Here is a 72089-nt window from a genome sequence, read left to right as displayed (position 1 = left end):
CCCCCCCTCCCCCAGGCAACATCATTTTGTTCACGCCCCCCCCTGAATTTAATGTTTATTATTTTATGTTTTAAGTTTCAAGTTATTTACCAACGCTAAAGATGCTATTATGCTCTTACCTCTCATGCCCCCCTCCCCGGGATCAAATGTATTTTGTGTTCCCCCCCCAAAGTTAATGTCTTTTTTTGTATTTGCATGTGTATTACACTATTTCCTCTCACGCCCCCTGACAACAAAAAAATTGTTTACGCCCCTCCCCTCAGATTTTAATGTTCATTCATTATGTGTCAATATGGTTCTGTACTAAGTATAAACATGAGGTAACCCTATTTCCTGTCTTGTCCCAAGGGGACCTAAGTTTTATCAGTCAGCCTGTGGCATTGCTGAGGTGTTATGGATGCACAGGATGCTTCAAAAGCGGCTTTTAGCTCATTTGCATTATTGGGTCTGGTGTCTTTCAGCTTCTTCTTCACAATAACCCACAAATTCTCTACGGGGTTCAGGTCAGGGGAGTTGTCAGGCCAATGGAGGACAGTAATGCCATGGTCAGTACACATGGTCAGTACTGCTGGTTTTGGCACTGTGGGCAGGTGCCAGATCATGCTGGAAAATGAAATCATCATCTCCATCGAGCTTTACAACAGATACAGCTTCAGTAGCCGTATTCCTATGGTCAAGTCACGCCTGAACTCTAGACAACGGAAGTTCCCTCAGTCAGCAATGGTTTGGGGAGCCATGTCAGCTGCTGGTTTTGGTCCACTGTGTTTCATCAAGTCCAGAGTCAATGCAGCTGTGTACCAAGAGTTGTAAAGCTCGATGGAGATGATGATGTCATTACACTCTCACGTCTCACCCCCCCCCCCCCCCCCCAAGTGGATGTGTGTGCCCCTCCCCCCCGAGTAGATGTGTGTGTTCCCCCTCCCCCACCCCCCCAGTGGATGTGTGTCCCCCCCCCCCCCCCTTCAATCTAAAGTATTTTAGTTATCAGTTTGTGTCCAGATAGTTCTTCGCTAACACTAAAGATGCTATCAAGCTAATGCCCTTCACGCCCCCCCAACCCCAGGGGGGGGCCCCCACCCCACTGAGAACCCCCAGATAAGAAGGGAGTTAATTGAATCCTTTGTTTGTTTAGGTCAGGATTGTGGACTCCCTGATGTTGGTCTGAAGGCCAGAGGATCCAAAACCGCGGGCCAGTCCTCAGCTGTGGAATTATGGGTAACCACCTGGGCGAGGTGGCGCCCCCCAGCTGCTTCCTGCCCAGCTTCCAGTGCGTGCACGTGGTGGTGGTCGGCCTGGACTCGGCCGGCAAGACCTCCCTGCTCTACCGCCTCAAGCTGAAGGACTTTGTGGAGACCATCCCCACCAAGGGCTTCAACACGGAGAAGGTGAAGGTGGCGGTGGGCGGATCCCGGCCCGTCACCTTCCAGGTGTGGGACGTGGGCGGCCAGGAGAAGCTCCGCCCCCTCTGGAAGTCGTACACGCGGCGCACGGACGGCCTGGTGTTCGTGGTGGACGCCTCCGAGGCGGAGCGCATGGAGGAGGCTCGGGTGGAGCTCCACAAGATCAGCCGCAGCTCCGAGAACCAGGGCGTCCCCGTCCTGGTTCTGGCCAACAAGCAGGACCTGGACGCCGCCCTCCCCGCCGGCCAGGTGGAGAAGCTGCTGGCCCTGCACGAACTGAGCGCGTGCACGCCGCGCTACGTGCACGCCTGCAGCGCCGTGGACGGCCAGGGACTTCAGCAGGGCCTGGAGAAGCTCTACCACATGATCCTCAGGAGGAGGAAGCTGGTGAAACACACCCGGAGCAGGAGGAGGTGAAGACCGGCCCGGTCCAGGAGGTGAAGACCGGCCTGGTCCAGGAGGTGAAGACCGGCCTGGTCCAGGAGGTGAAGACCGGCCTGGTCCAGGAGATATAAACCGGCCTGGTCCAGGAGATGTACACCAGCCTGGTCCAGGATGTGAAGACCGGCCTGATCCAGGGGATGTACACCAGCCTAGTCCAGGAGATGAAGACCGGCTTGGTCCAGGGGATGAAGACCGGCTTGGTCCAGGGGATGAAGACCGGCCTGGTCCAGGAGATGTACACCAACCTGGTCCAGGAGATGTAGACCAGCCTAGTCCAGGAGATGTAGACCAACCTGGTCCAGGAGATGTACACCAGCCTGGTCCAGGAGATGTAGACCAACCTGGTCCAGGAGATGTAGACCAACCTGGTCCAGGAAATGTAGACCAGCCTAGTCCAGGAGATGTAGACCAACCTGGTCCACCATCTTGAGAGCACAAGTCCTCGTAGGAAAAGCCAACCAGTGTGGACTTTCACCCCCAAGCAGTCAAATGTCTAGCGGTCTTCCAGAAGTCCTTATTCCGCTTGAACGCACTCACCTGTCCTCTCAGGTACACCTGCACAGTCCAGGACCCACAACAGTTCTTACCACATTGGATCTCCCGTCATTGTGCTTGTAGTCGGCGACCTTTAGGTCAGAGCACACCTTTTTCTATGGAAGATGATATGTCGGGAACCTTTCCTGCTGGGCTGGCACGGACCAGACTAGTCCAGCATGACTTTGTAGGACCTCTTCTCATACTTCTTGACTTTGTAGGTCAAGGTTTTGTAGACCAAACTTCTCCATGACTGTCCAACAGTACCACCACCTCCAAATTTGAGTCCATGGTTCTTGCCTGAATAAGGGTGAAGGTCCAAGTCCGGGTTTGGGGACCAGATCTTGCCACAAGTGTTTGAGTACAAGTACCTGGGAGTCCTGTAGATCTAGGTTTTGTAGACCTAACTTCTCCATAACAGTACCACCACTTCCAATACAGAGTCCATGGTTCTCGTCCAGAAAAGGATGGAGTGTCAACTCTGGGTTGGGAGGGAGACCCTGACCCAAGTTGAGGACTTCAAGTACTTGGGATTCTTGTTCACCGGTGAGGGAAGACTGGATCGGTGCGGCGTCTGCAGTGATGTGGACACTGTATCGGTCCGTCTTGGTGAAGAAGGAGCTGAGCCGGAAGGCAAAGCTCTCAATTTACCGGTGGAGCTACCATCCCCACCTGTGGTCATGATCTTTGGGCTACGACCTAAAGGACAAGATCACGGGTACAAGATCTACGACCCTATACTCACCTATGGTCCTGATCTTTGGGCTATGACCTAAAGGACAAGATCACGGGTACAAGATCTACGACCCTGTAGTCACCTATGGTCATAATCTTTGAGCTATGACCTAAAGGACAAGATCACGGGTACAAGATCTACAACCCTATCCTCACCTATGGTCATAATCTTTGAGCTATGACCTAAAGGACAAGATCTCAGGTACAAGATCTACGACCCTATACTCACCTATGGTCCTGAACTTTGGGCTACGACCTAAAGGACAAGATCACAGGTACAAGATCTACAACCCTATACTCACCTATGGTCATGATCTTTGGGCTACGACCTAAAGGACAATATCTCAGGTACAAGATCTACAACCCTATACTCACCTATGGTCATGATCTTTGGGCTATGACCTAAAGGACAAGATCACAGGTACAAGATCTACGACCGTATACTCACCTATGGTCCTGATCTTTGGGCTACGGCCTAAAGGACAATATCTCAGGTACAAGATCTACAACCCTATACTCACCTATGGTCATGATCTTTGGGCTATGACCTAAAGGACAAGATCACAGGTACAAGATCTACAACCCTATCCTCACCTATGGTCATGATCTTTGGGCTATGACCTAAAGGACAAGATCTCAGGTACAAGATCTACAACCCTATTCTCACCTATGGTCCTGATCTTTGGGCTACGACCTAAAGGACAAGATCACAGGTACAAGTGTCTCTCCCTTCGAGATAGGGTGAGAAGTTCTATCACATGGAGAGGATCCAGATGAGGTGGTTCAAGCATCTGGTCAGAATGTCCCCTGAAAGTCTCCCCAGGGAGGTGTTTAGGACAAAGGAGACCACAGGGAAGTCCTCAGACAGGTTGGGGGGACTATGTCTCCTAGCTGGCCTGGGAACGCCTCGGGATCCCCCGGGAGGACATGGACCAAAGGGCTGGGGGGGACTTCTCTACTTAGGCTGCTGCCCCCGCGACCCCACCTGGGATTAGTGAAAGAAGATGGATGGAGAACAACTACTTCTTCCCGCTCTGTCTATGACACCTGCAACTATTCTTACTACTAATACTACTATTATCACTACTACTACTATTACTACTACTATTATTACTACTATTACTACTACTATTATTACTACTATTATTACTATTATTACTACTTGTATTACTAAGAAGACGATAGAAACAATGTTTTTGTAACTTGTTTGAAGGAATAAATCCCAGCAACTATAAAGTGGATGTTTTGTGTGCAGTGATGGATTCTAACATAGAAGGATCTACAAGCATGAGTTTGGAGGTCCATCAGAGCCATGTAAATACTACATTACCCACAATGCATAGGGCCCAGGAACAGGAAGTAGGTGTGGGTTCCAGTTGTGTGGTTTCATCCACAAATAGTTGACATAGTTCCTGTTGCAAGAAACACACAAAGGTGTTGTTTGGACCACAGTGCGGCCCGGGAGACATTTGTGGCCCTCAGGCCCCCTGGCACATTTTAAAAGTAATATTACCACACACAAAAAAAAAAGAGGTGAAATGTCAGGAAAACATGTTGAAATATTGACAGAAAACTCATTTTGAAAACTCGTAATTGACAAATAAATCAGAGTTGATTAGAGTTTGGAATATGATCTATTATTATATATGACTTAAATATGATCTATTGTTACATATGACTTAAATATGATCTATTGTTACATATGACTTAAATATGATCTATTATATGACTTAAATATGATCTATTATATGACTTAAATATGATCTATTGTTAAATATGACTTCAATATGATCTATTGTTACATATGACTTAAATATGATCTATTATGTGACTTAAATATGATCTATTGTTAAATATGACTTATCTTGAACACATGTATGAGTGGGGGCCATTAAGTGGGTCTTTTATTTTTACAACTGTCATTCTTCACCAAGTAATAATGAATTCAAATCAATGTTATGATTGGTTGATTAATCTATTTAGGACTTTAATCACTTTACATCAAATATTACACTTACAGCATCAATTTGAAAAAAAAAAGTGCAAAAAGCGCATGAAGACATAAAAGAAGTAAAAAGTAACAGAAATGGACCTGCAGTGAATATTTGAACATGTTTAACACTTGGATGACTGAGACCCTTGAGGCTCCAGGACCTCAAACACTCACTTTCCATCCATCCATCCATTTTCTACCGCTTATTCCCTTTATTCCTATAAATAAACATAAGTCAACTTTAATACTCCCCAACATTGAGGAGAGCATTGAAGTTTTTATTTTCCATGAGAAACTGAAGCTGATTGGACAAAATACACATCATCAGTTGGTGGATTGACATCATGGCCACGCCCTCAAAAAAGTAAACCTGCGCTTGCTTTTTAGAATCCTGTCATGTGACCACGTGACCACGTGACCATGTGACCATGTGACCACGTGACCACGTTTGCACTTAAAGCACTTTCTGATCCACAATCCTGCTCAAGTAGCCGCTGGGCCTCATTACGCAACATGCTCGCCCCCGCACTGCATGGTGAGATAGTAAGTTGCAAAAGTCCTTGCCCAAGAGCACAATGTCAGCTCCCTGTGATCTTTGTGCACCTGTGTGACCTTTGTGCACCTGTGTGACCTTTGTGCACCTGTCAGCTCCTTAGCTCATTAAAACTCGGGAAGAAAAAAATGTCCTGAAGGATGTGGACTGGTCTTGTGTGAAGCAGCCAGATGGTCTCTCCAGGCTTCATTTGCATTGTTGTGTTGTTATAAGAAGTCCAACAAAATCACACATCATAATACAATAATACACAATACAATAGTGATAAATAATAACACAATTATAATACATAATGTTACAAATATTGTTGATAATGACAATTATAATACAATAATAATAATACAATAATACAATAATGATACATAGTAATACAAGAATAATAGATAGATCATTATAATAGTTAATGGTGATGATATAAAATATAATGATAGTACATAATACAAAAATAATAGATAATACAATATAATAATAGATAATGACACAATAATACAATATAATAGATAACACAATAATGATACAAAAATACAAGAATAATACATAACACAATTATAATACATAATACGATAACACACAATATTACAATAACAATAGCTAACACAATTATAATACACAATAATACAAATATAATTGATAATGACAAGATAATCTTTTTTAACTTCCTTTTTATTGTCATTCAAATGTGAACTTTACAGCACAGATAAGAACAAAATTGTGTTGCATAAACTAACGGCAGTGCAGGATAAAAAAAGCAATAAGGTGCATATATAATTAAATATATATATATATATAAAATAAATAAATATATGTGCATATATATAAATAAATAATTAGATTACTGTACAGATAAATACATTGCACTTGTTCACATGCACCAACCTTTATGGATGTATGTTATATTGTCTTTTTTATTCCAGCGAGTTAATCCATTTCGGGAGAGTTGAGGAGATAATTTTAATTATGATGCCTTTAAGAGTCTTGCGGCCCGAGGGAAGAAGCTGTTACAGAACCTGGAGGTTCTGCTTCGGAGGCTGCGGAACCTCTTTCTAGAGTCCAGCAGTGAAAAGAGTCCTTGGTGGGGGTGGGAGGAGTCTTTGCAGATTTTCTGAGCCCTGGTCAGGCAGCGGCTTTTTGCCATCTCCTGGATAGGAGGAAGAGGAGTCCTGATGATCTTTTCTTCCGTCCTCAGCACTCTCTGGAGAGACTTCCAGTCTGAGGCATTGCAGGCAGAGATGTTGTAGGTCAGCAGGTGGTCTCTATAGTGCCTCTGGAGAATGTGCTGAGAATGGGGGGATCGACCTGTCCTCTTTTCAGCTGATGCAAAAAGTGCATGCGCTGCTGAGCTCTTTTTACAAGTTATTATAATTTATCATTATAATACATAATAATACATAATGAAATAATGATACATAAAAATACAATAATTATAAATAATAAATAACAATTATAATAAAATATAATACATAATACAAGAATAATGGATAATACAATATAATACAAATCGATAATAACACAATAGCAATACACAATAGTACATAATAATACAATATAATAGAAAACACAATTATGATACATAATGGTACAAAAATACAAGAATAATAACACAATTATGATACATAATAATACAAGAATAGATAACACAATTATAATACTACATTAATAATATAATACACAATAATACAATAATAATACATAACACAATTATATACATAATACAAATGATCCACTTTGTAGCTATATTTAGTGAGTAGGGTGGGGCTGTATATATATATATAAAATATAAAATGGTATGATATTTTTTATAATATCCACAAATGGTATGATATTGTGTTATGTAGGACCATGTCTTTTGGGTTCCATTGTCTTCATTTAAAATCTCTTGTTGCACACCCGTCTTAAAGACTTTCAATCAAGTAGTCAATTAGAAAGTATCAAAGTCTTCATTTGATCTTCTGGCGTGTGAAGCTGAGCAGCTCCGTGCTTTGCTCCCATCCGAGGCAATCATCATCATCATTTTCTTCTTCTTCTTCTTCTTCTTCTTCTTCTTCTTCTTCTTCTTCCCCCCCGTGGAGGACAGGCTGGATGCTGGTTGTCTCCTGGGCTTTTCTCCCCGCTGCTTCCTCCCGCTCTGGGCAGGCTGCAGGTGGCGTGGCTGCCAGACTTTGACCTAGAAAGTGTCAGAAAGTCAAAGAGCATGATGGGAACCACGGGTCATAAAGCAGGGACAGGCTCATTAACTTGGTCTGGTTCTCCACCACTGACCTTGATAGGGACTCTTCTAGTTCCCCCAACGTCTCTGGGAGTTCTCTACGTCTCCGACCTTTGAAGGTTCCTGTGTTTGACCTTTGTACTTGTAAGACTTTGGCCTGCTCACTGCTCCTTTGGAAGAATGCTGTCAAAGTCCCACAGCAGTTGAAGGATTCCTACCTGTGCAGATAAAAGGAGTCCTTTATTGAGCAGTAAAAATGCTTCCCGGAGTCCTCGTGATGAAAAAGCCACTGTTAAGGCCCTGAGACCTAATGTCCCGTCACTGTGGCAACCCGGGCTTTATCGGTCCCCGAAGGGTGATGAAGGGTCAGATTGCATGCTGGACGTGACGCGGGTCAGCCAGAGATTAGAGTCTGCGATCAATAGCGCAGTCAGGAGACTTTCTTCCCCTGCTGACCTTTGGTAGGTTCAGGTGTCACACGGCCCAACGCTCTTGGGGACGCTGAGGTGACGTCTGCAAGGAGGGGGGGAGCAGAAAGTCTTCTGGGGGTCCCTGACAGGTCATAAAGGAATTGACTGGATCACAAATGACTGATCTTCCTTGCTAGGCCGACTTCTCCTTGGCCCACGAGGACTTGGATCCTCTCCAGTCCCTCCCGAGAGAAACTTCATGGACGACATCCTGGAGATCACATTTCCTAACATCTGCTTGCGTATTTCCCGTGAAGCCAGCACATCGTCCCCCAGAGATCGCCTTCCTGGTCTTGTTGGGCAGACACAGCGACGTCTGCTGGCCTCAGATCTTGGCTGGATGCACCGGACTTTGACTTTTTAGGGACATCCAAGACGTGGGTAGAGGTCAGCTGGGAGGATACAGTCGTGAAAGATCTGTTCTTAGAAGCCCAATGAAACAATCCAGCAGGACTTGGGGATCATTGCTGGCTCATTCATGGCAGTCTTTCAGCAGAAGGTGTGGGACAAGACTGAGAGCCCAGGGTGAGGTTCTGGAGAGGAACCCATGCGCATCAGATCTGGTATTTGGGTCTTGATCAGCCAAATGAGGCGACCACACCGGACCTTTTTGTTCTCCGCAAGCCGAGCTGGACTCTTTTGTTCTGTCTCATTTCTGGCTTGGCCCATCAAAGATGGCTCTGTTTGAGGACTGACTGGACCCACCGGCACGGGGGACTCAAACAAGTCTTTCACAAGAGGGCATTGTGGGGAAATCCATTCAATGAAGTTCTCACCATGACCCGGTTTGTTCCTGCCGCCAACACGGAGCCTTTTAAGACCACCGAGTGGACCGGGTCAGGTCCAACGTGGTCTTCACAACAAGTCACAATCCCATGGACAACATGTGATTCTGGCTAGGACGCAATCATCGACCCAAGACTGGGTCAAATCCATTATCTTCTGTTCTGTGCACTCCCTCGCTGCACGCACTCGTCACACAGGAGCCATCACCACCCCTCCCCCTCTTCAAAATGTACTTACTATACCGATACTGATAAAGCACCGCACTACTAATACATTCAAAACATGTACTATACTGCCTTTGAAAAAATACCTGTACTTTTTGTCACACACACACACACACACACACACACACACACACACACACACACACACACAACCGCAAACACACACACGCATACTGGTTATCATTTGGAATGGGGACCAAGTTTATGATCAGTAGTTGTGGGGACCACCCTTTCTACAGGTTGTGGAGGCATAAAAAAATGAGGTCGCTCATACACATATTTAAATCTGTGTATTGATGACATAATGTACTGATCACACTTACTGGTGCCCTGGGGAAAAGAGTTGATATGGTTCACGGAGACCAAATTTAAATAAGTTTGCACAATTCACACACATTTGTTCGTGACTACTGAGGACCTTTTAAAAAAAAAAAGGGAAAATGTGCATATGTCTCACACTCAAACCAACCAGTAAACATATTTTATGGGTCAAAGCTTAAAAATCACTTAGGCATCTTCAGAATGAATCTGACTATCATTTAAAAAGCTGTACCTTCAGGGTCCTCATATTGTCAGAAGTTCCCTAAAGGTGACTGTGTAAACAGAGCCATGTCCCCATTAAGTCAGCATTGACAGAACACACACACACACACACACACACACACACACACACACACACACACACACAGAGCACTTGCCAGCAGAAACGGGAGAAGTTATAAACATTGAAGCCAGTAGCTAGTGGCTAATGTCCCTCCACAGTGTTTTAGCTACTTCTAAATCACTAATCCTAGCCTCCATGGCGACAAATAAAGTATGTTTCTTACAAGTAACATTATCACTGGAGGATGAGGAATAGCTAAACACGCTTCACTACACAGTGTAGGAGGATACAATAGCTCACCACCATCACAATGTAAACAAACACCATGGGTGGATCTACACCTGACAGCCACTGTAATGATACCAAGTACAGGAGCGTATTTAGTCGATACTACTAGGATTACGTCAATATCTTTTGGCATCACATCTCAAAAAAATGTATATGATGTTTATAAAGTCAGTAAATATGTCCCTGGACACATGAGGACTTTGAATATGACCAATGTATGATCCTGGAACTACTTGGTATCGACATGATCCATACCTGAATGTGTGATATCATCCAAAACTAATGTAAAGTATAAAAGAAGACAATTATTACATTTGAACAGAAGTGTAGATAGAACATGTTAAAACAGAAAACAGGACGACACCTACCCTTTACATCAGTATTTCTTAAACATATTATTATTGGTTTATTAGGTGTTATATTTTATTGTATGATCCTGGAACTACTTGGTATCGACATGATCCATACCTAAATGTGTGGTATCATCCAAAACTAATGCCAAGTATCAAAGAAGAGAAGAATAAGTGATTATTACATTTGAACAGAAGTGTAGATAGAACATGTCAGAACAGGAAGTAAGCAGATATTAACAGTAAATGAATAATTAATTTTTACAGTTTGTCCCTCATAAAATAATAGGTGTATAAATGACACAATATGTTACTAATTAGGAGTCTTTGTTTGTTTCCTTCCTACTAAAAGACAAGTTGTCTAGTATGTTCAACATTTTATTCCATGCATCAATTCTTCTTTAATTGCAATAAGAAACATATTTTTAATGTATCATAACATTTTCTTTATTGTAGGCCCCTTTATTTTGAAAAGTACCCAAATACATTGTGGACAGCCCTTGTGTAGCCCAAACAACACGATGGTCCTTGAAGATGCCGAGAGGGCGCTAACGTTGCAGTAACGTATTTGAAGCGTTAGACGCCGCCCCGCGATGACGTAACTACGTTCATACGTAACACCTTCATGCGCATTAGCTTTGGGTGTTGCTAGCTAATGCTAGCCATTCTGATTGCTGACTGTTTTTGTATTTGTGTTGACGAGACCGGCGGAGTAATTTTTTAATGTCAAACATTTTTATCACGTCAACTAAGTCGTCGTGAAAAATACAATTTTTTTATCCATTATTTTATCCATTTTTGAAAGTGGATTCTTGTCAAAAAAATGGATTCTTGTATTCCCTCCCACATGCTTTTATTGTGAAGCTGTCTCAATAAAAGCAGCTAACTCAAGTCGAAGATGAAGACTTGATCCCACAACAAGTTTGGGAACACAAAGATTAGCAAGACCGAAGCACGTTTTCTAAAAATGGTCACGTATGTTTTTGTCCGCCTCGACGGGGATGGAAACTGAAAGTTAACTTGTTGCGTGTGTTGACACATCCTTGTCCGCCCACACCTGGCCACACCTGTCACACTGTTAGGCAGTATTGTGTGCAATCTAACTTGACATTTTCTAAACAGTTTACCATTTTAGCAGCGATAGCCCCCCCAAAAAAACATTCTTAAAAATCGTTTTGAGTTTTTGAGTGCCTTTTTTTAGTGTAATGACAAAGTTCTATTCCAGACCATAATAAATAAGAATCCTTTTTTTTTTTGGTTGATCTCAGTTCTCCCTGACCACCTGAGGGCACCACAGACTGTGGATACTTTTTTAAAAAGGCTTAAAAATTTCTCTTTTTCGATATATGTGTGCTAATTCTAGCTATTTGGGTGTTCTAGTTTTTATTTTTTTTTACTAGTTATTTTACTTGTTGGGGGCAGTCACTTGTGGTTTTTAGTGTTGTTGTTTGGTCTTTGTTTTTTGTTCTTTTAAATGCACTGTAGCACTTTGAGGCTGTTTGTGCAATGTAAAGTGCTTTTACAAATGTTAGCAACATTGCTAACATGACATCATGCTAGCAACACTCTCACAAACTGCTGGCTAGTTGCCGGAGCTTATTTTTAGGACACGTAGCGAAGCCTGTTGACATGTGGCAGCCCCCTCCCAGGAAGGTCAAAAAAGGCGGCATCACGTCCAAGAGGAAGGAGATTGTTCCGTCAAAAGCTAGCCTTTTTTTGTTTTGTGTTTTGTTTTTGAACATGTATCAAGCAGGAAGTAGATTTTATTTTCATGATTCGCGCAGCATTATATTTGAGCTGTCAGTGAGGTGAGGCAGCTCAGTAAGAAAAGTGCAAAAAGGAAGACATGAGTCAGTTGCCTGGCAGTCGGTGCTCGAGGCAAACGTGACAACAAGAAGTCCCCTGAGGACTTGAGACTGCAGAGCAGCAATAAGCAGCAATTTGAGGCGACAACAAGTGGGCAGTACCTGTGAGTAGTACCTGGACTGGGAGTGGTGAGGCAGCACACACACACATCACCAGGTGTGCTTGTTGCTGGGAAGGAAGAAGACTCGGACTTGGACACAGTTGTGGTGTTGGAAGAGAAGTGTGAGGCTTCTATGCTGCTTAGTCCCATCAACTTCAGCCTCGTCCTCCAGTGATAATGCTACTTGATAGCAGTATTGAAGGTCAATGTACTAACAAACAACGTAACTTTTAGTAGTAATGAACAATCTAATACTTGGACTTGGAACAAATCTTCTCAACATGATTTTTGTGTTAGCTTTACTTTCTTTTAACTTTTATGTTAGCTTTACTTTTAACTTTTATGTTAGCTTTACTTTCTTTTAACTTTTATGTTAGCTTTAGTATCTTTTAACTTTATGTTAGCTTTACTTTCTTTTAACTTTAATGTTAGCTTTACTTTCTTTTAACTTTTATGTTAGCTTTACTTTCTTTTATCTTTTATGTTAGCTTTACTTTCTTTTAACTTTATGTTAGCTTTACTTTCTTTTTACTTTTATGTTAGCTTCAATTTTTTTAAACTTTTATGTTAGCTTTACTTTCTTTTAACTTTTATGTTAGCTTTACTTTCTTTTAACTTTTATGTTAGCTTTACTTTTAACTTTTATGTTAGCTTTACTTTCTTTTAACTTTTATGTTAGCTTACTTTCTTTTAACTTTTATGTTAGCTTTACTTTCTTTTAACTTTGTTAGCTTTACTTTCTTTTTACTTTTATGTTAGCTTTACTTTCTTTTAACTTTTATGTTAGCTTTACTTTCTTTTAACTTTTATGTCAGCTTTATTTTCTTTTAACTTTTATGTTAGCTTACTTTCATTTAACTTTTATGTTAGCTTTACTTTCTTTTAACTTTTATGTTAGCTTTACTTTCTTTTAACTTTTATGTTAGCTTTACTTTCTTTTAACTTTTATGTTAGCTTTACTTTCTTTTAACTTTATGTTAGCTTTACTTTCTTTTTACTTTTATGTTAGCTTTACTTTCTTTTAACTTTTATGTTAGCTTTACTTTCTTTTAACTTTATGTTAGCTTTACTTTCTTTTAACTTTTATGTTAGCTTTACTTTCTTTTAACTTTTATGTTAGCTTTACTTTCTTTTTACTTTTATGTTAGCTTTACTTTTAACTTTTATGTTAGCTTTACTTTCTTTTAACTTTTATGTTAGCTTACTTTCTTTTAACTTTTATGTTAGCTTTACTTTCTTTTAACTTTATGTTAGCTTTACTTTCTTTTTACTTTTATGTTAGCTTTACTTTTAACTTTTATGTTAGCTTTACTTTCTTTTAACTTTTATGTTAGCTTACTTTCTTTTAACTTTTATGTTAGCTTTACTCTCTTTTAACTTTTATGTTAGCTTTACTTTCTTTTAACTTTTATGTTAGCTTTAGTATCTTTTAACGCTAACTTCATGTGATTTAGTCTCAACAACACAACCACTAACATAAACTTCTTACTCAACAACACAACCACTAAAGTCACTTTTTACTCAACAACACAACCACTAAAGTCACTTTTTACTCAACAACACAACCACTAAAGTCACTTTTTACTCAACAACACAACCACTAAAGTCACTTTTTACTCAACAACACAACCACTAAAGTCACTTTTTACTCAACAACGCAACCACTAAAGTCACTTTTTACTCAACAACACAACCACTAAAGTCACTTTTTACTCAACAACACAACCACTAAAGTCACTTTTTACTCAACAACACAACCACTGGCATGAACTTCTTACTCAACAACACAACCACTAAAGTCACTTCTTACTCAACAACACAACCACTAACATAAACTTCTTACTCAAAAACACAACCACTAAAGTCACTTCTTACTCAACAACACAACCACTAAAGTCACTTTTTACTCAACAACACAACCACTAACATGAACTTTTTACTCAACAACACAACCACTAAAGTCACTTTTTACTCAACAACACAACCACTAAAGTCACTTTTTACTCAACAACACAACCACTAAAGTCACTTTTTACTCAACAACACAACCACTAAAGTCACTTTTTACTCAACAACACAACCACTAACATAAACTTCTTACTCAACAACACAACCACTAAAGTCACTTCTTACTCAACAACACAACCACTAACATGAACTTTTTACTCAACAACACAACCACTAACATGAACTTTTTACTCAACAACACAACCACTAAAGTCACTTTTTACTCAACAACACAACCACTAAAGTCACTTTTTACTCAACAACACAACCACTAAAGTCACTTTTTACTCAAAAACACAACCACTAAAGTCACTTTTTACTCAACAACACAACCACTAAAGTCACTTTTTACTCAACAACACAACCACTAAAGTCACTTTTTACTCAACAACACAACCACTAAAGTCACTTTTTACTCAACAACACAACCACTAACATAAACTTCTTACTCAACAACACAACCACTAAAGTCACTTCTTACTCAACAACACAACCACTAACATGAACTTTTTACTCAACAACACAACCACTAACATGAACTTTTTACTCAACAACACAACCACTAAAGTCACTTTTTACTCAACAACACAACCACTAAAGTCACTTTTTACTCAACAACACAACCACTAACATAAACTTCTTACTCAACAACACAACCACTAAAGTCACTTCTTACTCAACAACACAACCACTAACATGAACTTTTTACTCAACAACACAACCACTAACATGAACTTTTTACTCAACAACACAACCACTAAAGTCACTTTTTACTCAACAACACAACCACTAAAGTCACTTTTTACTCAACAACACAACCACTAAAGTCACTTTTTACTCAAAAACACAACCACTAAAGTCACTTTTTACTCAACAACACAACCACTAAAGTCACTTTTTACTCAACAACACAACCACTAAAGTCACTTTTTACTCAACAACACAACCACTAAAGTCACTTTTTACTCAACAACACAACCACTAAAGTCACTTTTTACTCAACAACGCAACCACTAAAGTCACTTTTTACTCAACAACACAACCACTAAAGTCACTTTTTACTCAACAACACAACCACTAAAGTCACTTTTTACTCAACAACACAACCACTGGCATGAACTTCTTACTCAACAACACAACCACTAAAGTCACTTCTTACTCAACAACACAACCACTAAAATAAACTTCTTACTCAACAACACAACCAATAAAGTCACTTCTTACTCAACAACACAACCACTAAAGTCACTTTTTACTCAACAACACAACCACTAACATGAACTTTTTACTCAACAACACAACCACTAAAGTCACTTTTTACTCAACAACACAACCACTAAAGTCACTTTTTACTCAACAACACAACCACTAAAGTCACTTTTTACTCAACAACACAACCACTAAAGTCACTTTTTACTCAACAACACAACCACTAACATAAACTTCTTACTCAACAACACAACCACTAAAGTCACTTCTTACTCAACAACACAACCACTAACATGAACTTTTTACTCAACAACACAACCACTAACATGAACTTTTTACTCAACAACACAACCACTAACATGAACTTTTTACTCAACAACACAACCACTAAAGTCACTTTTTACTCAACAACACAACCACTAAAGTCACTTTTTACTCAAAAACACAACCACTAAAGTCACTTTTTACTCAACAACACAACCACTAAAGTCACTTTTTACTCAACAACACAACCACTAACATGAACTTCTTACTCAACAACACAACCACTAACATAAACTTCTTACTCAACAACACAACCACTAAAGTCACTTCTTACTCAACAACACAACCACTAAAGTCACTTTTTACTCAACAACACAACCACTAAAATCACTTTTTACTCAACAACACAACCACTAAAGTCACTTTTTACTCAACAACCCAACCACTAAAGTCACTTTTTACTCAACAACACAACCACTAAAGTCACTTTTTACTCAACAACACAACCACTAACATAAACTTCTTACTCAACAACACAACCACTAAAGTCACTTCTTACTCAACAACACAACCACTAACATGAACTTTTTACTCAACAACACAACCACTAACATGAACTTTTTACTCAACAACACAACCACTAAAGTCACTTTTTACTCAACAACACAACCACTAAAGTCACTTTTTACTCAACAACACAACCACTAAAGTCACTTTTTACTCAACAACACAACCACTAAAGTCACTTTTTACTCAACAACACAACCACTAACATAAACTTCTTACTCAACAACACAACCACTAAAGTCACTTCTTACTCAACAACACAACCACTAACATGAACTTTTTACTCAACAACACAACCACTAAAGTCACTTTTTACTCAACAACACAACCACTAAAGTCACTTCTTACTCAACAACACAACCACTAAAGTCACTTTTTACTCAACAACACAACCACTAACATGAACTTTTTACTCAACAACACAACCACTAAAGTCACTTTTTACTCAACAACACAACCACTAACATAAACTTCTTACTCAACAACACAACCACTAAAGTCACTTCTTACTCAACAACACAACCACTAACATGAACTTCTTACTCAACAACACAACCACTAAAGTCACTTTTTACTCAACAACACAACCACTAAAGTCACTTTTTACTCAACAACACAACCACTAAAGTCACTTTTTACTCAACAACACAACCACTAAAGTCACTTTTTACTCAACAACACAACCACTAAAGTCACTTTTTACTCAACAACACAACCACTAACATAAACTTCTTACTCAACAACACAACCACTAACATGAACTTTTTACTCAACAACACAACCACTAACATGAACTTTTTACTCAACAACACAACCACTAACATGAACTTTTTACTCAACAACACAACCACTAACATGAACTTTTTACTCAACAACACAACCACTAACATGAACTTTTTACTCAACAACACAACCACTAAAGTCACTTTTTACTCAACAACACAACCACTAAAGTCACTTTTTACTCAACAACACAACCACTAAAGTCACTTTTTACTCAACAACACAACCACTAAAGTCACTTTTTACTCAACAACACAACCACTAAAGTCACTTTTTACTCAACAACACAACCACTAAAGTCACTTTTTACTCAACAACACAACCACTAACATAAACTTCTTACTCAACAACACAACCACTAACATTAACTTTTTACTCAACAACACAACCACTAACATGAACTTTTTACTCAACAACACAACCACTAACATAAACTTCTTACTCAACAACACAACCACTAACATAAACTTCTTACTCAACAACACAACCACTAACATGAACTTTTTACTCAACAACACAACCACTAACATGAACTTTTTACTCAACAACACAACCACTAACATAAACTTCTTACTCAACAACACAACCACTAACATAAACTTCTTACTCAACAACACAACCACTAACATGAACTTCTTACTCAACAACACAACCACTAACATGAACTTCTTACTCAACAACACAACCACTAAAGTCACTTTTTACTCAACAACACAACCACTAACATGAACTTTTTACTCAACAACACAACCACTAACATGAACTTTTTACTCAACAACACAACCACTAAAGTCACTTCTTACTCAACAACACAACCACTAACATGAACTTTTTACTCAACAACACAACCACTAACATGAACTTTTTACTCAACAACACAACCACTAAAGTCACTTTTTACTCAACAACACAACCACTAACATGAACTTTTTACTCAACAACACAACCACTAAAGTCACTTCTTACTCAACAACACAACCACTAACATGAACTTTTTACTCAACAACACAACCACTAACATGAACTTTTTACTCAACAACACAACCACTAAAGTCACTTTTTACTCAACAACACAACCACTAAAGTCACTTTTTACTCAACAACACAACCACTAAAGTCACTTTTTACTCAACAACACAACCACTAAAGTCACTTTTTACTCAACAACACAACCACTAACATAAACTTCTTACTCAACAACACAACCACTAACATGAACTTTTTACTCAACAACACAACCACTAACATGAACTTTTTACTCAACAACACAACCACTAACATAAACTTCTTACTCAACAACACAACCACTAACATGAACTTTTTACTCAACAACACAACCACTAACATGAACTTCTTACTCAACAACACAACCACTAACATGAACTTTTTACTCAACAACACAACCACTAACATGAACTTTTTACTCAACAACACAACCACTAACATAAACTTCTTACTCAACAACACAACCACTAACATAAACTTCTTACTCAACAACACAACCACTAACATGAACTTTTTACTCAACAACACAACCACTAACATGAACTTTTTACTCAACAACACAACCACTAACATAAACTTCTTACTCAACAACACAACCACTAACATAAACTTTTTACTCAACAACACAACCACTAACATGAACTTTTTACTCAACAACACAACCACTAACATAAACTTCTTACTCAACAACACAACCACTAACATAAACTTCTTACTCAACAACACAACCACTAACATGAACTTTTTACTCAACAACACAACCACTAACATGAACTTTTTACTCAACAACACAACCACTAACATAAACTTCTTACTCAACAACACAACCACTAACATAAACTTCTTACTCAACAACACAACCACTAAAGTCACTTTTTACTCAACAACACAACCACTAACATGAACTTTTTACTCAACAACACAACCACTAAAGTCACTTCTTACTCAACAACACAACCAACAAGGTTGACATTACTTCACATCAAATATTACACTTTGATATTTTGGGGGCAAACTTCTGCATATTTTGTGTTTTTGCCATAAAAACATAGTTTTTTTGGACAAAAACTGGCATGAAACATAACTTTTATTTAGTTTAAAGCTACAGATTGAGGGATTGATCTGAAGTTGATATCGAGCACGTGTGTCAACTCAACATCTGGGCCGCCACTTTATTCAAGGTGGCCCACCACCTCATTCAAAATGGTATGCCACATCATTTAAAGTGGTGGGCCACATCATTTAAATTGGTGGGCCACATCATTTAAAGTGGTGGGCCACATTATTTAAAGTGGTGGGCCACATCATTTAAAGTGGTGGGCCACTTCATTTAAAGTGGTGGGCCACATTATTTAAAGTGGTGGGCCACATCATTTAAAGTGGTGGGCCACATTATTTAAAGTGGTGGGCCACATCATTTAAAGTGGTGGGCCACATCATTTAAATTGGTGGGCCACATCATTTAAAGTGGTGGGCCACATTATTTAAAGTGGTGGGCCACATCATTTAAAGTGGTGGGCCACTTCATTTAAAGTGGTGGGCCACATTATTTAAAGTGGTGGGCCACATCATTTAAAGTGGTGGGCCACATTATTTAAAGTGGTGGGCCACATCATTTAAAGTGGTGGGCCACATCATTTAATGTGGTCCGTCACCTCATTCAAGTGGCCAGCCAAGTTATTCAACGAGGTCTGCCACATCATTTAAAGTGGTGGGCCACATCAAATCACTAAAAAGGAGTTTGACAGCCTTGATCTGGAGATGTCAGAGTTGAAAGTAAAAGAAGTTAGTTTGACCTCTCAGGACCTGAAATGTACAGTAAATGTACAGTAAACATTGTTATTGATTTTAGAGAAGGAAAAATATATAAAATGGTCGCCGCATTCTTTCATTTTTCTGTGTGTGGCCCTCAGTGGAAAAAGTTTGGACACCCCCTGGCTGGATGGTCAAGAGGCCACCGTAAATGTCCCAGTGATGTAAATCTGTGGTTATTTTCACACCAAATACTTTCACAAACGAGAGGATCTGATTATTGAGTTTGCCCAAGTTGAAGTTTGACGTGAGCGGCCAAGTGGGATTTGAAGAAGGTTGGCTTCAAATATGTTCATAGATGCAGCTTCCTGTTAGAGCGGCCTGGCACGGTGTCTCCTGCAGTGGGCAATGAGGGCACAACAAACATCAGCCTGCTGCTTTTCAACCCACAAGTGGGTTGCCTCCTCTAATCTGCCCGGCAACAACCCCTTCTCTTCCACGCCTGCACGTCTGCATGTGCACGTCTGTGTGTGCACGTCTGCTTGTGTGCACGTCTGCATGTGTGCACGTCTGCATGTGCACGTATGCATGTGCACGTCTGCATGTGCACGTCTGTGTATGCACGTCTGCATGTGCACGTCTGCATGTGTGCACGTCTGTGTATGCACGTCTGCATGTGCACGTCTGCATGTGCACGTCTGCATGTGTGCACGTCTGCATGTGTGCACGTCTGCATGTGCACGTCTGCATGTGTGCACGTCTGCATGTGTGCACGTCTGTGTGTGCACGTCTGCATGTGTGCACGTCTGCATGTGTGCACGTCTGCATGTGTGCACGTCTGCATGTGTGCACGTCTGCATGTGCACGTCTGCATGTGCACGTCTGCATGTGTGCACGTCTGTGTGTGCACGTCTGCATGTGTGCACGTCTGCATGTGTGCACGTCTGCGTGTGCACGTCTGCGTGTGCACGTCTGCGTGTGCACGTCTGCGTGTGCACGTCTGCATGTGCACGTCTGCATGTGTGCACGTCTGCATGTGCACGTCTGCATGTGTGCACGTCTGCATGTGTGCACGTCTGCATGTGCACGTCTGCATGTGTGCACGTCTGCATGTGCACGTCTGCATGTGTGCACGTCTGCATGTGTGCACGTCTGCGTGTGCACGTCTGTGTGTGCACGTCTGCATGTGCACGTCTGCATGTGTGCACGTCTGCATGTGCACGTCTGCATGTGCACGTCTGCATGTGTGCACGTCTGCATGTGCACGTCTGCATGTGCACGTCTGCATGTGCACGTCTGCATGTGTGCACGTCTGCATGTGCACGTCTGCATGTGCACGTCTGCATGTGTGCACGTCTGCATGTGCACGTCTGCATGTGTGCACGTCTGCATGTGTGCACGTCTGCATGTGCACGTCTGCATGTGTGCACGTCTGCATGTGCACGTCTGTGTGTGCACGTCTGCATGTGCACGTCTGCATGTGCACGTCTGCATGTGTGCACGTCTGCATGTGCACGTCTGCATGTGCACGTCTGCATGTGTGCACGTCTGCATGTGCACGTCTGCATGTGTGCACGTCTGCATGTGCACGTCTGCATGTGTGCACGTCTGCATGTGCACGTCTGCATGTGTGCACGTCTGCATGTGCACGTCTGCGTGTGCACGTCTGCGTGTGCACGTCTGCGTGTGCACGTCTGCATGTGCACGTCTGCATGTGCACGTCTGCATGTGCACGTCTGCATGTGTGCACGTCTGCATGTGTGCACGTCTGCATGTGCACGTCTGCATGTGCACGTCTGCATGTGCACGTCAGTGAGTGTGCAGAGGCGGAGGCGGGCGCTAAAAGCTTGGACAAAAGCTAAAGCTAGCAGAGCGCTGGCAGGCTGTTCTTGTCAAGGTTGCAGAAACTCAGCTCTGGCAGGTCCTGACCGCCAAGCAGCCAAGATGGAGGATGTATTTCGTGCTCCTCAAAGCATCTTTCCTCTTCTTTCCCTTTTCTGGCAACACTTTTAGCTCCGCCCCTTTTGCTAGCTTCCACTGTGGAACGCTGCTGCAGGTCAGCTCCACTTTTCTACCTCTTCTAAATCAAAGAATCAGTAGTTCCACATCTCTTTTCTAACATTTCCTGAAAGTTTCCTCAAAGTGTGTCTTTAACATCTTTAGCTATCTGTGGCAGAATGAAATACATGGAGTGAACCCTCTTGTCAGTCATCCTTAATCAGTTGTTCTACATCTAACTTCAAACATTTCCTGAAAGTTTCCTCAAAGTGTGCATTTAATGCTTTGAGCCATCAATAGCGGAATGAAATACATGGAGTGAACCCTCTTGTCAGCCACCCTTAATCAGTTGTTTTACATCTAACTTCAAACATTTCCTGAAAGTTTCCTCAAAGTGTGCATTTAATGCTTTGAGCCATCAATAGCGGAATGAAATGCATGGAGTGAACCCTCTTGTCAGCCACCCTTAATCAGTTGTTTTACATCTAACTTCAAACATTTCCTGAAAGTTTCCTCAAAGTGTGCCTTTAACATCGTTAGCTATCTGTGGCAGAAGGAAATACATGGAGTGAACCCTCCTGTCAGTCAGTCAGTCTCACTATGTAGTTCCACATCCCATTCTGGTATTTTTCCTGAAAGTTTTCTCAAAATATAGCCTTTACCTTCTTAAGCTATTTATAGAGCAATGAAATAAATGGAGTGAACCCTCTTCTCAGTCCCCCTTAATCAGTTGTTCTCCATCTAACTTCAAACGGCGACGGGACTCGTGGGACTGGAACCCCGGGGAGGTATTTAGGACACAATAGGGACTTTTGAACATTTTGGCCGCCTTTTCCCCCTCTTTTCTGTGCACCATTGCTGGGTGTGTTTTGGACACTTGGACTAAAATAGTTTCAAGCATATTCGACTCAAAATAGGTCATAAAATGTCAGAAACAAGCAGTAGTATCTTACTGAGATCATTTAGGAGCAAAACCCTTAAAACAAGTAAAAGACTCTAACATGAAATCTGCTTAGTGAGAAGAACTATCTTATCAGACAGAAAATAAGCAAATATCAGCCTTATTTGAGATATTTCATCTTACTTAGATTTCAGTTTTTGCAGTGCATTGTCAGCTTAATTAATGAAGAATCTTTGACTTTCCTCACAGTGATGGTTGTAAGCATCACCTTGTGGAGGAGAGTCCATTGTTGGAGACCTTGGTACTGGAGACAAATCACTAGCGCTCACAAAAGCTGGAGATGGAGCGTGAAAGGAGTGAGATTGATGGAGACTTTCTGTTATTACAAGAAAAAGTGGAGGTCTGAAAGGCGCCACGTGAACACTGACTTCTTGTGCACGAGGCGCTCAAGCAGAGACCATCTGGGGACTCCAAAGTACTGGGGGGTTACATCTGGGGGGGACTGGTGGACAGCAAAAAGGCACAGAGAAGTTTTATTCAGAACTGGCTAGTAACACGCTACATTTACTCTGTTACATCTACTTGAGTAACTTTTGGGATAAATTGTACTTCTAAGAGTAGTTTTAATGCAACATACTTTTACTTTTACTTGAGTATATTTATAGAGAAGAAACACTACTTTTACTCCGCTCCATTTATCTACATTCAGCTCGCTACTCGCTACTGATTTGTATCGATCTGTTAATGCACGCTTTCTTTGTTTTGGTTTGTCGGACAGACCTTCAAACTAGGATCTATCACATGCCTGTGTTTCACCAATCAAAAAAGTAGGATCTATCACATGCCTGTGTTTCACCAATCAAATGCAGTCACTGGTGACCTTTGACTCCGTTTCAACAATCAAATGCAGTCACTGGTGACGTTTGACTCCGTTCCACCAATCAAATGCAGTCACTGGTGACCTTTGACTCCGTTCCACCAATCAAATGCAGTCACTGGTGACGTTTGACTCCGTTTCACCAATCAAATGCAGTCACTGGTGACGTTTGACTCCGTTTCACCAATCAAATGCAGTCACTGGTGATGTATGACTCCGTTCCACCAATCAAATGCAGTCACTGGTGACGTTTGAATCCGTTTCACCATAGAAATGCAGTCACTGGTGACGTTTGACTCCGTTTCACCAATCAAATGCAGTCAATGGTGACCTTTGACTCTGTTTCACCAATCAAATACAGTCACTGGTGACGTTTGACTCCGTTTCACCAATCAAATGCAGTCACTGGTGACGTTTGACTCCGTTTCACCAATCAAATGCAGTCACTGGTGACGTTTGACTCCGTTTCACCAATCAAATGCAGTCACTGGTGACGTTTGACTCCCTTTCACCAATCAAATGCAGTCACTGGTGACGTTTGACTCCGTTTCACCAATCAAATGCAGTCACTGGTGACGTTTGACTCCGTTTCACCAATCAAATGCAGTCACTGGTGACGTTTGACTCCCTTTCACCAATCAAATGCAGTCACTGGTGACGTTTGACTCCGTTTCACCAATCAAATGCAGTCACTGGTGACGTTTGACTCCCTTTCACCAATCAAATGCAGTCACTGGTGACGTTTGACTCCGTTTCACCAATCAAATGCAGTCACTGGTGACGTTTGACTCCGTTCCACCAATCAAACAGAGCCAGGCAGTCACATGATTAACTGCACTTTTATTTTTATTTTTAATAAACCTTTATTTATAAAGTTCAATATTTACAAACAGTTGAAAATAATAATCAAAGTAAGTACAAAAACAGTACAAAACAGCGCCAGGGGGTTGTAAATTCAAAGTAACTAAAATAGAATGCAAAAAAAATATATATATATATATGTATATATGTATATAAAATAAAGAAAGTGCAAAGCCATAGTCTCACTCAATCTCAGTAGATAAGTTAAATTTGGAACACAGCATCATGGTTTTCACAGCTTTTTGCTTGTTAGAGTTAGAGTGTTTTAATGTAGAGTTCTAAATCTTTTTTAAAGGCACTAAAACAGGTCGGGTATTGAGAAACTTACATTTATGAATATAAAACTTAGCCAATATGTTGCAAAGGTAAAATTCATTTTCAATTTTTTTTTTTCAATATAGTGTAAAACCAAATATATATTATATAATATATATTATTGTTTAAGTTGCTTAAGAGATATTTCTGGCTATTTTTATGTTTTTGTGCATTACTTGTTGCCGTCATCATTAAAGGAACAGGTTACTCATCAGTTACTCAGTACTTGAGTAGTTTTTTCACAATATACTTTTTACTTTTACTCAAGTAAATATTTGGGTGACTACTCCTTACTTTGACTTGAGTAATACATCTGTAAAGTAACAGTACTCTTACTTGAGTACAATTCCTGGCTACTCTCCCCACCTGTGGTTTTAATGCTACAAGCAACCAAGGTCTGTGAGTGCATTAAGTGCAGCATCTGCATGACAAAGCCTTGGAGCGTCCATATCTGTCTTATTTTCACGTGGTCCTGGTGTCATGAATGCAGCTTTGGACGGACAATGGCTGCAAGACATGAATGCTTGTTAGATAAATGGAGGGCATCCTTTCACGGCGCCATAAAAGCATCTTTCCAGCCTCTGGGAACAACTTCTCTGGCTTTTGAAGGATGACGTTGGACAAAAAGGGGCCGGGAGAAGCATAAATCCGAGGGCTCCTCTGAAAAGCCTGGGCCACTAAAGCTAATCAAATTGTCTTCCAATTAAAGTGAGGCAGTTTGAGATAAGACCAGACGGCCCCGGACTCCACGTGGGTGTTTCCCCAATTAAGATCAGATCAGATAGTCAGGCCATCACATTTGGGTGAACTCCCCCGCCTGTCAGCACAAGCTGATTTGCAGGCGGACTCAGGTGGTCCTGGTCCAATTAGGTGGTCCTGCAAGCGGGCTGTCAATAGAAAGGCCCTTAAACCAAGGCTAAGTCCTATCCTGAGCCAGATGGGACGTCGGATGTCACTTTGCTCGATCACTGTTGCATTTTATGTTGCACATTTAGTGGAACTGATTGAGTTTATTGTGATGCTAAAAAGCTTGCAGCTGCTGCAGCTTCTTCTAATCTCTCATTTGACTGATTGCTCAGTCCACTGTCCGGGAGAGCTGCTGTTGCCATGGTGTTGCAGCTCCTCATATTTCCATGGAGACACACACAAATGATGGCTGGCAAACTACAAACTCTTCAAACTACATTTGTTGGCGTTGCTTTAGTGAGATAAACGATAACTTGATGCACATTTTCAGCATCAACATGCATTGAATTAGCATCATTGTTGAATGATTGTTACCCTCCTGGACACAAATGTGCCGTAGGAGCAGCTTATTGTGATGTCCGTTTACTACTTAGTGGTCCATTGCTGGAATAACCAGGAATAATGATTATTTCATGACACAACCTCACTGGTATGAATCACTGGAAACGTGGCGCCCCCTTGTGGTTGGCTTTGTGTAAGACATGGGAACACTGGCGTTAAAGGGGAACATTATCACAATTTCAAAATGGTTAAAAACAATAAAAATCATTTCCCAGTGGCTTGTTGTATTTTTTAATTTTTTTTCCAAAATGTTACCGGTCTCGGAATATCCCTAAATAAAGCTTTAAAGTGCCTTCTTTTCGCTCTCTGCGAAGACACTATCCATTTCCCTGTGACGTCACACAGTGCTGCCAATGTAAACAAACAATGGGAATACCACAGCAAGATATAGCGACATTAGCTCGGATTCAAACTCGGATTTCAGCGACTTAAGCGATTCAACAGATTACGCATGTATTGAAACAGATGGTTGGAGTATGAAAGTATTGAAGAAGAAACTGAAGATATTGAGCAAATATCTATTGATGCTATTCATAGCCATAGCATGGCCGAATAGCTGCGTTAGCATCGTCGGTAAAATGTGCGGACCAAACAATCAGGACTTTCGCATCTTTTGACACTGGAGCAACTTAAATCCGTCGATTGGTAAGTGTTTGTTTCGCATTAAATGTGGGTGGGAGGAAACCTAATATAGTTGCAGATGCATCTACAGGTTATCCATACATCTCTGTGCCATGTCTGCTTTAGCACCGCCGGTAAATAGCATGTTAGCATCGATTAGCTGGCAGTCAACATCAACAAAACTCACCTTCGTGATTTTGTTGAATTTATCGTTGCAAATGCCACTGCAGGTTATCCATACATCTCTGTGCCATGTCTGTCTTAGCATCGCCGGTCAAATGTGGAGACACTCTGGTACATTCAATGGGGGTCTGGCGGCAGACACTTTGGCATCTTGGGGCCAGTGGTGCAACTTGAATCCCTCCCTGTTAGTGTTGTTACACCCTCCGACAACACACCGACGAGGCATGATGTCTCCAAGGTTCCAAAAAATAGTCCAAAAAACAGAAAATAACAGAGCTGAGACCCGGTGTTTGTAATGTGTTGAAAATGAAAATAGTGGGTGTGTTACCTCGGTGACGTCACATTCTGACGTCATCGCCTCCAGCGCGATAAACAGAAAGGCGTTTAATTCGCCAAAATTCACCCATTTAGAGTTCGGAAATCAGTTAAAAAAATATATGGTCTTTTTTCTGCAGCATCAAGGTATATATTGACGCTTACATAGGTCTGCTGATAATGTTCCCCTTTAAGTCTTCCTCAGTCGGAGGAGGACAAGATTGTCAACTGAAGGTACAAATAAATGTGTCACGTTTTGTTTCTGTTACGTACAGACCACCACGCCTACCGTCAAGCATGAAGTTTGCTTCTTTTATGAATTTATTATGGCTCTACTGACAATGTGAGCGATCAAAAGTATACGTACAGCAATGTTCATATTAGCTTCCATGTCCCTTGGCAAGTTTACCTGCAAGAAGGCACTTTTGGTAGTCATCCACAAGCTTCTGCTTACATTTTTCACCACAAAATTGCTGCAGTTCAGCTAAATGTGTTGCTTTTCTGACATGGACTTGTTTCTTCAGCATTGTCCACACCTTTAAGTCAGGACTTTGGGAAGGCCATTCTAAAAGCTTCATTCTAGCCTGATTTAGACATTCCTTTACCACTTTTGAGGTGTGTTTGGGGTCATTGTCCTGTTGGAACACCCAACTGCACCCAAGATCCAAGACCACAGAACTTTCCTCCAGATTGATTGATTGATACTTTTATTAGTAGATTGCACAGTACAGTACATATTCCGTACAATTGACCACTAAATGGTAACACCCCAATAAGTTTTTCAACTTGTTTAAGTCGGGGTCCACGTTAATCAATTCATGGTACAAATATATACTATCAGCATAATACAGTCATCACACAAGTTAATCATCATAGTATGTACATTGAATTATTGACATTATTTACAATCCGGGGGGTGGGATGAGGAGCTTTGGTTGATATCAGAACTTCAGTCATCAACAATTGCATCAACAGAGAAATGTGGACATTGAAACAGTGTAGGTCTTATTTAGTAGGATATGTACAGCCAGCAGAGAACATAGTGAGTTCACATAGCATAAGAACAAGTATATACATTAGAAGTACATTTGAGTTGTTTATAATCCGGGGAGATGGGATGTGAATGGAGGAGGGTATTAGTAAAGTGTTGAAGTTGCCTGGAGGTGTTGTTTTAGAGCAGTTTTGAAGGAGGATAGAGATGCACTTACTTTTATACCTGTTGGGAGTGCATTCCACATTGATGTGGCATAGAAAGAGAATGAGTTAAGACCTTTGTTAGATCGAAATCTGGGTTTAACGTGGTTTGTGGAGCTCCCCCTGGCGGTCATTTACGTTAAGGAAGTAGTTCGACATGTACTTCGGTATCAGGGAGGTGTAGTGGATTTTATAGACTAGGCTCAGTGCAAGTTGTTTGACTCTGTCCTCCACCCTGAGCCAGCCCACTTTGGAGAAGTGGGTTGGATTGAGGTGTGATCTGGGGTGGAGGTCTAAAAGTAACCGGACTAGCTTATTCTGGGATGTTTGGAGTCTAGATTTGAGGGTTTTGGAGGTGCTGGGGTACCAGGAGGTGCAAGCGTAATGGAAGAAGGGTTGAATGAGAGTTCCCGCTAGAATCTTCAAGGTGCTTTTGTTGACCAGAGAGGAGATTCTGTAGAGGAGGTTTTATAGAGAAGGTCTTATCTTTGTCCATGTGATGTTAGATGAAACAAAAATGGAGCTGTTTGGCCACAATACCCAGCAATATGTTTGGAGGAGAAGAGGTGAGGCCTTTAATCCCAGGAACACCAATCCTACCGTCAAGAATGGTGGTGGTAGTATTATGTTCTGGGCCTGTTTTGGTTAACCAAAAGTGCCTTATTGCAGGTAAACTTGCCAAGGGACATGTAAGCAAATATTAACATTGCTGTATGTATACTTTTGACCCAGTACATTTTCAGTAGAGCCATAATAAATTCATAAAAGAAGCAAACTTCATGAATGTTTGTTGTGAGCAACAAGTATGTGCTCCAATCACTACATCACCATTACCATGAATTGATTAAGTTGAAAAACTTATTGGGGTGTTGCCATTTAGTGGTCAATAGTACTGTACTATAAAAGTTTCAATCGATCAATCAAAATGGTGTGAATCATGGAAACGTGGCGCCCCCTTGTGGTTGGCTTTATGTAAGACATGGGAACACATCCTCCCTCGGAAGGTGAGAAGATTGTGAAGGTAGAAATAAATGTTTAACGTTTGATTCTGTTACTTACAGACTTGAAATGCTCATTTCCCCAGTGCATTTAAGGCGAAACTAAAAGTGACGTCATCTCACCCCGCTCACAGCATAGGGGGGAAACGGCGACACCCAGAGGAGGAGGGAGTTACTACATGTATTCGTGTTAGCAAAGCAGAGTTGACGACGTATCTCCCCACATTCACTAAATACGTCGACTTCCTGTTCCTCTTATGTTTTATTATGTAGGTTTTCATCGCTCCCGTAGACCTTTCGAGGCCGGAACAAGAACCAAGACCAGGATCTGCTGGGGCGTGTCACTCGCTGTCTGCTGGGAGCAGCACTCAGCTAAGCTGGCGCCTGCAATCACGTAGAAAGAGGAAGTTAATATCAAAATAAAGGCAATGCATAGCTGTTTTAAGGGGTTTCAATCGCTCTTCCCTGGTAAGAAAATAAATTTAGTGTCGGAATATTTTGTGTATTTTAATCGATGCTTTAGTAATACTGCGCAGGATGTCTTTGTATTGAATAAATTCCCGCTAGGCTTTTATTTTGAAGGTTTCCCAAGCAAATGAGTCGTGCGGTTTCTCGGAAGGTGATGTAATTCGCCAGACACCTTGCAGACCAAGACGGCGAGGACTCACGACTCAGGTGCGTGGACAAGGATGGTCGGCAGGACAAGACCGACTTGTCTTAGCTTCTTTCTGACCAACTTGTCTTAGCTTCTTTCTGACCAACTTGTCTTAGCTTCTGACCGACTGGAGTCCCGCGTCCACCGCAGCGAGCATGAAGAAGCAACACAGTCCCAGCAAGCGGCAGAAAGACTTGCCCCCGGCGGCGTGTTTGGGCGGCGGCGAGGTGAGCGTCCAGCAACTCAATCAGCTTCTGTCTCACGGCAGCGGCGTCTACAGCCTCCCCAAGCAGCACTGCAACCACGTCTTCCCCAACATCTACGTCGGAAACGCGTGAGTCCACACTTGCGTCTCATTCTCAACATTTACATCTCATTAGCAACATTTATATCACATTCTCAACACTTATGTCACATTCTCAACATTTATATCACATTCTCAACACTTACATCACATTAGCAACACTTACGTCACATTAGCAACACTTACATCTCATTCTCAACACTTATGTCACATTCTCAACATTTATGTCACATTCTCAACATTTATGTCACATTCTCAACATTTATATCACATTATTACTTGCTACTATTTATATCACATTACAGTGGCCAGTACTACTGTAATATTGTTGTGGCCTCGTCCAGTGGCCAGTACTACTGTAGTATTGTTGTGGCCTCGTCCAGTGGCCAGTACTACTGTAATATTGTTGTGGCCTCGTCCAGTGGCCAGTACTACTGTAATATTGTTGTGGCCTCGTCCAGTGGCCAGTACTACTGTAATATTGTTGTGGCCTCGTCCAGTGGCCAGTACTACTGTAATATTGTTGTGGCCTCGTCCAGTGGCCAGTACTACTGTAATATTGTTGTGGCCTCGTCCAGTGGCCAGTACTACTGTAGTATTGTTGTGGCCTCGTCCAGTGGCCAGTACTACTGTAGTATTGTTGTGGCCTCGTCCAGTGGCCAGTACTACTGTAATATTGTTGTGGCCTCGTCCAGTGGCCAGTACTACTGTAGTATTGTTGTGGCCTCGTCCAGTGGCCAGTACTACTGTAGTATTGTTGTGGCCTCGTCCAGTGGCCACTACTACTGTAATATTGTTGTGGCCTCGTCCAGTGGCCAGTACTACTGTAGTATTGTTGTGGCCTCGTCCAGTGGCCAGTACTACTGTAGTATTGTTGTGGCCTCGTCCAGTGGCCAGTACTACTGTAGTATTGTTGTGGCCTCGTCCAGTGGCCACTACTACTGTAGTATTGTTGTGGCCTCGTCCAGTGGCCAGTACTACTGTAGTATTGTTGTGGCCTCGTCCAGTGGCCAGTACTACTGTAGTATTGTTGTGGCCTCGTCCAGTGGCCACTACTACTGTAATATTGTTGTGGCCTCGTCCAGTGGCCAGTACTACTGTAGTATTGTTGTGGCCTCGTCCAGTGGCCAGTACTACTGTAGTATTGTTGTGGCCTCGTCCAGTGGCCAGTACTACTGTAGTATTGTTGTGGCCTCGTCCAGTGGCCAGTACTACTGTAATATTGTTGTGGCCTCGTCCAGTGGCCAGTACTACTGTAGTATTGTTGTGGCCTCGTCCAGTGGCCAGTACTACTGTAGTATTGTTGTGGCCTCGTCCAGTGGCCAGTACTACTGTAGTATTGTTGTGGCCTCGTCCAGTGGCCACTACTACTGTAATATTGTTGTGGCCTCGTCCAGTGGCCAGTACTACTGTAATATTGTTGTGGCCTCGTCCAGTGGCCAGTACTACTGTAGTATTGTTGTGGCCTCGTCCAGTGGCCAGTACTACTGTAGTATTGTTGTGGCCTCGTCCAGTGGCCAGTACTACTGTAATATTGTTGTGGCCTCGTCCAGTGGCCAGTACTACTGTAATATTGTTGTGGCCTCGTCCAGTGGCCAGTACTACTGTAATATTGTTGTGGCCTCGTCCAGTGGCCAGTACTACTGTAATATTGTTGTGGCCTCGTCCAGTGGCCAGTACTACTGTAATATTGTTGTGGCCTCGTCCAGTGGCCAGTACTACTGTAATATTGTTGTGGCCTCGTCCAGTGGCCAGTACTACTGTAATATTGTTGTGGCCTCGTCCAGTGGCCAGTACTACTGTAATATTGTTGTGGCCTCGTCCAGTGGCCAGTACTACTGTAATATTGTTGTGGCCTCGTCCAGTGGCCAGTACTACTGTAGTATTGTTGTGGCCTCGTCCAGTGGCCAGTACTACTGTAGTATTGTTGTGGCCTCGTCCAGTGGCCAGTACTACTGTAGTATTGTTGTGGCCTCGTCCAGTGGCCAGTACTACTGTAGTATTGTTGTGGCCTCGTCCAGTGGCCAGTACTACTGTAATATTGTTGTGGCCTCGTCCAGTGGCCAGTACTACTGTAGTATTGTTGTGGCCTCGTCCAGTGGCCAGTACTACTGTAATATTGTTGTGGCCTCGTCCAGTGGCCAGTACTACTGTAATATTGTTGTGGCCTCGTCCAGTGGCCAGTACTACTGTAGTATTGTTGTGGCCTCGTCCAGTGGCCAGTACTACTGTAGTATTGTTGTGGCCTCGTCCAGTGGCCAGTACTACTGTAGTATTGTTGTGGCCTCGTCCAGTGGCCAGTACTACTGTAGTATTGTTGTGGCCTCGTCCAGTGGCCAGTACTACTGTAGTATTGTTGTGGCCTCGTCCAGTGGCCAGTACTACTGTAATATTGTTGTGGCCTCGTCCAGTGGCCAGTACTACTGTAATATTGTTGTGCCCTCGTCCAGTGGCCAGTACTACTGTAATATTGTTGTGGCCTCGTCCAGTGGCCAGTACTACTGTAGTATTGTTGTGGCCTCGTCCAGTGGCCAGTACTACTGTAGTATTGTTGTGGCCTCGTCCAGTGGCCAGTACTACTGTAGTATTGTTGTGGCCTCGTCCAGTGGCCAGTACTACTGTAGTATTGTTGTGGCCTCGTCCAGTGGCCAGTACTACTGTAGTATTGTTGTGGCCTCGTCCAGTGGCCAGTACTACTGTAATATTGTTGTGGCCTCGTCCAGTGGCCAGTACTACTGTAGTATTGTTGTGGCCTCGTCCAGTGGCCAGTACTACTGTAGTATTGTTGTGGCCTCGTCCAGTGGCCAGTACTACTGTAATATTGTTGTGGCCTCGTCCAGTGGCCAGTACTACTGTAATATTGTTGTGGCCTCGTCCAGTGGCCAGTACTACTGTAGTATTGTTGTGGCCTCGTCCAGTGGCCAGTACTACTGTAGTATTGTTGTGGCCTCGTCCAGTGGCCAGTACTACTGTAGTATTGTTGTGGCCTCGTCCAGTGGCCAGTACTACTGTAGTATTGTTGTGGCCTCGTCCAGTGGCCAGTACTACTGTAGTATTGTTGTGGCCTCGTCCAGTGGCCAGTACTACTGTAGTATTGTTGTGGCCTCGTCCAGTGGCCAGTACTACTGTAGTATTGTTGTGGCCTCGTCCAGTGGCCAGTACTACTGTAGTATTGTTGTGGCCTCGTCCAGTGGCCAGTACTACTGTAGTATTGTTGTGGCCTCGTCCAGTGGCCAGTACTACTGTAATATTGTTGTGGCCTCGTCCAGTGGCCAGTACTACTGTAATATTGTTGTGGCCTCGTCCAGTGGCCAGTACTACTGTAATATTGTTGTGGCCTCGTCCAGTGGCCAGTACTACTGTAGTATTGTTGTGGCCTCGTCCAGTGGCCAGTACTACTGTAATATTGTTGTGGCCTCGTCCAGTGGCCAGTACTACTGTAGTATTGTTGTGGCCTCGTCCAGTGGCCACTACTACTGTAGTATTGTTGTGGCCTCGTCCAGTGGCCAGTACTACTGTAGTATTGTTGTGGCCTCGTCCAGTGGCCAGTACTACTGTAGTATTGTTGTGGCCTCGTCCAGTGGCCAGTACTACTGTAATATTGTTGTGGCCTCGTCCAGTGGCCAGTACTACTGTAATATTGTTGTGGCCTCGTCCAGTGGCCAGTACTACTGTAATATTGTTGTGGCCTCGTCCAGTGGCCAGTACTACTGTAATATTGTTGTGGCCTCGTCCAGTGGCCAGTACTACTGTAGTATTGTTGTGGCCTCGTCCAGTGGCCAGTACTACTGTAGTATTGTTGTGGCCTCGTCCAGTGGCCAGTACTACTGTAGTATTGTTGTGGCCTCGTCCAGTGGCCAGTACTACTGTATTATTGTTGTGGCCTCGTCCAGTGGCCAGTACTACTGTAGTATTGTTGTGGCCTCGTCCAGTGGCCAGTACTACTGTAGTATTGTTGTGGCCTCGTCCAGTGGCCAGTACTACTGTAATATTGTTGTGGCCTCGTCCAGTGGCCACTACTACTGTAGTATTGTTGTGGCCTCGTCCAGTGGCCAGTACTACTGTAGTATTGTTGTGGCCTCGTCCAGTGGCCAGTACTACTGTAATATTGTTGTGGCCTCGTCCAGTGGCCAGTACTACTGTAGTATTGTTGTGGCCTCGTCCAGTGGCCAGTACTACTGTAGTATTGTTGTGGCCTCGTCCAGTGGCCAGTACTACTGTAGTATTGTTGTGGCCTCGTCCAGTGGCCAGTACTACTGTAGTATTGTTGTGGCCTCGTCCAGTGGCCAGTACTACTGTAATATTGTTGTGGCCTCGTCCAGTGGCCAGTACTACTGTAATATTGTTGTGGCCTCGTCCAGTGGCCAGTACTACTGTAATATTGTTGTGGCCTCGTCCAGTGGCCAGTACTACTGTAATATTGTTGTGGCCTCGTCCAGTGGCCAGTACTACTGTAATATTGTTGTGGCCTCGTCCAGTGGCCAGTACTACTGTAATATTTCTTTTTACTGCATTTCTGGGCTTGAAAATGTTCAATTTTGGGAAAAACTAATCAGGTAGAATGTTTTGTTACTGCTAACATAAAGCTAATGTTGTGTTGAAAGAGTTTAGCAGGGGGGTGTCCAAGGGCCACATAATGAAAGGTATTGAATGAGGGGGCCTTTCTGATATTTGCTATATAAAGTCAGTGGGTCTCAACATTTGAGGTGTGACCCATTTGTTTATATTTACCCGATATTAAACAGTTTGGTATTTTTGGAAAGCTTGTTGAAAATGTTGTGTGGCAGTAAAACGGCTGATCAGACAAAACAGAAGTCATGGAAATGGAGCCACTAGCTGCACAAGCTAGCTCTCCCATCAGCTAAACCCACTCAATAACTCCACGGTGACGTTTTGTGAATTTACTGAGGAATTTGTGCAAGTGAAACAATACAAAAAGAATGCAATTGTAAGTTAATAATTCTAACACAGACACTTGTTAAGTGTGAGCATATTAGCTAATGCTAACAACGCTTGCTTGATTACATTACGATAGCAGGAACAAATACCTTATTTCCTTGAATTGCCGCCAGGTATATAGTATGCACCTGCCTAGAATTACTGCCGGGTCAAACTCGTTTCGCAAAAAATTTTTTTTATTAGCGCTTGTCTAGAATTTCCGCTGGGTCAAACTTGTTTTGCCAAATAATTAGCACATTTCTAGAATTTCCACCGGGTCAAACTCGTCACGTCACGAGTGACACTTCACCTGTCATCATTTTCAAAATGGAGGAGGCTGATTTCAATCACTTGAAATCGCATAAAGGTAAGAAGATTAAGAGCTATTCAGTAGGATTTAAGGTCCAAGCTATTGAATATGCTAAAAAGAAGAGTAAGCAGCTATGTTTTATTAATATACCGTAGCTGCGTGTGTCAAATATGAGTCATTAAATGACTCCTACCATCTGGTGGTAGAGGGCGCTAGTGATCCTTCTTGCGACTACTCGGCTGCAGAAGAAATGACAACAAGCAGAGATCGTTTATTTTTTCCTCTCGCTTGCACTTTTAACATGGAGGATTACATATCTAAAATAAAACTGTTTTCTAAACTGGACTTTCAATGGAAGCAGGAGGTAATAAAGGAAGATCTCCATCGAGACAGAGAGACTTTTAAAACTGAAGAAAGATAAGGAAGACTTCTATAAACAAGTTATCCATGCTTTTGATCAGAAGGAGCTGGCATGGACTTCATTTATAAGTAAAGGTAAGACCATAATAATTTTTTAAAATTAAATGTGCTTTTCATGATGGTATCCTTACATCACACTCAAATTTATAAGCGCAGGCCTAAATTTACCGCATGACTTTGGTAAACGCCGGAGTGAGAAGAGGTTTTAAATTAATTAACGCCCTGGCGGCAATTCAAGGAAATACAGTATATTTGCAATATTGCCATCAGCGAAGACAAATCTATGAACTACACACACCGTTTTATCAGCCACAGGGTTCAAAGTGCAGGAGAAATAGCAGCTTATAGTCCAGCGATGTGTACTACATCCGTGTTTAGAAGGTTTTGTGGCTTTTATTCCTTTTATGACTTCCTGCATGATGTAGGAGTGCAGCAAGAGCCAGAGCATCAATCTGTCTGCCACCTTCCCCATCAATGTGTCCACTCTCAAGGAATTGACATCTCAGACTTCCTCATCACTCTCAAGGAATTGACATCTCAGACTTCGTCATCACTCAGTCCTGGGCCAGCGTCTAAGAAGCACCTGCTTTACGAGTCCTTGGCTGCTTCCTTTCCTTCTAATTTGCTTGTCAGATCCCAAGCAGAACATGAAAGGTGGTTTAGACCTGCAGTGTCCCAAGTCCCACATGCGGAAGACAAAATAAAAACAGTCCGGGTTAGAACCTCGCACAAAAGAACTTTAAGATGCAATTTCTTGAGGAGAAATGGAATGTGAATGCAGAAATCTGCAAGTCCAACTTAAACGCTAACATTGTAATGCTAGCAGTTAGAATGTGTCAAGTTAGCGTGTCGAGTACCAAGATATATGACTCTTAAGGTGTTCGACTGTAAAAGTGGCTAAAAAACCTAGCATGCTAATGATACCATGTAACATTGCTAATGTTAGCATCGTAACAGTTAGCATCTGTCAAGTACCAAGTTATATGACTAAGAGGTGTTTGGCTGTAAAGTTGTCTGAAAAGGTTAGCATGCTTACTTTAGCATGCTAACACTTAGCACGTGTGAAGTCTTTAGTTGTATGACTCTGAGCTGCCAGGCTGCAAAAGTTGCTTAAAAAAGTTAGCATGCTAATAGTTTTTATGTGTCAAATGCCAAGTCATATGACTCTGAGATTTTGGGCTGTAAAAAAGTTAGCACGTGTCAAGTAGCAAGTTATGAGTCTGGGGCGTTGGGCTGCGAAATTGTCTTAATAAAAGTTAATGCTGTCTGAAGCTGAGCCAATCAGTGACCAGGATACTGTGTGACTGTTTTGTCCTCATCTAGTGTCCAGTACTACACTAGTATTTGTCTTTTTACTGCATTTCTGGGCTTGAAAATGCTCAATTTAGGGAACAACTAATCACATAGAATGTTGTGTTACTGCTAACATAAAGCTAATAGTTTAGCACAAGGGTGTCTAAACTGTTTCACCAAGGGCCACATCATGAAAAGTGTTGCAGGCAGGGGCCCGTTTCTTCGTTTTTATTTTGTAAAAAAAAAAATAGTGAAAAGAGACATTATTTGGAAATACAAAACTTAGTTTGAGCTTTGTGTTGTGGGGACAAGTGTTGTAATATTAGTTAGTAGACAGGTGTCCAAAGTGTGGGGACAAGTGTTGTAATATTAGTTAGTAGGCAGGTGTCCAAAGTGTGGGGACAAGTGTTGTAATATTAGTTAGTAGACAGGTGTCCAAAGTGTGGGGGACAAGTGTTGTAATATTAGTTAGTAGGCAGGTGTCCAAAGTGTGGGGGACAAGTGTTGTAATATTAGTTAGTAGGCAGGTGTCCAAAGTGTGGGGGACAAGTGTTGTAATATTAGTTAGTAGGCAGGTGTCCAAAGTGTGGGGGACAAGTGTTGTAATAGTAGTTAGTAGGCAGGTGTCCAAAGTGTGGGGGACAAGTGTTGTAATATTAGTTAGTAGGCAGGTGTCCAAAGTGTGGGGGACAAGTGTTGTAATATTAGTTAGTAGGCAGGTGTCCAAAGTGTGGGGGACAAGTGTTGTAATATTAGTTAGTAGGCAGGTGTCCAAAGTGTGGGGGACAAGTGTTGTAATATTAGTTAGTAGGCAGGTGTCCAAAGTGTGGGGGACAAGTGTTGTAATATTAGTTAGTAGGCAGGTGTCCAAAGTGTGGGGGACAAGTGTTGTAATATTAGTTAGTAGACAGGTGTCCAAAGTGTGGGGGACAAGTGTTGTAATATTAGTTAGTAGGCAGGTGTCCAAAGTGTGGGGGACAAGTGTTGTAATATTAGTTAGTAGGCAGGTGTCCAAAGTGTGGGGGACAAGTGTTGTAATAGTAGTTAGTAGACAGGTGTCCAAAGTGTGGGGACAAGTGTTGTAATATTAGTTAGTAGACAGGTGTCCAAAGTGTGGGGGACAAGTGTTGTAATATTAGTTAGTAGACAGGTGTCCAAAGTGTGGGGACCAAGTGTTGTAATATTAGTTAGTAGACAGGTGTCCAAAGTGTGGGGGACAAGTGTTGTAATATTAGTTAGTAGACAGGTGTCCAAAGTGTGGGGGACAAGTGTTGTAATATTAGTTAGTAGGCAGGTGTCCAAAGTGTGGGGGACAAGTGTTGTAATATTAGTTAGTAGACAGGTGTCCAAAGTGTGGGGGACAAGTGTTGTAATATTAGTTAGTAGGCAGGTGTCCAAAGTGTGGGGGACAAGTGTTGTAATATTAGTTAGTAGGCAGGTGTCCAAAGTGTGGGGACAAGTGTTGTAATATTAGTTTGTAGACAGGTGTCCAAAGTGTGGGGGACAAGTGTTGTAATATTAGTTAGTAGACAGGTGTCCAAAGTGTGGGGGACAAGTGTTGTAATATTAGTTAGTAAGCAGGTGTCCAAAGTGTGGGGACAAGTGTTGTAATATTAGTTAGTAGACAGGTGTCCAAAGTGTGGGGGACAAGTGTTGTAATATTAGTTAGTAGACAGGTGTCCAAAGTGTGGGGACAAGTGTTGTAATATTAGTTAGTAGGCAGGTGTCCAAAGTGTGGGGGACAAGTGTTGTAATATTAGTTAGTAGACAGGTGTCCAAAGTGTGGGGGACAAGTGTTGTAATATTAGTTAGTAGGCAGGTGTCCAAAGTGTGGGGACAAGTGTTGTAATATTAGTTAGTAGACAGGTGTCCAAAGTGTGGGGGACAAGTGTTGTAATATTAGTTAGTAGGCAGGTGTCCAAAGTGTGGGGGACAAGTGTTGTAATATTAGTTAGTAGACAGGTGTCCAAAGTGTGGGGGACAAGTGTTGTAATATTAGTTAGTAGGCAGGTGTCCAAAGTGTGGGGACAAGTGTTGTAATATTAGTTAGTAGACAGGTGTCCAAAGTGTGGGGGACAAGTGTTGTAATATTAGTTAGTAGGCAGGTGTCCAAAGTGTGGGGGACAAGTGTTGTAATATTAGTTAGTAGACAGGTGTCCAAAGTGTGGGGGACAAGTGTTGTAATATTAGTTAGTAGACAGGTGTCCAAAGTGTGGGGGACAAGTGTTGTAATATTAGTTAGTAGACAGGTGTCCAAAGTGTGGGGGACAAGTGTTGTAATATTAGTTAGTAGGCAGGTGTCCAAAGTGTGGGGACAAGTGTTGTAATATTAGTTAGTAGACAGGTGTCCAAAGTGTGGGGACAAGTGTTGTAATATTAGTTAGTAGGCAGGTGTCCAAAGTGTGGGGGACAAGTGTTGTAATATTAGTTAGTAAGCAGGTGTCCAAAGTGTGGGGACAAGTGTTGTAATATTAGTTAGTAGGCAGGTGTCCAAAGTGTGGGGACAAGTGTTGTAATATTAGTTAGTAGACAGGTGTCCAAAGTGTGGGGGACAAGTGTTGTAATATTAGTTAGTAGGCAGGTGTCCAAAGTGTGGGGGACAAGTGTTGTAATATTAGTTAGTAGACAGGTGTCCAAAGTGTGGGGACAAGTGTTGTAATATTAGTTAGTAGACAGGTGTCCAAAGTGTGGGGGACAAGTGTTGTAATATTAGTTAGTAGACAGGTGTCCAAAGTGTGGGGGACAAGTGTTGTAATATTAGTTAGTAGACAGGTGTCCAAAGTGTGGGGACAAGTGTTGTAATATTAGTTAGTAGGCAGGTGTCCAAAGTGTGGGGGACAAGTGTTGTAATATTAGTTAGTAGGCAGGTGTCCAAAGTGTGGGGGACAAGTGTTGTAATATTAGTTAGTAGACAGGTGTCCAAAGTGTGGGGGACAAGTGTTGTAATATTAGTTAGTAGACAGGTGTCCAAAGTGTGGGGGACAAGTGTTGTAATATTAGTTAGTAGGCAGGTGTCCAAAGTGTGGGGGACAAGTGTTGTAATATTAGTTAGTAGGCAGGTGTCCAAAGTGTGGGGGACAAGTGTTGTAATATTAGTTAGTAGACAGGTGTCCAAAGTGTGGGGGACAAGTGTTGTAATATTAGTTAGTAGACAGGTGTCCAAAGTGTGGGGGACAAGTGTTGTAATATTAGTTAGTAGGCAGGTGTCCAAAGTGTGGGGACAAGTGTTGTAATATTAGTTAGTAGACAGGTGTCCAAAGTGTGGGGGACAAGTGTTGTAATATTAGTTAGTAGGCAGGTGTCCAAAGTGTGGGGGACAAGTGTTGTAATATTAGTTAGTAGGCAGGTGTCCAAAGTGTGGGGACAAGTGTTGTAATATTAGTTAGTAGACAGGTGTCCAAAGTGTGGGGGACAAGTGTTGTAATATTAGTTAGTAGGCAGGTGTCCAAAGTGTGGGGGACAAGTGTTGTAATATTAGTTAGTAGACAGGTGTCCAAAGTGTGGGGGACAAGTGTTGTAATATTAGTTAGTAGACAGGTGTCCAAAGTGTGGGGGACAAGTGTTGTAATATTAGTTAGTAGGCAGGTGTCCAAAGTGTGGGGACAAGTGTTGTAATATTAGTTAGTAGACAGGTGTCCAAAGTGTGGGGGACAAGTGTTGTAATATTAGTTAGTAGGCAGGTGTCCAAAGTGTGGGGGACAAGTGTTGTAATATTAGTTAGTAGGCAGGTGTCCAAAGTGTGGGGACAAGTGTTGTAATATTAGTTAGTAGACAGGTGTCCAAAGTGTGGGGGACAAGTGTTGTAATATTAGTTAGTAGGCAGGTGTCCAAAGTGTGGGGGACAAGTGTTGTAATATTAGTTAGTAGACAGGTGTCCAAAGTGTGGGGGACAAGTGTTGTAATATTAGTTAGTAGACAGGTGTCCAAAGTGTGGGGGACAAGTGTTGTAATATTAGTTAGTAGGCAGGTGTCCAAAGTGTGGGGGACAAGTGTTGTAATATTAGTTAGTAGACAGGTGTCCAAAGTGTGGGGGACAAGTGTTGTAATATTAGTTAGTAGGCAGGTGTCCAAAGTGTGGGGACAAGTGTTGTAATATTAGTTTGTAGACAGGTGTCCAAAGTGTGGGGACAAGTGTTGTAATATTAGTTAGTAGACAGGTGTCCAAAGTGTGGGGGACAAGTGTTGTAATATTAGTTAGTAGACAGGTGTCCAAAGTGTGGGGGACAAGTGTTGTAATATTAGTTAGTAGGCAGGTGTCCAAAGTGTGGGGACAAGTGTTGTAATATTAGTTAGTAGGCAGGTGTCCAAAGTGTGGGGGACAAGTGTTGTAATATTAGTTAGTAGGCAGGTGTCCAAAGTGTGGGGGACAAGTGTTGTAATATTAGTTAGTAGACAGGTGTCCAAAGTGTGGGGGACAAGTGTTGTAATATTAGTTAGTAGACAGGTGTCCAAAGTGTGGGGGACAAGTGTTGTAATATTAGTTAGTAGGCAGGTGTCCAAAGTGTGGGGACAAGTGTTGTAATATTAGTTAGTAGACAGGTGTCCAAAGTGTGGGGGACAAGTGTTGTAATATTAGTTAGTAGGCAGGTGTCCAAAGTGTGGGGGACAAGTGTTGTAATATTAGTTAGTAGGCAGGTGTCCAAAGTGTGGGGACAAGTGTTGTAATATTAGTTAGTAGACAGGTGTCCAAAGTGTGGGGGACAAGTGTTGTAATATTAGTTAGTAGGCAGGTGTCCAAAGTGTGGGGGACAAGTGTTGTAATATTAGTTAGTAGACAGGTGTCCAAAGTGTGGGGGACAAGTGTTGTAATATTAGTTAGTAGACAGGTGTCCAAAGTGTGGGGGACAAGTGTTGTAATATTAGTTAGTAGGCAGGTGTCCAAAGTGTGGGGGACAAGTGTTGTAATATTAGTTAGTAGACAGGTGTCCAAAGTGTGGGGGACAAGTGTTGTAATATTAGTTAGTAGGCAGGTGTCCAAAGTGTGGGGACAAGTGTTGTAATATTAGTTTGTAGACAGGTGTCCAAAGTGTGGGGACAAGTGTTGTAATATTAGTTAGTAGACAGGTGTCCAAAGTGTGGGGGACAAGTGTTGTAATATTAGTTAGTAGGCAGGTGTCCAAAGTGTGGGGGACAAGTGTTGTAATATTAGTTAGTAGACAGGTGTCCAAAGTGTGGGGGACAAGTGTTGTAATATTAGTTAGTAGACAGGTGTCCAAAGTGTGGGGACAAGTGTTGTAATATTAGTTTGTAGACAGGTGTCCAAAGTGTGGGGGACAAGTGTTGTAATATTAGTTAGTAGACAGGTGTCCAAAGTGTGGGGGACAAGTGTTGTAATATTAGTTAGTAGACAGGTGTCCAAAGTGTGGGGACAAGTGTTGTAATATTAGTTAGTAGGCAGGTGTCCAAAGTGTGGGGACAAGTGTTGTAATATTAGTTAGTAGGCAGGTGTCCAAAGTGTGGGGACAAGTGTTGTAATATTAGTTAGTAGGCAGGTGTCCAAAGTGTGGGGACAAGTGTTGTAATATTAGTTTGTAGACAGGTGTCCAAAGTGTGGGGGACAAGTGTTGTAATATTAGTTAGTAGACAGGTGTCCAAAGTGTGGGGGACAAGTGTTGTAATATTAGTTAGTAGGCAGGTGTCCAAAGTGTGGGGGACAAGTGTTGTAATATTAGTTAGTAGACAGGTGTCCAAAGTGTGGGGGACAAGTGTTGTAATATTAGTTAGTAGACAGGTGTCCAAAGTGTGGGGGACAAGTGTTGTAATATTAGTTAGTAGACAGGTGTCCAAAGTGTGGGGGACAAGTGTTGTAATATTAGTTAGTAGGCGGGTGTCCAAAGTGTGGGGGACAAGTGTTGTAATATTAGTTAGTAGGCAGGTGTCCAAAGTGTGGGGGACAAGTGTTGTAATATTAGTTAGTAGACAGGTGTCCAAAGTGTGGCCTGGGGACAGTTTTTTTTAGACCAAAGCTCCAGTTTTGTTGTTGGGAAAAACAACAGTAAAAATAATGAGAACAGCCCTAATTTTTAACTTTTTTCTGTTTACATTACGTCTTCTCTTGTTTAATTACATTTTTACTGTTTTTTCCTTATATGTCGCAGGCTAGCAAAAGTTGAGTAAAAGAATAGTTGTTATGTACGCCAGCCTCGCTGGGAGGAGTTTGCTGCATGTCCAGCAGGTGACAGGTGACAGGTGAGCAGGAGCTTGCAGCTTGTCACCAGTCTGCAGCTGGAGTCTGCTGCATGTCCAGCAGGTGACAGGTGACAGGTGAGCAGGAGCTTGCAGCTTGTCACCAGTCTGCAGCTGGAGTCTGCTGCATGTCCAGCAGGTGACAGGTGACAGGTGAGCAGGAGCTTGCAGCTTGTCACCAGTCTGCAGCTGGAGTTTGCTGCATGTCCAGCAGGTGACAGGTGAGCAGGAGCTTGCAGCTTGTCACCAGTCTGCAGCTGGAGTTTGCTGCATGTCCAGCAGGTGACAGGTGAGCAGGAGCTTGCAGCTTGTCACCAGTCTGCAGCTGGAGTTTGCTGCATGTCCAGCAGGTGACAGGTGAGCAGGAGCTTGCAGCTTGTCATCAGTCTGCAGCTGGAGTCTGCTGCATGTCCAGCAGGTGACAGGTGACAGGTGAGCAGGAGCTTGCAGCTTGTCACCAGTCTGCAGCTGGAGTTTGCTGCATGTCCAGCAGGTGACAGGTGAGCAGGCAGGTGACAGGTGAGCAGGAGCTTGCAGCTTGTCACCAGTCTGCAGCTGGAGTCAGGCCAAGGAGTCTGCGCTCCATCTTCTGGCTGCCCCGCCTGCACTTTAGCACTCTGGCCGCTACAACACCAAGAAGTGTGTAAACAGCACTCTGGGTGTGTGGCAGGAAGGTGGTGTTGTGTTATTGATGGCCTGCCACCACCTTTGGGACCTCCTTCTGCTTACTGCACATCTACTTGTGTCCTGTGTGCTGGCCTCTCATACAGAGGACCTGGGCCAAGGTGCTGCAGTCCTTCAACAATTCTCCCAGAAATGAAACCTTCTCATTTGCATACCGAGTATTACGGGTGTAACGGTTAGGGTATTTGTATTGAACCGTTAGGTACGAGGGTTTTGGTTCGGTTCGGAGGTGTACCGAACAAGTTCCACACGGACATATTAAGTAACACACTGCATGTTGTGTAAACGATGCACACCCAGGCACCATGAATTGATTAACGTGGACCCCGACTTAAACAAGTTGAAAAACTTATTGGTGTGTTAGCATTTAGTGGTCAATTGTAGGGAATATGTACTGTACTGTGCAATCTACTAATAATATGTACTGTACTGTGCAATCTACTAATAATATGTACTGTACTGTGCAATCTACTAATAATATGTACTGTACTGTGACATCTACTAATAATATGTACTGTACTGTACAATCTACTAATAATATGTACTGTACTGTGACATCTACTAATAATATGTACTGTACTGTACAATCTACTAATAATATGTACTGTACTGTGACATCTACTAATAATATGTACTGTACTGTGACATCTACTAATAATATGTACTGTACTGTGCAATCTACTAATAATATGTACTGTACTGTACAATCTACTAATAATATGTACTGTACTGTGACATCTACTAATAATATGTACTGTACTGTGCAATCTACTAATAATATGTACTGTACTGTGCAATCTACTAATAATATGTACTGTACTGTGCAATCTACTAATAATATGTACTGTACTGTGCAATCTACTAATAATATGTACTGTACTGTGCTATCTACTAATAATATGTACTGTACTGTGCAATCTACTAATAATATGTACTGTACTGTGCAATCTACTAATAATATGTACTGTACTGTGCAATCTACTAATAATATGTACTGTACTGTGCAATCTACTAATAATATGTACTGTACTGTGCAATCTACTAATAATATGTACTGTACTGTACAATCTACTAATAATATGTACTGTACTGTGCTATCTACTCATACAAGTTTCAATCAAGCAAAAGAAACAACACACAGCATGCTAGTAGCGACCGGGCTAGGATAGACTGACCACACCTCCTCTTTTTACCGGATATGTCCTCTTTTGTGGGGCTGTCCGGGTGGAGTTTCTTAAATTCCTCAAATGTCCGGCATTTTAAGTTAAGGTTGCGTGTATTTTCAATGTACTTTCAAGGTTAAGAAGGGCTTAAAAACAAAACAAACTGTGCTCAGCAACATTGGTGAGGGAGGGGCAGAGACAGAGAGCGAGAGAGTTATGATAAACGAGCATGTGTCGCCAGGCACTGCTTTTTATCCATAGATTTATCAGGTTTTATTTTTTACTATCTATAGCAGGGGTGTCAAAAGTGTGCCCCGGAGGCCATTTGTGGCCCACAGCTAATGTTTTAAAGGCCCATGGCACATTCTAAAAATACTATTAAAATAAACATAAACAAAAGTAAAATAAAAAAAAGGTTATAGGCTAAATGTAATTTAGAAAAAGTTGCAAAGTTGACTAATAAAACAAAGCTGTTCAAACTGTCATTGCTCAAAACATAATATTGAATCGAAATCAATGTTATTATGAATTATTGAGCTATCCAAGTTTCCGATTACTTCACATCAAATATTCCACTCAGAAAAATATATTTGGTGTAAGATTGTAGCTGAGATAGGCACCAGCGCCCCCCGCGACTCCACAAGGGAATAAGCCGTAGAAAATAGATGGAAGATTTAGCAATTTTGTAAAATAAATAACAAAAAAATGTATATTTGTTGTTTTCTTACTGTACTGAAAATGAACCAAACCGTGACCTCTGAACCCAGGTACGTACCGAATTGAAATGTTTGTGTACCGTTACACCTCTACCGAGTAGGGATGAACATTTGTTATCATCATCATTGTTATTATTGCGGCCATTTTAAATGTGCTTAAAAGTACTCATACTGAAATCTTTTAACCAAGTTTTATTTTTAACAAAAACCAACACAAATTGTATAAACGTACCTTCAGTAGAAAGTTGAATGTGCAAATGAAAGCAACACAAGCATTACAAACTTAGTAATATAAAATAATTCTATAAATAAATGACAATAAATGTGAGAAATTTGCAAGATGGCACCTTGTGGACATAAGACGTAACTGCACTTTGTGTCCACATATGTGTACAAATAGTCCTCATGTAGGAGCTCTAGTCTTACAGTAGGACTGCAAAAATAATAATGAAGATCATTTTGATCAATATTGAAATCAGGATTAATAATCATGATTATTGATTATGTTTGGTTATGAATACAACATCATGTCATGAGGTTTATATCTCAAAAAAATGCTCGAGATAAATGTTATCTATATATTTAAAGACATATATTTGTCTTTTTGTTCAGTAATAGTACCAGCATGTTAGATTTGTATTTATCTCCAGTTTTACATTTTCATAGAGGTATTTTTCAAGTTATGTACATGTACTAATGTGTGTACATGTACATGTACTAATGTGTGTACATGTACATGTACTACTGTGTGTACATGTACATGTACTACTGTGTGTACATGTACATGTACTAATGTGTGTACATGTACATGTACTACTGTGTGTACATGTACATGTACTAATGTGTGTACATGTACTACTGTGTGTACATGTACTACTGTGTGTACATGTACTACTGTGTGTACATGTACTACTGTGTGTACATGTACTAGTGTGTCTACATGTACATGTACTACTGTGTGTACATGTACGACAGTGTGTACATTTAGATGTACTACTGTGTGTAGATGTGCTACTGTGTGTACATGTACGACAGTGTGTACATGTACTACTGTGTGTACATGTAGATGTACTACCGTGTGTACATGTAGATGTACGACAGTGTGTACATGTACTACTGTGTGTACATGTAGATGTACTACTGTGTGTAGATGTACTACTGTGTGTACATGTACATGTACAAATGTGTGTACATGTACTAATGTGTGTACATGTACAACTGTGTGTACATGTACTATTGTGTGTACATGTAGATGTACTATTGTGTGTACATGTAGATGTACTACTGTGTGTACATGTACTACAGTGTGTACATGTAAGACAGTTTGTACATTTAGATGTACTACTGTGTGTAGATGTGCTACTGTGTGTACATGTACGACAGTGTGTACATGTACGACAGTGTGTACATGTAGATGTACTACTGTGTGTAGATGTACTACTGTGTGTACATGTACATGTACTAATGTGTGTACATGTACGACTGTGTGTACATGTACTATTGTGTGTACATGTAGATGTACTACTGTGTGTACATGTACTACTGTGTGTACATGTAGATGTAGTACTGTGTGTACATGTACATGTAGATGTAGTACTCTGTGTACATGTAGATGTACTACTGTGTGTACATGTAGTACTGTGTGTACATGTAGATGTAGTACTGTGTGTACATGTAGATGTAGTACTCTGTGCCTACCCTGCACGCTGCACTCGTTTTGTGCCCTTTCTGTATTTGGCCACCTCCAACTACCAAACTTTGAGTCTAAAATCCATCTCCCAAAGGACTTCTGCATGTCAGCTGATGTTGTTTTGTAAACATGAGGACTGCTTGTTGCCATGAAGCAGTGTGCAACTGATTGCTGATGGATGGATGGATGGATGGATAGATGGATGGATGGATGGATGGATGGATGGATGGATAAAGCAGTTGTACGGCTTAGTTGCCAAAGTATAAAAGGAAGACAACAGCAGAGATTGTTAGAAAGCAGCACAAACACAGGCTTGGTTGAGTGGCAGCACATCCACTTTAATATCACTGCTGCTGACTCTCTCTCTTTTTACATCTTTTCTTCTTCTCTCCATCAATCAGCCTCTTTCACCTGCCTCCCAAAGCACTCCTCTGCTAACATGTGCCCCCCCCCCCCTGCAGGTTCGTGGCCCAGAATGCAATGCGTCTGCAGAAACTGGGCGTGACCCACGTGCTGAACATGGCGGAGGGCACCTCCTTCATGCACGTCAACACCAGCGCCGACTTCTACGCCGGCACCGGCATCGAGTACCACGGCATCAAGGCCAACGACACGGAGCACTTTGACCTCAGTGCCTTCTTTGAGGAGGGGGCCGACTTCATCGACAAGGCGCTCGCACACAACAACGGCAAAGGTGAGCACACCTCACACCACATCCAGAACAAACAACAAACAAAGGTGAGAACACGTCACACCACATCCAGATCAATAACAAACAACAAATAACAACAAATAACAAACAAAGGTGAGCACACGTCACACCACATCCAGATCAGTAACAAACAACAAACAAAGGTGAGCACACGTCACACCACATCCAGAACAAACAACAAATAACAACAAACAACAAACAAAGGTGAGCACACGTCACACCACATCCATAACAAACAACAAATAACAAATAACAACAAATAACAAACAAAGGTGAGCACACGTCACACACCACATCCAGATCAATAACAAATAACAAACAACAAATAACAAACAAAGGTGAGCACACGTCACACCACATCCAGATCAATAACAAATAACAAACAACAAATAACAACAAATAACAAACAAAGGTGAGCACACGTCACACCACATCCAGATCAATAACAAATAACAAACAACAAATAACAACAAATAACAAACAAAGGTGAGCACACGTCACACCACATCCAGATCAATAACAAATAACAAACAACAAATAACAACAAATAACAAACAAAGGTGAGCACACGTCACACCACATCCAGATCAATAACAAATAACAAACAACAAATAACAACAAATAACAACAAATAACAACAAATAACAAACAAAGGTGAGCACACGTCACACCACATCCAGATCAATAACAAATGCCTGGGTGGCAAGAAAAGTGAGGTACGGAAGCAAGGTTGGTTGCATGAACAAAACACTCTCTGGTAAGCAGGAAGTGATGACTGATCAGTGGGAGGGACACGCAGGCAGCCAATCAGGTGACAGTATCAACTATCAGGTTTGGTTGATTCTTTGCTTGGCATAAGAAGAGAAAGTCAAAATGAAGGAATTGTGGTTAAAAGAGGAAAAGTCACCTGGACAGTAGAGCTGCAACTAATGATTAGTCAACCATTATATTTATGATTAGTTGATTAAAGTGTACACATATTTACTGTCTCTATTTTTTTCAATCCACTTCTAAATGCAGCTAAAGTTATTTTAGGCATGTCTGGTTCAAAAACCAAACTATCTATTAAACAGGACAAGAAGCAAGGAATCAAACAAAGACAGGATTCAATTTAGCTCATGAGGAGAGCACATGGATCTGCACCCTCGTACAGTGTCACCCCACGCATTTTGTGGGGCATTCCCTGATTATATAGCTGCTTCTAAGGGGGGGGTCTCATAATGCAGCAGCTGCACTGTGTCATTAACAGTTCAAACTAAAGGTGCTTGGAGCGGCGTCAGGTTTGCCCCATCTCTGCTCATAGATTTCGGGTCCTGATAAGGCTGTCCAAATCTGAGAAACCGACACCTCTACGACGCATTCCTTCGCACACAGTGGAGATTTACAAGCTGTCCGCCTTTTGCTTGATAAGATCAAAGACAGCTTTGTGAGCACCAAGGGATAGTAACCACTGAACCAAGCAAACAAGTCGTGTGATAACTTATATACAAATATTCCGACAGTTTACTAGCAACGGAGATGATTAATTCAATTCATAAATATTTCTTTATACTGTAACTGTGCTGCACATTCAGCTGTTACAAAAAATAAAATGACTAATAAAATGTTGTCCATTTAAAAGAAAGGAAAGGCAAAGTGCTAAAAATGTATTCAAACACTGTAAAATAGCAACAGTGAAAACAAAACACAAAATTTAACTTCCCCTAAAATAAAAACATTTTGTGATTTAAAAAAAAAAATCTGCACACTGATATATATTGATTATTGATTATTGATGAACTCTTGGCAGTTTTAGCACTCTAATGTGTAGAATTATATCTCGGATTCATTCTTCAAATGTTGCCTATTTAATAGCTTGTATGTTTCATCTTATGAGGCTTCCACATAAACAAGGTCCACTTTGCTAAAAGAGCAAAGTATTCATGTTTTTAAGAAGAATCACACTTGACATGTTAGCACTGACTTTGTTTTGCTTGTGATGACGACCTCCACTATTGTCCACAAATACAATTCTTGGTGAAAAATTATATTGTCAACGTTTCTTGTCGACTAATAGTTGCAACCCTACTGGACAGTACAGCACTTTATTTGGATTTATTCAAAGGGAGCGTAGTCAGACCAATGTGGTGTGTACATGATGCAAGGCAAGAGTGCTAATACCACCTCATGTGGTGTGTACATGATGCAAGGCAAGAGTGCTAATACCACCTCATGTGGTGTGTACATGATGCAAGGCAAGAGTGCTAATACCACCTCATGTGGTGTGTACATGATGCAAGGCAAGAGTGCTAACTAATACCACCTCATGTGGTGTGTACATGATGCAAGGCAAGAGTGCTAATACCACCTCATGTGGTGTGTACATGATGCAAGGCAAGAGTGCTAATACCACCTCATGTGGTGTGTACATGATGCAAGGCAAGAGTGCTAATACCACCTCATGTGGTGTGTACATGATGCAAGGCAAGAGTGCTAATACCACCTCATGTGGTGTGTACATGATGCAAGGCAAGAGTGCTAATACCACCTCATGTGGTGTGTACATGATGCAAGGCAAGAGTGCTAATACCACCTCATGTGGTGTGTACATGATGCAAGGCAAGAGTGCTAACTAATACCACCTCATGTGGTGTGTACATGATGCAAGGCAAGAGTGCTAATACCACCTCATGTGGTGTGTACATGATGCAAGGCAAGAGTGCTAACTAATACCACCTCATGTGGTGTGTACATGATGCAAGGCAAGAGTGCTAATACCACCTCATGTGGTGTGTACATGATGCAAGGCAAGAGTGCTAATACCACCTCATGTGGTGTGTACATGATGCAAGGCAAGAGTGCTAATACAACATCAACTTTTGTGGTGTGTAAATGATGCAAGGCAAGAGTGCTAATACCACCTAAGCCACCTTAGTCGTGCTCACCCTTTAGAGCACAGCTGTAACTTCCTGCCATTAAACCTGCAGAAAATACTTCTTCTTAGCTTTTTCTATGTTTACATTTTCATACTATTCATACTTATTTCTGCACCTTCATTTTGAAAGGTTATTGTTCTGGATGTGTACCTTATTCGGTACTTTTTGACTCTGACCAACTCCTGCCGGTCCCACCGTGTCCAATGATGACCAAAGTCCAATGATGCAAGTAACGATATCTTCGTTACTTGGCCGGTTGCCGACTCCAGCATCACTCCAGCGGCACTGAGAGCAGACTAAGACTTAAAGGGGAACATTATCAGCAGACCTATGTAAGCGTCAATATATACCTTGATGGTGCAGAAAAAAGACCATCTATTTTTTTAACCGATTTCCGAACTCTAAATGGGTGAATTTTGGCGAATTAAACGCCTTTCTGTTTATCGGTCTTTTAGCGATGACGTCAGAATGTGACGTCACCGAGGTAACACACCCGCCATTTTCATTTTCACATTACAAACACCGGGTCTCAGCTCGTTTATTTTCCGTTTTTTCGACTATTTTTTGTAACCTTGGAGACATCATGCCTGGTGGGTGTGTTGTCGGAGGGTGTAACAACACTAACAGGGAGGGATTCAAGTTGCACCACTGGCCCCAAGATGCCAAAGTGTCTGCCGCCAGACCCCCATTGAATGTGCCAGAGTGTCTCCACATTTGACCGGCGATGCTAAGACAGACATGGCACAGAGATGTATGGATAACCTGCAGATGCATTTGCAACGATAGTCAATGAAATCACAAAGGTGAGTTTTGCTAATCAGACATATTTGGTCACAGCATGACTGCCAGCTAATCGATGCTAACATGCTACGCTAATTGATGCTAACATGCTATTTACGCTAGCTGTATGTACATTTGAAACTAGATACCCACATTTAATGCGAAACAAACACTTACCAATCGACGGATTTAAGTTGCTCCAGTGTCACAAGATGCGAAAGTCCTGATCGTTTGGTCCGCACATTTTACCGGCGATGCTAATAAGGCAGCTATGCTATGGGCCACTTCATTAGGTACACCCATGCTATGGCCGAATGGCGTCAATAGCTATTCGCTCAATAGCTTCAGTTTCTTCTTCAATTTCGTTTTCGCTATCTGCCTCCATACTCCGACCATCTGTTTCAATACATGCGTAATCTGTTGAATCGCTTAAGCCGCTGAAATCCGAGTCTGAATCCGAGCTAATGTCGCTATGTGTTGCTGTGGTAACCGCCATGTTGTTTGTATTGGCAGCCCTGTATGACGTCACAGGGAAATGGACGGTCGCAACGCAACTAGCGAAAATCAAGAACTTTAAAACTTTTTTTAGGGATATTCCGGGAGGTGTAAAATTTTGAAAAAAACTTCGAAAAATAAAACAAGCCACTGGGAACTGATTTTTATTGTTTTTAACCCTTTTGAAATTGTGATAATGTTCCCCTTTAACTAACTCAAGTTAATGTTACAATTTTCAATGCCAACTAAGAAATTGACGCAAAAAACGCTCCAACGTGAGTAAAGTAAGGCTCCACTTTTCCAAAAATGCGCTAGCTTGATGCTAATATACATTGGCTTTACTATTGACATGCTACTCATTAGTATTAGCAGTTTTACATGGCGATTTCAACACCTCCAAAATTGTTCATGAAAACTGCAAGTAAGATGTACGTTATAATTTAACAACTAGTGTGTAACAACTACAATATTTACAGTGTCAATACTTTTAGGGTGCAACAAAAACATAAAAACTCACCTTAGACTATGAATTACTGCCATCTAATGTCAGCTGTAATTGCAACCCGATGTCATGGTTGATAATAATAATATGATAAAACAACTGGACCGCGGTTAACAAAAATGGAAAATTTTTGATCAAAAACAAAGAATATTAAGACACACAAAAGTAGCCCAAAACTGGTCCTTGTTAACGTATTGGTTAATATGTGAAGGGCACCATCCCTACTTCCAGTATTTTATAAATCTACATCGTGTTGTATACAATATATATTACCTAAAAGTTAGCCGTTATTTAAAAACAAAAAAGGCTACCGTATTTCCTTGAATTGCCGCCGGGTATATAGTATGCACCTGTCTAGAATTACTGCCGGGTCAAACTCGTTTCGCAAAATATTATTTTTATTAGCGCATGTCTAGAATTTCCGCCGGGTCAAACTCGTTTTGCAAAATAATTAGCATATGCCTAGAATTTCCACCGGGTCAAACTCGTCACGTCACGAGTGACACTTCACCTGTCATCATTTTCAAAATGGAGGAGGCTGATTTCAATCATTTGAAATCACATAAAGGGAAGAAGATTAAGAGCTATTCAGTAGGATTTAAGGTCCAAGCTATTGAATATGCTAAAAAAAACAGTAAGCAGCTATGTTTTATTAATATACCGTAGCTGCGTGTGTCAAATAGTCATTAAATGACTCCCGCCTCCTGGTGGTAGAGGGCGCTAGTGATCCTTCTTGCGACTACTCGGCTGCAGAAGAAGTGACAACAAGCAGCGATCCTTTATTTTTTCCTCTCGCTTGCACTTTTAACATGGAGGATTACATATCTAAAATAAAACCGTTTTCTAAACTGGACTTTCAATCGAAGCGGGAGGTAATAAAGGAAGATTTCCATCGAGACGGAGAGACTTTTAAAAGATAAGGAAGACTTTTATAAACAAGTTATCACAAGTTATCGATGCTTTTAATCAGAAGGAGCTGTGCATGGACTTCATTTATAAGTAAAGGTAAGACCATATTAATGTTTTTTTTATTAAATGTGCTTTTCACGATGGTATCCTTACATCACACTCAAATTTATAAGCGCAGGCCTGCTTAACGGCAGATGACTTGAAGTGTGTGTGTCTCTATGTCAGTGACCAGACATTGCTTCAACCCGGTATGCTTAAAGGCAGATGACAATTAGATGACAATTAGATGACAATTAGATGACAATTAGATGACAATTAGATGACCGTCTAATTGTGAGTCCCCCCAGAGTCCTGCTCCATATTGGGCTGTGGGAGCGCACACATGGCTGCACTTGTAGCTTCCTTAAACAACTTTTACACCACGTATGACATTCAGGCTGTAAGAAGCACATAAAGGCCAGGTTAGCATGAAATCAGGAGCCAAGCAGCGTGCTGCCGCAGTGTCAGCTTTTGCATTATTGGCACATTTTGTGGCCGTCATTTGCAAGCAAAAGGTTGGAGGTCAAGGATTTTAATGAGGAGCTGCAGTGGAGATGCTCTAAGCTCCTCTTCTACACTCACAGAGTAGATGCCGCACTGCGAAAGACGCCCTTTCCCAAGTGCAGAGGGCGGCAGGTCCAACTTTTCTACTCTCATTGAAGCCGCTGTGAGGAAAGGTTGCTGGAACTTGCAATAAAGAAGATTAGGACACATGCCTGGTACCTGGGAAACCATATTGGTGCTCAACGCTACCCATTTTCGCTACATTTGTGTGTCAATAAATAATACACTATTTTCCCGACTATAGAGCGCCACACACACACTAGATTTTAGATGACATTTTCCCCCCGCATATTAGTTGCACCGGACTATTAAGTCCCAGATATATACAATGTGAAATTAATTATGTACACAGAAAGATTCTGCAAGTGTTTATTTACATCCCTTAATTGTTTCCAAACGCTGTCTGTGACAGGGCAGCAAAACAGCTGATCGAACAAAACAGAAGTCATGGTCATGGACCCACTAGCTGCGCAAGCTAGCTCTCCAATCAGCTAAACAAACTCAATAACTCTGCGGTGACATTTTGGTGACTTTGTGAAAGTGAAACAATACAAAAAGAATGCCACCGCAAGTTAATAATTGTCAGAGTTAGTTTGTGACGAACCCCAAGATGCAGAGAAGGAGGCAGGCATAGAATAGGAAAACATGATTTAATAAAAATACTAAAACAAGAACAAACTAAAGGGGCACAACAAAAAGCGCACACGAGGCGGATAACAAACAAAGAGAGCTAGCATGGGAACTAGAAAATAAACAGAGCTTAGCATGGAAGCTAGCAAAACCAAAAAGGCCTAGCGTGGAAGCTAGCAGGTCTCGAGCAGGAAACAGAAGTCGTACATGAAATATGACTTGGAAGCAGGGAACAAAAGGCAGTAAGCTAAAAACCGCAATCAAATATAGCTTACTGCAACGCTGCATTGACAAGACAGGATACAACACGACACGACAGGTAGCAACGACAAGAGCAACATCGACAATCCAATAATCCAGCAACTGACTGGAAGAAAAAAACAGGCTCAAATAGAAACAGGCTGATTGACACCAGGTGTGGCCAGGTGCCAATCAGCCGCAGCTGAGAGGAAACTGCGCACAGGGAAAAAAAACAGGAAACAGACTAAATAAGAGCGCTGATAGGAACTAAAAACAGGAAATACTAAACACACACAGAGGAAAAGTAAAACACAAACAAACTGTCAGAGGCAAGCCTGACAATAATACTAACACAGACATTACATATTAGCATATTAGCTCGTGCTAACGATGATAGCTCGATTATCTTACGTTATGACAGACAATTACGTATGAAAACATTCTGAATGACATCACACATGGGACGCTTTAGTAAGAAAGAATTGTTTGAGTTGTATTGTAAAACTTACAAACGTTGTTTGGAGTGAGGAATGAACAATCCTTTTATGGCCGGTTTTAAGTATTTATTATTTTATGTCCGGTTCAAGGCATTAGAACAGGAAGTACATTATCAACCCACAACACCTGCAGCCAGCAAACCCGTCCAGAAGGTGGCGCCATAGCACAAATAATGACACACCTTTTCAGTGTCTGTTGCTAAAGACTTGTTGAATACAAAACATTATGGTTGTACAATTTTATAAGCAGCAGGGTTCAAAGCGTAGGAAAAAAAGTAGTGGCTTATAGAGTGGAATTTATGGTAATTCATGTGTTCATTATATTTACAGAAAGGCATTAAAAAAAAACAGGAAGTACATTTTCAAACCGCAGTAAGGGAATTCTCCCACTTGGTGGCATAGCCTGCCTTTTCTGTGCCTGCTTAGGTCCAATCAAAACATTGAAGACATCTATAAATTATACAATAGCCTGCCTTTTCTGTGTCTGCTTAGGTCCAATCAAAACTATCCAACACAGAACATTGAAGACGTCTATAAATTAGCCTCGCAGGGTTTAAAGCGTAAGAAAAAAGTATGTACTTGTAGTGAGGAATAATTGTTTTTGATGATTACATCTCATTAAAATCATCTGATGATGATAACTGCTGTATCACATTTGTAAGTCTCAAGTAGGACAATAGCCTGCAAGTCCAGGACGTCAGATGACAGTAGTCTCGTTTATGCTGCCTTGGCATGTCACTTCAGTCTGTTGCGCCCCAAAAAGTGTAAATACTGTACGTATTCTAGCTTTTACGCACCAGCTGTTTGATTCTATCCTGGTTATAGTTTTTGTGAAGACAAGCTAATGCTAATCACCAGCATGTCAATAGCAAAGCCAATGTGTTTTTACTTCAAGCTAGCGCATTTTTGGAAAAAGAAGAGACTTACTTTTGGTAAGAGCAGAGAGTTTGGGCGTGAGGTCACGTGCAACCCAGGTACCGTGACATGGGACCGTTGGATTTTACGTGATTGGGTCGCTGCTAAAGAACTAGTAGTTCCGGTACCCGGCATCATACTTGCCAACCCTCCCGGATTTTACGGGAGACTCCTGAAATTCAGCGCCTCTCCCGAAAACCTCCCGAAATTCAGGCGGAGCTGGAGGCCACGCCCCCTCCAACTCCATGCGGACCTGAGTGAGGACGGCCGGTTTTCACGTCCGCTTTCCCACAATACAAATAACCTGTCTGCCCAATGACGTTATAACTGTCGAATGATCGAGGGCGAGTTCTTGGTTTCTTATGTGAGTTTATTGTTAGGCAAACTTCATTGACGTCCTCCCAGCGCGGTAACAACACACAACAACAGCAGTCACGTTTTCGTCTACCGTAAAGCAGTTCGTCTGCCGTAAACAGCAATGTTGTGACACTTTTAAACAGGACAATACTGCCATCTACTGTACACGCATATGGTTAGAAAAATAGTGTCAGAGAATAGAACAAGGATGGACAATTCAACCCTTAACTCAACAATGAGTAGATGAGTGTTATGTGTGTGTAAAAAAATGAACACTGAAATTCAAGTATTTCTTTTCTATTTATATATTATGTGAAATACTTGACTTGGTGAATTCTAGCTGTATATACACTCCTCCCCTCTTAACCACGCCCCCATTCCTCCACCTCCTGAAATCAGAGGCCTCAAGGTTGGCAAGTATGCTCGGCTTCCCTGACAAAGGTGCAGACCCAGAAATGTGTGTGTGTGTGTGTGTGTGTGTGTGTGTGTGTGTGTGTGTGTGTGTGTGTGTGTGTGTGTGTGTGTGTGTGTGTGTGTGTGTGTGTGTGTGTGTGTGTGTGTGCGCACGCTTTAGGCAAGGTGTACGTGCACTGCAGAGAAGGCTACAGCCGCTCGCCCACCATGGTGGTGGCTTACCTCATGCTGCGCCACAGGATGGACGTCCGGCAGGCGGTGGCCACCGTGCGACTGAAGCGGGAGATCGGCCCCAACGACGGCTTCCTGCGCCTGCTGTGCCAACTCAACCAGACGCTGGCCAAGGAGGGCCGGCTGGACGGCGAGGTGGGCAAGCTAAAGACCAAATGAAAAGCTCCCATCATGCCTTTCACGTCTGTCCGCAGACCAGCACCCCGGCTTCTCTCATTGCGCGCCATCTGATGCCCTCTGATGCCATCTGATGCCATCTGATGCCCTCTGATGCCATCTGATGCCATCTGATGCCCTCTGATGCCCTCTGATGCCATCTGATGCCCTCTGATGTCCTCTGATGCCCTCTGATGCCCTCTGATGTCCTCTGATGCCCTCTGATGCCATCTGATGCCCTCTGATGCCCTCTGATGCCCTCTGATGCCATCTGATGCCATCTGATGCCCTCTGATGCCATCTGATGCCCTCTTATGCCATCTGATGCCATCTGATGCCCTCTGATGCCATCTGATGCCCTCTTATGCCATCTGATGCCATCTGATGCCCTCTGATGCCCTCTGATGCCCTCTGATGCCCTCTGATGCCATCTGATGCCCTCTGATGCCATCTGATGCCCTCTGATGCCATCTGATGCCATCTGATGCCATCTGATGCCATCTGATGCCCTCTGATGCCCTCTGATGCCATCTGATGCCATCCGATGCCATCTGACCTCCCACAGAGCCAAACTACTTCAAGCATTCCGTCTCGTTGAGAAGTTAAGGTTCCCAGCACAATCATTCCCAGAGACGCCACTGCCGCCAGTGACCAGAGGAATCCCAAAAGTCCAAATCTACGCCACTCAATCAACTTTTCTTGGCTCGCTGGCACACGCCATCTCGCCACCCTGGAGGTCCACAAGGTCGACTTTACAAATCTCCACTACAGGTCAGGGGTGTCCAAACTTTTTCCACTCAACAATGAAAGTATTTTGGGCCATTTTGTTCTTTTCATTTTCAAACCCAATGCAATATATTGATTTTATAGCCCGACCACTCATGAAAATGTTCAAAATGAGTCATTATTTACATATTTATTATTATTTAACGCTAACATCTCGAGATCAACTTTAATTTTAACTTCAGATCTGTATGTCAATATAAAGTTAAAAAAACATACTCATATGTTTGATGCCCTTTTTGTCAATATAAACCCAGTTTGGTTCTAGCAAAAACACAATGTGCAATATTTCCCCCCAAAAAGTGGAATATTTGATGTGAATTAAACAGGTCAATCATTCAAAAAACATAAAAACAGATCCCCGGTCATAAAAGTGTAAAAAAAAAAAAAAAAAAAAAAAAAAAAGTTATGCATTTTTTTTCTTTCAGCTCTTAAAGCCTCACTTTACAACTTTCACTTTTGGTTGATTTGCCAGAAAAATACCACATTTCCCATGATGCCTAGCGCATGTAGCGTCACACTGACAGGATGTAGTATTGTCACAGATATTCTGCCTCCTGTGGCTGATATTAAAAAGCAGACAGTATCATGTCATGGGATCGTTCTACAAACATGACGCTACTACCAAGAATGTACCGGGGCAGATGCAGGTCCCAAGCAAAGAAGAGTTTTTTTCCAAGGAAGTAGTAGTGGAACGATCAGGCTGGTGGCTATTTATTGCTACCACGCACATTTCAGATTGCTAAGATTAGCATGATTTTGATGTGAGCACAGGAAGTCACTTCCTAGTCCAGCAGGAAGATCAGCATCACTCTGAAATTCCTGTCCTCTCAGCAATGTTGATCCTGACTCTAAGCTCTGATTTTCTTTTTGGTCTCCTCGGACAAAACTTTTCCTTTCTTTGGTTGTTTCGGAGTTTCGGCCATGAGAGCAGTAGTTAGACGTAGGAGTTTTTCTTCTTTTAGGTTTCTGTCGGCACGCAGGCGGTCCATCGACCTCCATCTTTCTAATGAAAGCAAGTCAGCACATTTGTAGTTTTTTTGTGTGTCAGGGTTCCTGCCCCCTTCCTCAAAGTGCCAGTAAAAGCCATACAGACCCCTTCAGGCCATGATAAAACTAGTTGTATCATCCCAAAAGTTCCAAAATATGTTGAAAAAAGTATTTTAGTGCAGCTTTAAGTCTCCAATTCAGCTTCAGAATTATCCATCGATTTTTAAAAAAGATTACCATTTTTCATTTAAAAAAAAAAACACAACTTTATATTCTTTATGGGATACCCACAAAAACAATTCAAATTAGAATGTTTGATGTGAAGTAATTGGAGCCTTGACTATTTTCAACAATTCATAAAAACATTGATTTTGACTTATTATTTTGTGAGCAATGACAGTTTTAAAGGTAAAAAAACAAAACGCTTTGTTATTAAAGTCAACATGGAAACTTGTTCTTGTTATATTTCACCTTTTTGCTCTTTCATTTCAATTTATGTTTTATTTAAACATTTTTAGAATGTATGGCAGAAAGTAAGAACTACCTGCACACTTTAGCTTCAACACTAGATCGTCCTCAGATATATCTGTCCATTAAAACCAGTTATTCAGATCTGTCTGTCCATTAGAACCAGTATTCAGATCTGTCTGTCCATTAGAACCAGTTATTCAGATATGTCTGTCCATTAGAACCAGTTATTCAGATATATCTGTCCATTAGAACCAGTTATTCAGATATATCTGTCCATTAGAACCAGTTATTCAGATATATCTGTCCATTAGAACCAGTTATACAGATCTGTCTGTCCATTAGAACCAATATTCAGTATTCAGATGTCTGTCCATTAGACCAGTTATTATTCTTCAGGCTTGAGCAGCAGAGACATTATTTATTGTTGTTATTATTTGGATGCCTTTTTGAAGCCGTCAACATCCATGAAACTCTTATCAGTGTCGGTGTAAATGTTTATAATTTGGGGGGGCTGAAGATGAAATTTCAAAATTGGCTCTCTAATATTTTTCTTTGTTTTATGCTCTTTTTTTTTTTTAAATGAACATTTGTTTTGATATGGCAAACACACAAAATATGCACCATTTTCCTCCAAAACTAATTGCTAAAAAATGCCTGAATAGGCCAATGTAACTGATAGTATTTGTGTAAAAGTTTGGAGGCCCCTGCAAAGGTGAAATAGTGCACCTGTAGTGAGGTGTACAAGTTCAAGCAGAAGGCATCTCCCAGTCAATAAGTCCACTGCCAGCTGTCTCCATCCAGTACCAGAACCTCCTCGTGAAACATGGCAGTATACTCCAGCACATATAGTCACTATTTATTCTTCATACATCTCCCAGTCAATAAGTCCACTGCCAGCTGTCTCCATCCAGTACCAGAACCTCCCTGTGAAACATGGCAGTATACTCCAGCACATATAGTCACTATTTATTCTCTCTCTATATATGAGTATATTCATATTTACTGTTGACATATGAATGTATGAGCAAAGTGTCTGTAACGTGTGTCTTCTATCCTGCCAGCGTCACATGACTTATATGACCACATGTGATGTGCATGTCTGTCATGGTCACTCAGACACGTGTGCGTTGACGTCCAGGCACAGGTGGCAGGCGCTCTGCCTTGTTGCTAGGGGGCGCTCTCACATCCTCGCCTTCTTTGCTAGACAGCCGGCTAAATGTGTTCCAGCGCTTCAGACCCGACTAATGGCTGCCAGATGTGGGGAGGTCAAGTGGAGCTGCAGGGAGAATACTAGCATGTTGGGGTGGGGGCGTCCTTTGGCCAACCCCTGTTGTTTGTTGGAACACACTCATGGTGACCCAGAGACCACACAAAGTTAGGAGGACTATCATCAAAAATACTTCATGTGAACACAGTGGTACCTCACTTCTTCTCCACTCCCAAAAACAAAGTTAGGAGGACTATCATCAACAATACTTCATGTGAACACAGTGGTACCTCGCTTCTTCTTCACTCCCAAAAACAAAGTTAGGTGGACTATCATCAACAATACTTCATGTGAACACAGTGGTACCTCACTTCTTCTCCACTCCCAAAAACAAAGTTAGGTGGACTATCATCAAAAACACTTCATGTGAACACAGTGGTACCTCGCTTCTTCTCCGCTCCCTAAAACAAAGTTAGGAGGACTATCATCAACAATACTTCATGTGAACACAGTGGTACCTCACTTCTTCTCCACTCCCAAAAACCTTAGAAATAATGTATTAAGCAGTTCCAAAAACCCAGACATTTGATTTAAAGCAGGGGTTCCCAAGCTGTTTGACCAAATACTAAGACTGGATTAGTCGTCCGTCACATTCATGAAGTGTGTCTAACCTACTTATAGTTTACCAAACTAAGTTCATCTTAAAGATGATTTTTTTATCCAACACACATCTAACTTTTTAATGAAGTCCCCTTCTTTGTATGACTTTCCCGCCCTGGCAACATACTCTCTCGATCTTTTCGGGAAACACCCGAATATCAGTGCCCCTCCCTACAAACTCTCGGGGAAATCATTCACACGTTTTCCACCCGTAAAACAATAGTAAGGTTGTGCTGTGATGGCACTGCCTTTAACTTCCTCTACAACCTGCCGTCTCATCTGCTTTTCCTAGTCACATATTGTATGAGGCTTCTGTAGACCCATCCAGGTGACTGCAAGACATACTTGGTCAACAGCCATACAGGTCACACTGAGGGTGGCCATATAAGCAACTTTAACACTGTTACAAAAATGCGCCACACTGTGAACCCACACCCAACAAAATTGACAAACGCATTTTAGGAGAACATCCGCACAGTAACACAGCCTAAACACAACAACAAACCCCCAGAATCCCATGCAGCCCTAACTCTTCCAGGCTACAATAGGGGGCGGGGGTGTATATTGTAGCCTGGAAGAGTTAGGGCTGCATTGGATTCTGGGGGTTTGTTCTGTTGTGTTACAGTGCGTATGTTCTCCCAAAATGTGTTTGTCATTCTTGTTTGTTGTGGGTTCACAGTGTGGCACATATTTGTAACAGTGTTAAAGCTGTTTATATGTGACCTGTGTGGCTGTTGATCAACTACGTCTTGCAGTCGCATCCATGGGTCTACAGAGACCAAATGTAGCACGTGGCTGGGCTGTAGAGGACGCCAAAGGCAGTTCCTCCACGTTGCCACCTTAATATTGTTGGTTTGGGTGATATTCAGGAGGATGATTACCCCTGGTAATTGGGAGTCTCTCTGAAAAATCGAGGGTACATTACGACTCTGTAAAGCGCCGTTCATATAAAACTCGCGGGCCGCACCAACATTACATTTTCACATCAAGGTGCGGGCCGCAAAATGACGTCTCGGGCCGCGTGTTTGAGACCCCTGCCCTAGGTATAAAATAAAAGATAAAAAGTGTATGTTCGGTTAAAGCCCGACTGGTAACACAAGCTAGTGTTGTGGTTGTATTCCTGGGTCACTTTGAGCAAGTTACAAGCAGCCCTTCATTCACTTCCTGCTAGTCTTTATGTCCTCCTCACAAGTCAACACTGCCACCTGCTGTCTGCTCAATGTATTGCCTTGTACGCCTTCTGCTTGAGGGAAACGTGACCGTCGTCCCGGTGTGCTTGGCGTCACCACGGCGCCAAGTTATTGTTGCGAAACCTTGAATGTGAAGCGTGTGTCTTGTCCTATAACCTGCACTGAAATGGTGACTTGCTGCATTTATGTCTCCGTGTTCTGTAAATATTATAACGTTTGATGAACTCCTTGCAGGGATGTTTGGGAAAGTTTCATGATTGGTGACGTGCTTTCTGTTTGCCGCCCCCATCTTTAGTGTGGGCGCTGGTTTCTAGCAGGGAGGATTGGGAAAGCTTCACATTTTCAAGTCAAGTCGTAAGTTACTTCATTTGACTCCCAAATAAGTTCCCACAGTTTTCTTGGAGTACACATGTGACGTCCCCCGTGGTCTAATTTGGACTGAAAGACTGCTGAGTTTGACAAGTGATACTCCACACTCACCTGGCTCACCTTCTCTTCCCTCCACCTGAGACTTTCCCTCAAAGCACCGACAACATGGCCTTGGAGGCGGACGCTGGTTTTGTAAGAGTCCACTGCCTGTCTTTGTGCTCATGGACTGACCACCACGCTGCATATTTGACCACACGGCAGCCCACCACAAGCCTTACAAGGTGTGTTGTTGGCTTTTGTCTAGTTCACATCAGCACAGGAAGGCAAGGCTTTGTTGAAGTGCACTTGGTTTAAGACTGCAATCTTCTTTTTCTTATATTGGACTTTCAACTTTATTCAAAATAAACGGCTGACTTGTCACTCTGGCTTTTTACTCCCTTTAAATGTCACTAACTGCATGCCAAGTACAAACCCTGTTTCCATATGAGTTGGGAAATGGTGTTAGATGTAAATATAAACAGAATACAATGATTTGCAAATCCTTTTCAAGCCATATTCAGTTGAATATGCTACAAAGACAACATATTTCATGTTCAAACTGATAAACTCTTTTTTTTGGCCTAATAATCATTAACTTAGAATTTCATGGCTGCAACATGTGCCAAAGTAGTTGGGAAAGGGCATGTTCACCACTGTGTTACATCACCTTTTCTTTTAACAACACTCAATAAACGTTTGGGAACTGAGGAAACTAATTGTTGAAGCTTTGAAGGTGGAATTCTTTCCCATTCTTGTTTTATGTAGAGCTTCAGTCCTTCAACAGTCCGGGGTCTCCGCTGTCCTATTTTACGCTTCATAATGCACCACACATTTTCCATGGGAGACAGGTCTGGACTGCAGGCGGGCCAGGAAAGTACCCGCACTTTTTTTTTTACAAAGCCACGCCGTTGTAACACGTGCTGAATGTGGCTTGGCATTGTCTTGCTGAAATAAGCAGGGGCGTCCATGATAACATTGCTTGGATGACAACATATGTTGCTCCAAAAGCTGTATGGACCATTCAGCATCAATGGTGCCTTCACAGATGTGTAAGTTACCCATGCCTTGGGCACTAATACACCCCCATACCATCACACATGCTGGCTTTTGAACTTTACGCCGATAACAATCCGGATGGTTCTCTTCCTCTTTGTTCCGGAGGACACCACGTCCACAGTTTCCAAATATAATTTGAAATGTGGACTCGTCAGACCACAGAACACTTTTCCACTTTGCATCAGTCCATCTTAGATGAGCTCGGGCCCAGCGAAGCCGGCAGCGTTCCTGGGTGTTGTTGATAAATGGCTTTGGCTTTGCATAGTAGAGTTTTAACTTACACTTACAGATGTAGCAACCAAGTAGTAGTTGCGGACCGTGGTTTTATGAAGTGTTCCTGAGCCCATGTGGTGATATCCTTTACACACTGATGTCGGTTTTTGATGCAGTACCGCCTGAGGGATCAAAAGTCCGTAATATCATCGCTTACGTGCGGGGATTTCTCCAGATTCTCTGAACTTTCTGATGATATTACGGACCGTGGATGGTAAAATCCCTAAATTCCTTGCAATAGCTCGTTGAGAAATGTTGTTCTAAAACTGTTTGACAATTTGCTTACAAAGTGGTGACCCTCACCCCATCCTTGTTTGTGAATTACTTAGCATTTTTTGGGAAGCTGCTTTTATAGCCAATCATGGCACCCACCTGTTCCCAATTAGCCTGCACACCTGTGGGAGGTTCCATATAAGTGTTTGATGAGCATTCCTCAACTTTATCAGAATTACTTGCCAGATTTCCCAACTTCTTTGTCACGTGTTGCAGCCATGAAATTCTAAGTTAATTATTATTTGCAACAACAAAAAATGTTTATGAGTTTGAACATGAAATATGTTGTCTTTGTAGCATATTCAACTGAATATGGCTTGAAAAGGATTTGCAAATCATTGTATTCTGTTTATATTTACATCTAACACCATTTCCCAACTCATATGGAAACAGGGTTTGTAATTACAGTATATCTACACTAACATAATGGGTATGCCATTCATATTTATTCTAGTTCATTAAGAGTATGTATTGTTTACTTCTGAGACGACCTCTTTAAAGTTGTGTCATCAATCAGAAATATCAAGCAGCTAAAAGTCCAACTTGGGTAAATGTGGAAATAATGTTTGCCTTTTTCCCATCATGCCTTGCAATGGATTTAAATGGGCGTAATTTCAATTTTACTTATGGGGATGGGATTCACCATAAAAAAGATTAATTTATGATCATAAATGAATGTTTCAGAGTGTGCACAATGTTGACATCCAGAGTTATATTTTGATAAACAATCATAAATTAATATTTCAGCACATAATCAATGTTGACATCCAGAGTTATATTTTAAAAAACAGTTGTGGCGGAACATTTCTGTCCTAGGGTTACCTCCAAACTAAATGCATTGGGAAGGACACGACATGAGAGGACAAGTCACCCTGACCAAGTTGGTGGGGTGACACGACATGAGAGGACAAGTCACCCTGACCAAGTTGGTGGGGTGACACGACATGAGAGGACAAGTCACTCTGACCAAGTTGGTGGGGTGACACGACATGAGAGGACAAGTCACCCTGACCAAGTTGGTGGGGTGACACGACATGAGAGGACAAGTCACCCTGACCAAGTTGGTGGGGTGACACGACATGAGAGGACAAGTCACCCTGACCAAGTTGGTGGGGTGACACGACATGAGAGGACAAGTCACCCTGACCAAGTTGGTGGGGTGACACGACATGAGAGGACAAGTCACCCTGACCAAGTTGGTGGGGTGACACGACATGAGAGGACAAGTCACCCTGACCAAGTTGGTGGGGTGACACGACATGAGAGGACAAGTCACCCTGACCAAGTTGGTGGGGTGACACGACATGAGAGGACAAGTCACCCTGAACATTGGACAGTTGCATAAGTTGTTGTGATACAAATGAGGTCATCATGGAGTTATAAATAAGAAGGGAAGACCAAACCTGGTGTGTGCTCTTTCCTGATTCCTTCACGAGGGTTCACCATCTTTCATCTTCCAAGACATTGTCTGTGTGAAAATATTGATTCAGTCCAACTTTGTCTTATCTGATTGTAAGTCATTAAAACTGTTGTAACAAGCTCTCTATTGTTCCTGTTTAATATTCAGACTTTTTGACCACATAAAATTGCCGTCACGAACGGGATTGGAAATCCAAAGGGGTTTCCCTGCACAGGTTCGAATCCTGTTCGTGACGCCAATTTTATGTGGCCGAAAAGTCCAAATCTTAAACAGGAACAATAGAGAGTTTGTTACAACAGTTTTAATTTCTCCCAATCAGATAGTACAAAGTTGGATTGACTCGAAATGAAAACAGACAGTGTCTCCGGAGACGCTCTTTTTTATTCTTTCACGAGGGTTCACCATCTTTCGTCTCATGAGACACTGTCTGTTTTCATATTGATTCAATCCAACTTTGTACTATCTGACTGTGAGAAATTACAGTAAAACTGTTGTAACAAACTCTCCATTGTTCCTGTTTAAGATTTGGACTTTTTGGCCACATAAAACTGGTGTCCCCGTACAGGCCACCACATAATCATACATTCATTTTTCAGCACATACTTAATGTTGACATCTGTAGTTATATTTTGATAAACAATCATAAATGAATCTTTCAGCATGTACACAATTTTGACATCCATAGTTATATTTTGATATAGATTGATATGATTGACTAGGCCACCCACTCAGTGTCCTAGTGGTTAGTCCGCCCTGAGATGGGTAGGTTGTGAGTTCAAACCCCGGCCGAGTCATACCACAGACTATAAGAATGGGAGCCATGACCTCCCTGCTTGGCCCTCAGCATCAAGGCTTGGAATTGGGGGTTAAATCACCAAAAGTGATTCCCGTGCGCGGCAACCACTGCTGCTCACTGCTCCCCTCACCTCCCAGGGGGTGGGTCAAATGTAGAGGACACATTCAACCACACCTAGTGTGTGACTATCATTGGTACTTTTACTTTTTTGTTTTAACTTTAACTTGGTAAAGATAGGAAAACACGCTACTCGTAAACGGTGCGTGTAACAACAACAACAACAACAACAACAACAAACATGGATGTAGACACAAAGTTAAATCGTGAAATGCAACCTTACCTTACAAAAAGGATACATATTTATCGGTGAGAGTCTTGCTACCAATGCCCTTGACCCAGACACACCCACAGAAGTTGTAGACCTCCATGATTTTCCAGGTTTCCATCTGTTTGGTGGTGTAGAATGATGTCCGGAGCACAATAGTTCATATGTCTGGGAACACCACCGAGGGATAATCCCTGATATCCCTGATATCACTCCACTAGTCCACGGCAGAGTTGGAGTTTATGCTTTTTTTCAGGAAGATTTAAGCCTCTTTTGTCCTCAGACGGTTGGCTTGGTTGACCACCGCTTCCGGGAAGAATTCACATGTGGGATATGCAGCAATACCCTGGTATGTTTTGGGGCTCCTGAGTGGACTAAGAGGCTGGTACACAGGGGACTTTCTAGGACCTCTGGCCCCCTGAAAGAATACTGGTGTGGGCTCCTCCACCCCATGCATTACCTGTGTGTGTGTTGTCATCACCTTTCCCCCTCAGTGACCATACCTTGTCCACAAGGGAGGGAGCATTGACTGCGGTCGACCACAAGGTGGAGCCAAACCTCTGCCGAGCTCTCCCGGAGTCCCCTGAGCCAAGTCCATCAACAATCCAGGCTGGGGAGTGATTGTTATTGTAAGAGCCAGCTGGGACATTGTGACACTCTGCAGAGTTACGGTCTTCACCTTACCTTTCTGTGCGCCCTAATTGTTACCCTGCAGCTGTGGGCTCCCCCGGGGGCCTCAAATCAAACTAAAGTCTACTTTCTGTTGCTTTCGCAGCTCATTAATGGTTTTAAAGGATCCTGCGAATAGGAGCATGCTGCCTGGGTGTGTACCAACGTGCCAGGTACCGAGAGGAAGTAGGAATGTGACTTATTGCTCCCTCTTCTACAATCTGGCTGTGATGAAGTGACATGGCTTCCACACATGTTCACCCCCCCAATGTGGATCTACTTCCACTTCTCTCTTGCAAATACCTGAAACATGTTTACTTTCCTCAGCTAGCATCACCTGTGAGCAACAGCATGTTTATGGAGGGAATGATTCATGGGCCAGACCAGGACGGCTAATCAGTCGCAGGTCTTTCTAGTCCCAAATAAAGTCATCAGTCACCGGCTGCTGGCTCAGAGGTCATGGAATCACAAAATCAATCAAAGTATACTCATAGAGCTGTAAATCAGCAGTGTCTCAAAGGGCTGCTCACACAGAACGTGAGGGGACGTACGCTGCTGGGCCAGAGGTCACAGAACCACAGGAAGTGAGGTAGAAGCACATCTGCTCAGCGCTGGTTCGGCAGGAAATAGGAAGAAGAAGAGGTTTCTCAGATCCACTTCCAAGTGGTTCCGCCCGTGGTGTCCATGGTTTCCTCTGCGTGATGTCTGTGGTCTGCATGTGGATGTTGGGAGGACGCACAAACTAAACCAAAACCACAACATCACGCCCAACACATGTTTCCTTTATGGACCTTCTCAGTCTGGGAGCAGTGTGTCCTCAGACTTAGTCACACTTAGTACCCTCAGACTTAGTCATATTTAGTATCCTCAGACTTAGTCACATTTAGCACCCTCAGACTTAGTCACACTTAGTACCCTCAGACTTAGTCACACTTAGTACCCTCAGACTTAGTACCCTCAGACTTAGTCACATTTAGTATCTTCAGACTTAGTCACATTTAGTACCCTCAGACTTAGTCACATTTAGTATCTTCAGACTTAGTCACATTTAGTACCCTCAGACTTAGTCACATTTAGTATCCTCAATCTTAGTCACATTTAGTATCCTCAGACTTAGTCACATTTAGTATCCTCAGACTTAGTCACACTTAGTACCCTCAGACTTAGTCACATTTAGTATCCTCAGACTTAGTCACATTTAGTATCCTCAGACTTAATCACACTTAGTACCCTCAGACTTAGTCACACTTAGTACCCTCAGACTTAGTCACATTTAGTATCCTCAGACTTAATCACACTTAGTACCCTCAGACTTAGTCACACTTAGTACCCTCAGACTTAGTCACATTTAGTATCCTCAGACTTAGTCACACTTAGTACCCTCAGACTTAGTCACATTTAGTATCCTCAGACTTAGTCACATTTAGTACCCTCAGACTTAGTCACACTTAGTACCCTCAGACTTAGTCACATTTAGTACCCTCAGACTTAGTCACATTTAGTATCCTCAGACTTAGTCACATTTAGTATCCTCAGACTTAGTCACATTTAGTATCCTCGGACTTAGTCACACTTAGTACCCTCAGACTTAGTCACATTTAGTATCCTCAGACTTAGTCACATTTAGTATCCTCAGACTTAGTCACATTTAGTATCCTCAGACTTAGTCACACTTAGTACCCTCAGACTTAGTCACATTTAGTATCCTCAGACTTAGTCACATTTAGTACCCTCAGACTTAGTCACACTTAGTACCCTCAGACTTAGTCACATTTAGTATCCTCAATCTTAGTCACATTTAGTATCCTCAGACTTAGTCACATTTAGTATCCTCAGACTTAGTCACATTTAGTATCCTCAGACTTAGTCACATTTAGTATCCTCAGACTTAGTCACATTTAGTACCCTCAGACTTAGTCACACTTAGTACCCTCAGACTTAGTCACATTTAGTATCCTCAGACTTAATCACACTTAGTACCCTCAGACTTAGTCACACTTAGTACCCTCAGACTTAGTCACATTTAGTATCCTCAGACTTAGTCACACTTAGTACCCTCAGACTTAGTCACATTTAGTATCCTCAGACTTAGTCACATTTAGTATCTTCAGACTTAGTCACACTTAGTACCCTCAGACTTAGTCACATTTAGTATCCTCAATCTTAGTCACATTTAGTATCCTCAGACTTAGTCACATTTAGTATCCTCAGACTTAGTCACACTTAGTACCCTCAGACTTAGTCACATTTAGTATCCTCAGACTTAGTCACATTTAGTATCCTCAGACTTAATCACACTTAGTACCCTCAGACTTAGTCACACTTAGTACCCTCAGACTTAGTCACATTTAGTATCCTCAGACTTAATCACACTTAGTACCCTCAGACTTAGTCACACTTAGTACCCTCAGACTTAGTCACATTTAGTATCCTCAGACTTAGTCACACTTAGTACCCTCAGACTTAGTCACATTTAGTATCCTCAGACTTAGTCACATTTAGTACCCTCAGACTTAGTCACACTTAGTACCCTCAGACTTAGTCACATTTAGTACCCTCAGACTTAGTCACATTTAGTATCCTCAGACTTAGTCACATTTAGTATCCTCAGACTTAGTCACATTTAGTATCCTCGGACTTAGTCACACTTAGTACCCTCAGACTTAGTCACATTTAGTATCCTCAGACTTAGTCACATTTAGTATCCTCAGACTTAGTCACATTTAGTACCCTCAATCTTAGTCACATTTAGTATCCTCAGACTTAGTCACATTTAGTATCCTCAGACTTAGTCACATTTAGTATCCTCGGACTTAGTCACACTTAGTACCCTCAGACTTAGTCACATTTAGTATCCTCAGACTTAGTCACATTTAGTATCCTCAGACTTAGTCACATTTAGTATCCTCAGACTTAGTCACATTTAGTATCCTCAGACTTAGTCACATTTAGTATCCTCAGACTTAGTCACATTTAGTACCCTCAGACTTAGTCACACTTAGTACCCTCAGACTTAGTCACATTTAGTACCTTCAGACTTAGTCACATTTAGTATCCTCAGACTTAGTCACATTTAGTACCCTCAGACTTAGTCACACTTAGTACCCTCAGACTTAGTCACACTTAGTACCCTCACACTTAG

The 72089-nt window shown here is 42.0% G+C and overlaps 2 protein-coding genes across 6 annotated transcripts in view; both read left to right on the top strand.

Annotated features, from left to right (window-relative positions):
- The window catches only part of LOC133558294 (ADP-ribosylation factor-like protein 4D), an 8848-nt gene extending 3719 nt beyond the window's left edge, over positions 1 to 5129 (top strand). The window contains exon 2 of one of the 2 annotated variants that reach the window (XM_061909555.1): positions 1138 to 5129. In XM_061909555.1, the coding sequence (XP_061765539.1) occupies positions 1212 to 1817 (606 nt within the window). In that variant the 5' untranslated portion in view covers positions 1138 to 1211 and the 3' untranslated portion in view covers positions 1818 to 5129. Of the gene's footprint in view, positions 1 to 1132 lie in introns of both variants that reach the window. The other variant, XM_061909556.1, reaches the window with a different exon arrangement.
- Positions 5130 to 30315: 25186 nt separating this feature from the next.
- Positions 30316 to 64516, top strand: LOC133558293 (dual specificity protein phosphatase 3-like). 4 transcript variants are annotated; one of them, XM_061909552.1, is made up of 4 exons: positions 30316 to 30700; positions 48532 to 48764; positions 58200 to 58405; positions 58465 to 60653. In XM_061909552.1, exons 1-4 carry the CDS (start codon positions 30522 to 30524, stop codon positions 58519 to 58521), a joined length of 675 nt encoding a protein of 224 aa, XP_061765536.1. In that variant the 5' UTR covers positions 30316 to 30521; the 3' UTR covers positions 58522 to 60653. The 4 variants fall into 4 exon arrangements, with proteins under 4 accessions (XP_061765536.1, XP_061765538.1, XP_061765535.1 ...); XM_061909554.1 differs by having other exon boundaries at positions 30317 to 30700; positions 58992 to 60653; XM_061909551.1 differs by lacking the exon at positions 58465 to 60653 and adding an exon at positions 64023 to 64516 and having other exon boundaries at positions 30318 to 30700.
- The last annotated feature ends 7573 nt before the right edge of the window (positions 64517 to 72089 follow it).

Source organism: Nerophis ophidion, linkage group LG08, assembly GCF_033978795.1.
Source record: "Nerophis ophidion isolate RoL-2023_Sa linkage group LG08, RoL_Noph_v1.0, whole genome shotgun sequence".
Classification (NCBI taxonomy): domain Eukaryota; kingdom Metazoa; phylum Chordata; class Actinopteri; order Syngnathiformes; family Syngnathidae; genus Nerophis; species Nerophis ophidion.
Note: the sequence above shows the minus strand (reverse complement) of the source record. Positions and strands in the feature narration are given on the sequence as shown.

Excerpts from the sequence above, each read along its gene's own strand:
- LOC133558293 (XM_061909551.1), top strand. The coding sequence starts at position 30,522 with ATGAAGAAGCAACACAGTCCCAGCAAGCGGCAGAAAGACTTGCCCCCG. Across the intron at positions 30,701-48,531 it reads AACATCTACGTCGGAAACGC|GTTCGTGGCCCAGAATGCAA; the intron begins GTGAGTCCACAC and ends CCCCCCCTGCAG. Across the intron at positions 48,765-58,199 it reads CGCACACAACAACGGCAAAG|GCAAGGTGTACGTGCACTGC; the intron begins GTGAGCACACCT and ends CGCACGCTTTAG.